We start from the raw sequence: 56615 nt of genomic DNA, 5'->3' as shown, positions 1-56615 counted from the left end.
TTTCCTTTCCTTTCCTTTCTTTTCCTTTCCTTTCCTTTCTTTTCCTTTCCTTTCCTTTTTGGTAAGACATGGCGTCTTTCTATGTTGCCCAGGCTGGCCTTGAACTCCTGAGCTCAAGAGATCCTCCTGCCTCAGCCTTGATCTTTATGCCCCAGCCACCTGAGTAGCTGGGATCACAGGTGCACACCCCTGTGTCTGGCTTAATTTCTTAGACCTCATCCTAAACTGTAACAAGAAACAACTCCAAAAGAGTCTTCAATGTTTTTCAGCTGAAAGCCATTCCTTGAAAGTTTAGGGCCAGTTTTGCAACCGGACTCTTGCAACAGCAGCTTTTGCCAGTATGGACTCTGAAAAATGAAATATGTGTGGGGTGTTCCACTGCTTAAGGTGAATGCAATGCACAAAGTAATCTGGGTCTCTCAGAGGAAGGGAAAAGAAGCTGCTGTCTGAAGTCAAGTTTGTTTATTAGAGCTGTGTGCACCCTGCTGCTCGCTCTTTGGGCCCAGGAGAATGAGGTTACAGCCAGCTGGCCTTTGCCACCAAGCCCCACAGTCTAAACAGCTTCACAGGCAAGGACTTGGACCAGCCCCCAGGCCCCTTGGCCCACTGCTCAGTTCTTACTTAGCAGATCCACGCATGGATCCCAGGCACAAGTTGGGAAGTCTGTTCCACGTCCAGCTGAAGGTGTGAATGACTGCAGTCAAGCCAACTAAATGATTGGAGATTGATCGTAAGGGAGGGAGAGTATTATCTCTGCCTTTCAAGGATGTGTCGGCTCCCCCTTTCTCCCTCTGCCCAGTTTTGGATTGTGGAATGATGGCTAAGTAGCAGGTGCCAAACCCAGCCTAACTTCCGCCCGCTGACTTCCCAAGCATCTCTTAGGAGGTTCATGACTGGACCCACCCCCAGGCGCCACCACAGGGAGGGTGATCTTAGGTGAATCTCTGAAACAGGACTTTTGCCCGTGGTGTGTAATATGTGAAAAAACCAGAGATGGTGGGATATGGAGAATGCTTTGAAGCCCAGGCAGTCCATCAGTTCTCCCAGAATGCCTGGCAGGGATGCAGCTGGCTGCCTTCCTGTGCCTGTGGCAGACATAACTATCAACACATGTTTCAGTGATCTATTGCCACAATCAATGCATAACAAGCCACCCAGAATTCAGTGGCTTATAACAAGTGTCTGTTTAGCCCAAGAGAGTCTTTGGGTCAGTGATTCAGGCTGGATGACTGGTCTTGGCTAGGCTTCCTCATGTGACCTGCAGGGTGGCGGGCTGTCAGTTGGGGGTCACCTGTCTGGGGCTTAGCTGGGGAGCCTTGGCTGTGCAGGGAAAACTTTCTGGAAAACTCTGCCATCCTTCCAGAGGCTGGCTGGGCATGTTCTCATGGCAAAGGTAGATGTGCAAGAGCAGAAGTGGCAACCTGCTGGCATTTTTGAAGCTTCTGCCATGTCACAACCTTGGCCAAACTCAGAATGAAGGGGGAGATTCACACCATCTCTCGATGGGAGGAGCCCAAAAGTCACATTATAAGGGTGTGAATACAGTCAGGAGTGAAGATTTGGGGCACTTAAAGCAATCAGTTTACCAAAACACTTTTCAACGCAGTCCTCCACGGCTGCTGCCCATCGATTGAGTTCAGACACCACATAAAAGCTGTTCGCCATTACAACTCTAAATACACAATTTTCAAGCTAGGTTTTGTGTAGCTTCACAAAACCTTCAGTTCCAAAGGAGTGCTTCAGGGAACTCTGCAGGGACTGGGCTGATGGAAGGAGGGGGAGGATAAAAGGCACAGTGCTGGGTTCTTCTGCTCACTTAGGGCTAATCCACTCTTTCTTGTTTTATTTATTTATAAATCTCAAAGTCTCAGTCTTTTAGACCCTGGAACCAGAAACTGGCTCACGGTCACTCTGCCACATTCTATTGGTCAAAGTAATCAATTACTCACCTAAATTCAAATGTGGCTGGCTAGTTTTTGTATTTTTTGTAGACACAGGTTTTCACCTTGTTGCCCAGGCTGGTCTGAAACTCTACCACCTTTTCCTGGAAGGTTCACTTTGAGAGGAGTTGACCATCATATAAGTAGTCTGACTGCTCTCACACTGCCATACTTGTAAGAAAACTCAAGCTAGCCATGTGGAGAGAGATGCCTGGTCAGTCCTGAGAGGTCGTAGCTCTCTCAGCCTAGGAAGTATAAAGCCTCCCCAAGACCCAGCCCCAGCCACCATCTGACCAAACTATATGAGAAATCCCAAGTGACAATCACTCAGCTGTGCCCAGTCAATCCACAGGGTCATGACAGATATTAATAAGGTATTATAAAAATTTTTTATGAGATATAATTCACATAGCATACAATGTCCCAATTTAAAGTATACAATTCAATTGTTTTTAGTATAATCACAGTTTTACAATCATCACTACAATCTAATTTTAGAAAACTGTCATCACCCCCAAAGAAATCCTGCAACCTCTAGCAACTTCTCATTTCCCTCCTTCCCTAACCCCTTCACCCTGGGGCAACCATTAATCTACTTTCCATCTATGTTGATTTGCCTATTCTGGACAATAGGGAGTGTTTTCCCCATTGCTTTCCTAGAAATGGAATCAATCATATGTGGCCTTTTGTGACTGACTTTTTAAACTAGCACCGTGTTTTCAAGGGTCATCCATGTTGTAGCTGTATAAGAACTTCATTTCTTTTTACTGTCAGTAATATCCCTTTGTACGGACAGACCACATTTTATCCATCCATTCTTCAATTGATGGACATATGATTGCTTCCACTTTTTGGCTATTTGTGAATAATGCTCCTGTGAACATTGCTATACAAGCTTTTATGTGAACATATGTTTTCAGTTCTCTTGGGCATATATCTAGGCCATCAACTTCTTTTTTAAACTTTTATTTTAGGTTCAGAGGTACATGTGCAGGTTTGTTACATAGGTGAACTTATGTCACAGGGGTTTGTTGTACAGAATATTTCATCACCCAGGTATTAAGCCCAGTACCCAGTGGTCAACCATGTCTTTGCGATTGTGAATAGCATACAATAAACATTCGTGTGCATGTGTCTTTATGGAAGAATGATTTATATTCCTCTGGGTATATACCTAATAATGGGATTGCTGGGTTGGATGGAAGTTCTGCCTTTAGCTCTTTGAGGAATTGCCACACTGCTGTCCACAATGGTTGAGCTAATTTGCACTCCTACTGACAGTGTGTAAGTGTTCCCTTTTCTCTGCAACCGCACCAGCATCTGTTATTTTTTAACTTTTTAATAATAGCCATTTTGATTGGTAGGTGATAGTACCTCATTGTGGTTTTGATTTGCATTTCTCTAATGATCAGTGATAGTGAGCTTTTTTTTTTATGCTTGTTTTGTTGGCCACATGTATGTCTTCTTTTGAAAAGTGTCTGTTTATGTCCTTTGCCTATCCTTTAATGGGGTTATTTGTTTTTCTCTTGTAAATTTGTTAAAGTTCCTTATAGATGCTGAATATTAGACCTTTGTCCGATGCATAGTTTGCAAATATTTTCTCCCATTCTGTAGGTTGTCTGTTTATTCTGTTGATAGTTTCTTTTGCTGTGCAGAAGTTCTTTAGTTTAATTAGATCCCATTTGTCAATTTTTGTTTTCGTAGAGATTGCTTTTTGGTATCTTGTCATGAAATCTTTGCCTGTGCCTATGTCCAGGATGGTATTGACCAGGTTGTCTTCTGGGTTTTTATAGTTTTGAGTTTTACATTTAAGTCTTTAATCCATCTTGAGTTGATTGTTGTATATGATGTAAGGAAGGAACCCAGCTTCAGTCTTCTGCATATGACCAGCCCGTTATCCAAGTACCATTGATTGAACAGGGAGTCTTTTCCCCATTGCTTGTTTTTGTCAGCTTTGTCAAAGATCAGATGGTTGTAGGTGTGCAGCCTTATTTCTGGGCTTTCTATTCTGTTCCATTGGTTTATGTGTCTGTTTTTGTACCAGTACTACGGTTTTTGTCGTTGTCGTTGTTGTTACTGTAGCCCTGTAGCATAGTTTGAAATCGGATAACATGATGCTTCCAGCTTTGTTCTTTTTGCTTAGGATTGCCTGGGCTATTTGGGCTCTTTTTGGGTTCCCTTTGAAATTTAAAATAGTTTTTTCTAGTTCTCATTGGTAGTTTGATAAAAATAGTAGCATTCAGTCTGTAAATAAATTCTTTGGGCAGTGTGGTCATTTTAATGACATTGAATCTTTCTATCTATGAGCATGGAGTCTTTTTCCATTTGTTTGTGTCTTCTCTGATTTCTTTGAGCAGTGTTTTGGAATTTTCACTGTGGAGATGTTTCATCTCCCTGGTTAGCTGTATTCATAGGTATTTTATTCTTTTTGTGGCAATTGTGAATGGGATTGCCTTCCTGATTTGACTGTTGGCTTGGCTGTTGTTGATGTATAGGAAAGCTAGTGATTTTTGTACATTGATTTTGTATCCTGAAACTTTGCTGAAGTTGTTTATCAGTTGAAGGAGCTTTGGGGCTGAGACTGTAGGGTTTTCTAGACATAGAATCATGTCCTCTGCAAACAGGGAGGGTTTGACTTCCTTTTTTCCTGTTTGGACGCCCTTCATTTCTTTCTCTTGCCTGATTACTCTGGCTAGGACTTCCAATACTATGTTGAATAGGAGTGGTGAGAGGGAAGATTTGCTCTACCAAATATCAGCTGGAAGTTAAACTCTTGAAGTGATGCCAAGGTCAAGGCATAGATGGTGAGGTCACGAGCGAGGCGTCAAGGCAACCCTATGCACTCCCTACAGAGCCAGTAATGGACAGACAGCCAGGGAGCAGGGACACAGGGAGGAGACATCAGATGCACTTTGAGGATGAAATAGCTATTGCCTTTTCCCAATTCACGTTACAGGGACAACCTGAAACATATCAGAGACATAGAAGAAAGGAGAAGGAGGAGAAAGGAGCATTTATGGAGCATCTGCTCCTTTTGGGCTCAGCATAAATAACTCTTCTTATACAGGCTAATTTAAGCCCTCCCAGGATGGAGGTATTGTCATCGTCATTTTACTAATTAGGATTCACCTTTAACCACATTCAATAGCTATTTTAAAAGTTGAGGCAGGGAGTCATGGCTCACACCTGTAATGTCTGCACTTTGGGAGGCCAAGGTGGGAGGATGGCTTGAATCCAGGAGTACAAGACCAGCCTGGGCAACATGATGAGACCCCATCTCCACCGCCACCAAAAAAAAACAAAAAACAAACAAACAAACAAACAAAAAACCCAAACAACAACAACAAAAAAAAAAAGGAAGAAAGAAATAAAAAAGAAATTAACCAGGCATGGTGGCATGAGCCTGTAGTTCCTGCTACTCTGGAGGCTGAGGTGGGAGGATCACTTGAGCCTGAGAGGTCAGGGTTGCAGTGAGCCATGATCCCACCACTGCACTCCAGCCTGGGTGACAGAGCAAGACCCTGTCTCCAAAAAAAAAAAAAAAAAGTTGAAACTGAGTTTTGTTGAGCCATAGTAAGTAGTATAGATGCTTCAAGAAAATGCCTAAAGATCAGAAAACGTCAGGTGCATTGTGATCTTGTGATAATATACAACTGGATTCTTTCCTTGGGAGAACGGGATATGTTAGAATTGCTTAACTATGGTCGGGGTGTGGAGAGGAGGAGGAGGTAGTTGGGAGAGAGAGGGCAAAAGAGTGCAAGCATGAGCAGCCAGGAGGAAGAAAGAGCTTTTGCTTTGAAGACAACTGATAAGATGGTCATTGAAACATGTTTGAGCATCAGAAGTGTGGCCCTGGCTGACTGCCACTTTATACCAGGCACTCTACATGCCTTATTTTCTTCATCTTTCACAACAGCCATAGGCAAGGAACCTGGGTCATCCCAGAGGTCAATAAGTGTGCCAAAAGCTACATGGCCAGTAACTGGAAAGGTAGGATTTGAGTCCTAGACTTAGTGATTCCAAAAGTTTCCACTGCGCCCTCTCAAATTCATGCCAAATCATAAGCAAAATCTCTCCAATTCTCCACCTCTAAACTTTCTTTTTCTTTCTTGATTTAAGGGAAAATCTTATGCCTCTGAGACTCCAATTCCCCTGCAGCTTTTTCCAGGTGGTGTGTCGGTGGGGGGAAAAGGGGTTGTGTTTTTATTCCCATCCCTCTCGGATCAAAGCAACTCTTTCATGGTGCCAATGTCCACCTTTCAGTTTCCAGGCTGCTGTTTCCTCCTTTCCTAAAATCTCTGAGCTCTGCAACTCTTGGCATCTGCATTCCTACACAGTGTAGAGACACATCTTGGTTTATTGCATTTTGCTTTATTGCATTTTGCAGATACTGTGTTTTTTACAAATTGAAAGTTTGTGGGAACCTTGCATTGAACAAGTCTATTGGTGTCATATTTCCAACATCATGTGCTCTGTCACATTTTGGTATTTCTCACAATATTTCAAATTTTTCATTATTACTATTATAATCTGTTATCATCATCTATAATCAGTGATTCTTGATGGTACTATTGTAATTATTTTAGGCTTCCACGAACTGCACCCATATAAGAAAGCAAACTGAATTGATAAATGTGTGTGTGCTAACAGCTCCACCGACCTGTGGTTCCCCAGTCTCTGTCCCTCTCCTCAGGCCTCCCTATTCCTTGACATGCAAGCAGTGTTGAAATTAGGCCAATTAATAACCCCACAGTGGCCTGCAAGTGAAAGGAAGAGTTGCATGCCTCTCACTTTGAATCAAAAGCTAGAAATGATTAAGCTTAGTGAGGAGGGCATGTAAAAAAACTGAGATAGGCTGAAAGCTAGGCCTCTTGTGCCAAATAGCCAAGTAGTAAATGCAAAGGAAAAGTTCTTGAAGGAAATTGAAAGTGCTACTCCAGTGAACACATGAATGATAAGAAAGTGAAACAGCTTTATTGCTGAAATGGAGGAAGTTTTAGTGGTCTGGATGAAAGATCAAACCAGCCACAACATTCCCTTAAACCAAAGCCTAATCCAGAGCAAGGCTCTAACTTGCCTCAATTCTATGAAGGCTGAGAGGGGTGAGGAAGCCGCAGGAGAAAAGCTGGAATCTAGCACTGGTTGGTTTATGAGGTTTAAGGACAGAATCCATCTCTATAACATAAAAGTGCAAGGTGAAGCAGAAAGTAGGAGCAGAATGTAGGAGCTGCAGCAAGTTATCCAGAAGAGCTAGCTAAGATCATTGATGAAGGTGGCTGCACTAAACAACAGATTTTCAATGTAGATGAAACAGCCTTCTATTTGAAGAAGATGCCATCTAGGACTTTCATAGCTAGAGAGGAGAAGTCAACGAATAGCTTCAAAGCTTTAAAACACAGACTGACTCTCTCGTTAGGGGCTAGTGCAGCCTGTGACTCTAAGTTGAAACCAATGCTCATTTACCATTCCAAAAATCCTAGGGCCCTTCAGAATTACTCTAACTCTATTCTGTGCTCTAGAAATGAGAGCTGCTCTATGCATTGTTCTGCATCTTACTTGTCTCACTTAACAATATATTCTGGAGGTCACTTCAGTTCAGAGAGATCTTCCTTATTCTTTTTACAGCTGCATCAGTATTTCATTGTATAAATGTACTATAATGTATTCAACCAACCAGAATAATACTTTAATACTTGATGAACATTTGAGTTGTTTCCAGTCTTTTGATATTACAAATAAGGCTGCAATTAATGTCCTTGTATATATGTTGTTTTGTCCTTTGAAAGGATGCCTTCAAGGCAGGTTTCTGGAATGGTGGTTGGAGGAAGCTGTCAAAGGAATCTGAGCAGTTGCACAAGTTTTGTGTCCCAATGCAGCTGTAAGGGAGGGCATATTCTCCAATGCTCAATTTAGATATGGTGAAAAGGAAAAGGAGAAGGAAGAATCTCCCAGAGCATAGGGCCAAGAGCCTAAAAACGATACTCAGGGAGCCCCCCCCGCCTCCCGCAGCCCACCACCCAGGGAGCAGACCTGGACCTAATCATGAAAAAGTTCCCATCTCTAGGGTGGAAAAGCCTTGCAATAGCTGCTCATCAGGATTTCCAAATTGCTAGAGTACTGCCTGTTCTGTTTTTGTTATTCCCTTTTGGAACTGGCCTCTTGGCTCTGTTGAGTTCAACTATATCTTTATTGATTTTTCTATCTGCTGTGTGTAATAGAGGAGTATTGAAATCTCCAACTATAATAGTGGATTCATCTATTTTTCCTTGCAGTTCTATCAGTTTCTGCCATTTGTATTTTGATGCTCTGTTGTTAGTTGCATACACGTTAAGAATTGTTATGGCTGCTTGGAGGATTGAACATCTTATTATTATGTAACGGTCCTCTTTATTCTTGATAATTTTCATTGCTTTGAAGTCTGCTATGTCTGAAATTAATATAACTACTCCAACTTTTTTAAAAATTTTCCATTTTGTGGGTACATAGTAGGTGTATATATTTATAGGGTACATGAGATATTTTGATACAGGCATACCATGTATAATAATCATATAAGGGTAAATATATCCATCACCTCAAGCATTTATTCTGTCTTTGTGTTACAAACAATCCAATTATATTCTTTTGGTTATTTAAAATAAAAAATACAGTACATTATTGTTGACTGTAGTCACCCTGTTGTGCTATCAGACAGTAGCTTATTCTTTCTATCTAATTGTATTTTGTGCCCATTAACCATCCCCTCTCCTATCTCTCCTACTATCCTTCCCAGCCTCTGGTAACCGTCATTCTACTTTCTATCTCTATGAATTGGATTGTTTTAATTTTTAGCTCCTACAGATAAGTGAGAACATGTGAAGTTTGTCTTTCTGTGCCTGGCCTACTTAACATAATGACCTCCTGTTCTATCCATGTTGCTACAAATGACAGGGTCCCCTTCTTTTATTATGGCCGAATAGTACTCCATTATGTATAAGTACCACATCTTCCTTATCCATTTGTCTGTTGATGGACACTTAGGTTGCTTCCAAATTTAGCTATTGTGAATAGTGCTGCAATAAATGGGAATGCAAATATCTCTTTGATACACTGATTTCCTCATATTTTGGGTGTATACCTAGCAGGGGGATTGCTGGATTATATGATAGTTCTACTTTTAGATTTTTGGGGAATCTCCAAACAGTTCTCCATAGTGGTTGTATTAATTTACATTCCCATCATCAGTGTGTGGTGGTTCCCTTTTCTTCACATGCTCACCAGCATTCATGATTGCCTAGCTTTTGCATAAAAGCCATTTTAGCTGGAATGAGATGATATCTTGTCATAATTTTGATTTGCATTTCTCTGATGATCAGTGATACTGAGCATCTTTTCATATGCCTATTTGCCATTTGTATGTCTTCCTTTGAGAAATGCCTGTTCAGATCTTTTGGCCATTTTTAATTGGATTATTAGATTTTTTTTTTCTATAGAGTTGTTTGAGCTCCTTATATATTCTGGTTATTAATCCCTTGTCAAATGGATAGTTTGTATATATTTTCTCCTATTCTGTGGGTTGTCTTTTCACTTTGTGGACTGTTTGCTTCATTCTGCAGACGCTTTTTAACTTGATGTGATCCCATTTGTCCATGTTTTGCTTTGCTTGCCTGTGCTTGTGGAGTATTACTTAAGAAATCTTTGTCCAGACTAATGTCTTGGGGAGTTTCCTCAATGTTTCCTTTCTACACTTTCATAGTTTGAGGTTTTTTATATATACACGTCACACACACACACACACACACACACACAAGTATTGTTTTATTTTATTTTTGAGACAGACTCTCATTCTGTCACCCAGGCTGGAGTGCACTGCCACGATCTTGGTTCATTGCAACCTCTGCCTCCCAGGTTCAAGCGATTCTGCTGCCTCAACTTTCCAAGTAGCTGGGATTACAGATGCGTGCCACCACACCCAGCTAGTTTTTGTATTTTTAGTAGAGACAGCGTTTCACCATGTTTCCCAGGCTGCTCTCAAACTCCTGGCCTCAAATGATCTGCCTGCCTTGGCCTCCCAAAGTACTGGAATTACAGGCATGAGACATCATGCCCAGCCTGAGATCTTAGATTTAAGTCTTCAATCTATTTTAATTTTATTTTTGTATATGGTGAGAGATAGGGGTCTAGTTTTATTCTTCTGCATATGGATATCCAGTTTTCCCAGCACCATTTATTGAAGAGACTGTGTTTTCCCCAATGTAAGTTCTTGGCACTCTTGTAAAAAATGAGTTCACTGCAGATGTAGATTTGTTGCTGGCTGGTTCATCCGCATTTCCCTGACCACTGAATATTGGAGGGCCCTAAGGTTCAGGCTCCAGGCCTTTCCTCTTTCTTATGTATGTCTCCTTGGTGATCTCATCCTGCCTGTTGGTTCCATTGGTCTATGTGTCTGTTTTTATGCCAGTACGATGCTGTGCTATATACTCTGTACTATAATTTGAAGTCAGGTAATGTGATTCCTCCAGTTTCGTTCTTTTTGCTTAATATAGCTTGACTATCTTGGATCTTTTGTGGTTCCGTATAATTTTAGCTTTTTTTTTTCTAATTTTAATTTTTTTAAAAAAATTTTTGTATAGATGAGGTCTCACCATCTTGCCCAGGCTGGTCTCAAACTCTTGGCCTCAGGCGATCCTCCTACCTTGGCTTCCTAAAGTACTGGGATTATAGGCGTGAGCCTCCATGCCCAGCCTGTTTTTTCTATTTCTGTGAAAAATGTCATTGGCATTTTGTTAGGGATTACGTTGAATTTATAGACTGCTTTGGGCAATATGAACATTTTCACAAAATTGATTCTTTTAGTTCATGAACATGAAATAGCTTTCCATTTTTTGGTGTCTTCCTCAATCTCTTTCATCAATGTTTCATAGTTTTCATTGTAGAGGTCATTCACTTCTTTGGTTAAGTTAATTCCTAGGTATTTACTTTTATTTGTAGCTATTATAAGTGGGATTACTTTCTTGATTTCTTTTTCAGATTATCTGGTGTTGGCATATAGAAATGCTACTGATTTTTGTATGTTGATTTTGTATCCTGTAACTTTACTGAATTTGTTTATCAGTTCTAATAGTTTTTTTGGTGGATTCTTTATGTTTTTCCAAATATAAGATCATATCATCTACGAACAATGATAACTTGACTTCTTCCTTTCCTTTTTTTTTTTTTTTTGAGACAGAATCTTGCTCTGTCACCTAGGCTGGAGTGCAGTGGCATGATCTTGGCTCACTGCAATTTCTGCCTCTCTGCTTCAAGCGATTCTCCTGCCTTAGCCACCCTAGTAGCTGGTATTTCAGGCTTCCACCACCACGCCCAGCTAATTTTTGTATTTTTAGTAGAGACAGGTTTTCACCATATTGGCCAGGCTGGTCTCAAACTCCTGACCTCAAGTGATCTGCCTGCCTCAGCCTCCCAAAGTGCTGGGATTGCAGGCGTGAGCCACCATGCCTGGCCTTCCTTTCCAATTTGGATGCCCTTTCTTTCTCTTGTCTGATTGCTCTAGCTAGGATTTCCAGAACTATGTTGAATAACAGTGGTGAAAGTGGGCGTTCTTGTGTTGTGTTCCAGATCTTAGAAGAAAGGCTTTCCATTTTTCCCCATTCTGAATGATACTAGCTGTGGATCTGTCATATATAGCTTTTATTGTGTTGAGATATGTTCCTTCTGTGCCCAGTTTTTTGAGGGATTTTGTCATGAAGGAATATTGAATTTTATAAAGTACTTTTTCAGCATCAGTTGAAACAATCGTATGGGTTTTTTTCCTTCATTTTTTTGATATAATGTATTTCATTAATTTATTTGCATATCTTGTACCATCCTTGCCCATTTGGTCATGATGAATGATCAAGGATGAATTTAATGTGTTGTTGAATTCAGTTTGTTGGTATTTTGTTGAAGATTTTTCCTTCATTGTTCATCGGGGATGTTAGCTTGTCATTTTCTTTTTTTGATGTGTCTTTGTCTGGTTTTGGTATCAGGGTAATACTGGCTTCATAGAATGAGTTTGTAAGGATTCCCTCCTCTATTTTTCAGAATAGTTTGAGTAGAATTGGTATTAGTTTTCTTTAAATATTTGATAAACGTCAGTAGGGAAGCCATCGGGTCCCTGGCTTTCCCTGGCTAGGAGACTTTTTAAATTTTCTTCTTAATTTCTTCATTGACCCACTGGTCATTCAAGAGTATATTGTTTTATTTTTATGTGTTTGTGTAGTTTCCAAAATAACTCTTGTTATTATTTCTAGTTTTATTACACTGTGGTCTGGGAAGATTCTTTTTTTTTTTTTTAATTTTAAAGACGTGTTTTGTGGTCCAGTATATGGTCTATCCTTGAGAATAACTGATATACTGAGGAGAAGAATGAGCATTCTGCACCCATTGGAGGGAATGTTTTGTAAATATGCATTAGGTCCATTTGGTCTATAGTGCAGATGAAGTCCAATGTTTCCTTGGTGATTTTCTGTCTGATGATCTGTACAGTGCTGAAAGTGGGGTGTTGAAGTCTCCAGCTATTATTGTAGTGAGGTGTATTTCTCTCTTTAGCTTTAATATTTACTGTATATACCTGGACGCTCCAGTGTTGGGTGCATAATTGTTATATCCTCTTGCTGAATTGACTCCTTTATTATTATATAATGACCTTCCTTGTCTCTTTTTATAGTTTTTGTCTTGACATCTTTTTTTTTTTTTTAGATGAGGTCTCACTCTGTCACCCAGGCTGGAGTGCAGTGGTACTATCTTGGCTCACTACAACCTCTGCCTCCTGGGTTCAAGCAATTCTCCTGTCTCAGCCTCCCAAGTAGCTGGGACTACAGGAATGTGCCACCATACCTGGCCAATTTTTGTACTTTTAATAGAGACGAGGTTTTGTCATGTTGGCCAGGCTGGTCTCGAACTCCTGACCTCGGGTGATCCACCCACTTTGGCCACCCAAAATGCTTGGGATCACAGTCATGATCCACTGTGCCTGGCCAGTTTTTGTCTTGAAATCTATGTTGTCTGATATAAGTGTAGCTACTCCTCCTGTCTTTTCATTTCCATTGGTGTGGAGTATCTTTTTCCGTCCTTTTATTTTCAGTCTATGTGAGTCTTTATAGGTGAAATGTGTTTCTTGTAAGCAATAGATTTTTTTTTTTTATTCATTCAGTCACTCTCTCTTTTGATTGGAGAGTTTAGTCCATTTACATTCAACGTGATTATTGATAGGTAAGGGCTTACTCCTGCCATTTTGTTATTTGTTTTCTGGTTGTTTTTTGGTCTTCTCCTTCTTTCCTTGATTTTGTCTTCCTTTAAGTGAAGGTGACTTTCTCTGGTGATATGTTTAATTTCTTGCTTTCGTATCTGTGGTATGATTTTTGAGTTGATACCAAGAGGTTTGCAAATAATATCTTATAACCTATTATTTTAAACTGATGACAACTTAACACTGATTGCATCAACAAGGAAACAAACTAACAAACAAGCAAAGAGAAAACTAATGAAAACTCAGCAGTTTATCTTCATACCTCTACTTCATCCCTCTACTTCAACCCTCTACTTGTTGTTTCTATTTATATCTTATTGTGCTGTCTAGGTCTTGAAAAGTTATTGTAGTTATTACTTTTGATTGGCTCATTGTTTAGTCTTTCTACTCAAGATATAAGTAGTTTACCCATCACAATTACAGTGTTATAATATTCTTTTCTTTTCTTTTGTTTTTTGAGATGGAGTCTTGCTCTGTTGCCCAGGCTGGAATGTAATGGATGATCTTGGCTCACTGCAACTTCCATCTCCCAGATTCAAGCAATTCTCCTGCCTCAGCCTCCCAAGTAGCTGAGACTACAGGCATGTGCCACCACATCTGGCTAATTTTTGTAATTTTAGTAGAGTCAGTATTTCACCATGTTGGCCAGGTTGGTCTCAAACTCCTGACCTCAAGTGATTCACCTGCCTTGGCCTCCCAAAGTGCTAGGATTACAGGTGTGAGCCACCACACCCGGCCTATTCTGTGCTTTTCTATGTAGTTACTCTTCCCAGTGAGTTTTGTACCTTCAGATGATTTCTCATTGCTTATTAACATTCTTTTCTTTCAGATTGAAGAGCTCCCGTTAGCATTTCTTATAGAACAGCTCTGGTGTTGATGAAATCCCTCAGTTTTTGTTTGTCTGGGATATTATTTCTCCTTTATGTTTGAGGGATACTTTCGCTGGATACACTATTTTGGGAGAAAAGTTTTTTCCATCAGCACTTTAAACATGTCATGTCACTCTCTTCTGGCCTGTAAGATTTCCACTGAGAAGTCCGCTGCCAGACATATTGGAGCTCCATTGTATGTTTTTTTTTTTGAGACAGAATCTTGCTCTGTCACCCCGGCTGGAGTGCAGTGGCACAATCTTGGCTCACTGCAAGCTCCGCCTCCCAGGTTCACGCCATTCCCCTGCCTCAACCTCCCGAGTAGCTGGGACTACAGGCGCCCGCCACCTCGTCCGGCTAGTTTTTTGTATTTTTTTTAGTAGAGACGGGGTTTCATAGTGTTAGCCAGGATGATCTCGATCTCCTGACCTCGTGATCTGCCCACCTTAGCCTCCCAAAGTGCTGGGATTACAGGTGTGAGCCACCGCACCTGGCCTTGTTTTTTTTGAGATGGAGTTTCACTCTGTCACCCAGGCTGGAGTGAGGTGGCATGATCTCAGCTCACAGCAACCTCTGCCCCCAAGGTTCAAACGATTCTCCTGTCTCAGGCTCCTGAGTAGCTGGAATTACAGACGCCCACCACCACTGCCAGCTAATTTTTGTGTTTTTAGTGGAGACGGGGTTTCACCATGTTGGCCAGGCTGGTCTGGAACTCCTGACCTCAAGTGATCCACCTGCCTCAGCCTCCCAAAGTTCTGGGATTACAGGCATGAGCCACAGTGCCCAGCCTCCATTGTATGTTATTTCTTTTTTATTTATTGCTGCTTTTAGGATCCTTTCTTTCTCCTTGACCTTTTGGAGTTTGATTATTAAATGTCTTGAGGTAGCCTTATTTGGATTAAATCTGCCTGGTGTTGTGTAACGTTCTCGTACTTGAATATTGGTATCTTTCTCTAGGTTTGGGAAGTTCTCTGTTATTATCCCTTTGAATAAACTTTCTATCCCTATCTCTCCCTCTCTACTGCCTCTTTAAGGCCAATAAATCTTAGATTTGCCTTTTGGAGGCTCTTTTCTAGATCTTCTAAGCATGCTTCATTCTTTTTTATTATTTTTTACTTTGTCTCCTATGACCGTGCATTTTTAAATAGCCTGTCTTCAAGCTCATTAATTCTTTCTTCTGATTGATCAATTCTGCTGTTAAGAGACTCTGATAGACTGGGTACTGTGGCTCATATCTGTAATCCTGGCATTTTGGGAAGCCGAGGCAGGTAGATCACTTGAGTTTACAAGTTCAAGATCAGCCTGGGAAACATGGTGAAACCCTGTTTCCACCAAAATACAAAAAATTGACCAAGCATAGTGGTATGTGCCTCTGGTCCAACTGCTCAGGAGGCTGAAGTAGGAGGGTCACTTGATCCTAGGAGGTAAAGGTTGCAGTGAGCCAAGATTGCACCACTGCACTCCAACCTGGGTGACAGAATGAGACCCCATCTCAAAACAAAACAAAACAAAAGAAGAGAGAGAGACTCTGATATATTATTCTTCAGTATGTTCCTTGCACTTTTCAGCTCTAGAATTTCTGCTTGATTCTTTTTAATTGCTTCAATTTCTTTGTTAACTTTATCTGATAGGATTTTGAATTCCTTTCCTGTGTTATTTTGAATTTCATTGAGTTTCCTCAAAACAGCAATTTTGAATGCTCTGTCTGAAAGGTCACATATTTCTGTCTCTTCTTGATTGGTCACTGGTGACTTATTTAGCTCAATTGGTGAAGTAATGTTTTCTTGGATGGTCTTGATGCTAAGGAGTTTGTTGGTATCTGGGCATTGAAGAGTTGGGTATTTATTGTAGTCTTTGAAGTCAAGGCTTGTTTGTACTAATCCTTCTTCAGAAGACTTTCCAGGTATTCAGAGGGACTTGGGTGTTGTGATCTAAATTTTTGATCACAGCAGCCATATCTGCATGAGGGGACACCCCAAGCCCAGTAATGCTGTGACTTTTGCAGACTTGTGGAGGTACTGCCTTGGTGTTCTTAGACAGGATCTTGAAAAATTCACCGGATTACCAGGCAGAGACTCTTGTTCTCTTCCATTACTTTCTCCCAAACAAATGGAGTCTCTCTCTGCTGAGCTGCCTGGAGCTGGGGGTGGGGTGACATACGTACCCCTATGGTTACAAACACTGGGACTATGCTGGTCAGGCCTGAAGCCAGCATGGCAATGGGTCTCAACCAAGGCCTTCAGTAACCTCTGCCTGGCTACCACCTATGTTTGTGCAAGGCCCTAAGGGCTCTACCCTTAGCAGGTGGCAAAGCCAAGCAGGCCTGTATTCTTCTCTGCAGGGCAGCACATTCCCCCTGTTCCCAGGTGGGTCCAGAGATGTCTCCTGGGAGCCGGGGCCTGAAGTTCTATTCTACTGTGACTGAGCTTGCACCCAGGCTACAAGATGATATCCCACTCTTCCCTACCCTTTCTACAAGTAGAGGAGTCTCTTCTCATAGCCACCATTGTCCCAGGTGAGTACTGCCTGGCTACTGCTGATGTTCGCTCAAGACCCAAAGGCTCTTCAGTCAGCTTGCAGTGAATGCTTCTGGACATAGGACTCTCCCTTCAGGGCAGTGGGCTCCCCTTTGGCCCAGAGCAGGTCTAGAAATATCATCCAAGAACCAAGGCCTGGAATCAGGAAACTTACGAGCCTACCTGGTGCTCTACCAAACTGTGGCCAAGCTGGTACCTAAGCCACAAACGAGGTCCCTTTTATTCTTACCTCTCCTTTTCTCAAGCAGAAGGAACCTCTCCCCATAGCTGCTATAGTTTCAAATGTGCTGGGTTACACCTGAAGCCAGCACATCTCTGAGTCTCACCTAAGTCCCATGGTGAGTACTGCCTGGCTACCACTGCTGATTTTTCAGAGCCCAAGGGCTTTTTATTCAGCAGGTGATGAGAGTTGCCAGGACTGGGTCCTTCCCTTCAAGGCAGTGGGTTTCCTTTTGGTCCAGGGAGTATCTAGGAATATCATCCAGGAGCTAGGGCCTGGAATGGGAGCCTCAGAACTCTGCCTGTTCCCTGTCCTACTGCGGCTACACTGCCATCCACATCGCAAGGCAAAGTCCTCTTTATTCTTCTCTCTCTGCTCCTAAAGTAGAAGGAAGGAGTCTTTTCCCGAGCTGCCAGCTATGCTACCTGTGGTTGAGGGAGGGCTGGCATAAGCACTCCCCTGGACACCCTTAGCTAGTGTTTCACTAGGTCATATGGCCCCCATGTGCTCTGGCTCCAAGCCCAAGACAGCACCAGGATGTGCCTAGAAATTGCAGTCCTTGTGGTGTAGACTGCCTCTCAAGTTTATTTAGAACCACAGAGCACTTTAGCCCATGGTGGCAAGACTTGCCAGAACCCAAGTTCTGAGTGCTGGGATGGGTGATTCCCCTCTGGCTGGGGCTGGTCTAAACGCTTCCTCTGTGGTGGCCGCCTGAGTTCTGCCTGCTGTTGTCTTCTGTTGTGACAGGCAAGCACTGATTTCCAATGCAACCCACAATCACTGTGCTGTTCCTGCCTCAAGTGCACAGATTATCTCTCCATGCCTCATGGCTGGAGCTGGAGAATGGGGGATGAATGGCATAGCCAACACAAGACTGTCTTTTCAACTGTCTTCAGTGTCTCTTTCAGTGATACGAAGTTAAAACCAGGTATTGTAATCACTCACCTGATTTTTGGTTCTTATGGAGGTGCATTTTTTTGTATGGGGATAGTTGTTCAATTTGATATTCTTGTGTTGAGGACAATTGGTGGAGGTGTCTATTTGGCCATCTTGCCCCACCTCCTTGTTATTATTTTGAACAAACTGTTATCTGTCAGATCAATTCAGAATAAGAAAAACAGGTCGGGCGCAGTGGCTCAGGCCTGTAATCCCAGCACTTTGGGAGGCTGAGGCAGGTGGATCACGAGGTCAGGAGTTCAAGACCAGCCTGGCCAATATGGTGAAACCTTGTCTCTACCAAAAATACAAAAATTAGCCAGGCGTGGTGGCACACGCCTGTAATCCCAGCTACTTGGGAGGCTGCGGCAGAAGAATTGCTTGAACCTGGGAGGTGGAGGGTGCAGTGAGCCGAGATTGCACCATTGCACTGCAGCCTGGGCAACAGAGCAAGACTCTGTCTCAAAAAAAAAAAAAGACAGAGAAACAAAAAGAAAACTTTGTATTTTACCTTCACTTGTTCCTTCTGTAATGCCCTTCCTTTCTTTATGTAGATCTGAATTTCTGACCTATATAATTTTCTTCTGTCAGAAGAGCTTCTTTTAAAATTTCTTGCAAGGTAAGTCTACTGGTAACAAATTCTCTCAATTTTTGTTTGGGAATGTCTTTGAGTCTTTATTTGTCTTTCTTTCTTTTTTCTTTTTTTGGACTTAAAATCCAAGTATAAATGTTCTTCAGTCATTTAGTACATTTCAAAGCCAAGTCACTAAAGACAGAGGCTAGCAATTTTCTTTCATCATTCACCAATAACAGACTATGTCTGGGGACAGTGGCCTTCATCAGCAGGTGCCCTTTTTTGGTGAATGAATCTGATCATTCAGATGTGGAGAGAATGAAGTGTCTTCTTCGGTTTCAGACCCGGAATGCTCTTGATCTCCCTCTTGGGGTTCTGTGTCTCCCATCAGTTCTTGCAGAAACTTGAATTTAGATTTTAAAAAGATGCCATACAAAATACGGTGGATGCCCCCCTCATCACACACCATCAGCAGCAGGACAATAAACAGTGTGGCCATGAACTCAACAGGTTAGCCCAATATTGTGCTATCTTGAGGGGAGGAGGGTAGTTGACTTAGGGCACCTGGCATGTACTGTGGAGGGAATGGGTGAGTAGGCAGATGGTATGTCCCAGGCTTCAGTGGTGGGTGCCCAGCATGGCAGGGCATCTCTTGTCTTTCACTTAAAAAAAAAAAGATTAAAAAATATATACATAGATGTACATATTTTGGGGATATGTGTGATAATTTAATACATTCATACAATTTGTAATGATCAAATAAGTCTCATTAAGACATTTGTAATCCTAAATATTTGTATTTTCTTATGCTAGAAACATTTATTCTCTTCTAGCAATTTTTTTAAAAATTAAACATTTTTTTATAGATGGTGTCTCACTTTGTCACCCAGGTTAGAGTGCAATGAAGACAGTTGAAAAGACAGTCTTGTGTTGGCTATGCCATTCATCCCCCATTCTCCAGCTCCAGCCATGAGGCATGGAGAGATAATCTGTGCACTTGAGGCAGGAACAGCACAGTGATTGTGGGACTTTGCATTGGAAATCAGTGCTTTCCTGTCACAACAGAAAACAACAGCCTAACATATCTCACTGCAGTCCCAAACTCCCAGGTTCAAGTGATCCTCCCATCTAGCCTCCTGAGTAGCTGAGACTACAGGTGCATACCACCATGCTGGGCTACTTTTTACAATTTTTTTTTTTTTTTGTAGAGACAGAGTTTCACTATGTTTCCGAGGCTGGTCTCAAACTCCCAGGCTCAAGCAATCCTTCTGCCTTGGCATCCCAAAATGTTGGGATTACAGGCGTGAGCCACCACACCTGGCCTTTTCTAGCTATTTTGAAATATACAATAGATTATTGTAAACTAGTCACTGTAATTATCTATTAAACATTGGGTCTTATTTCTTCTATCAAAGTGTGTATTTGTACCTATTGATCAACCTCTCTCTGTGCCCCCTCTCTCCTTCCCAGCCTCTGGTAACTACCAATCTACTCTCTATCTTCATGAAATACACTTTTTAAGCTCCCACATATGAGTGAGGGCATGCGATGTTTGTCTGGTTCTGATGCTTATTCCATTTCCTCAAACTGTGTTTTTGCCTTTTAGTATGGCTTGTCATGTTTGTTTGTTTGTTTGTTTTTTGAAACCCAGATCTCATGTCTTGCATGTTGGGTTCAGGCAACTTGTCTTTTTAGTTTGGAGGTCTCTGGATCAAGTAAGTCATAACAAAACCTGATGTGGAGACAAATTATCCTTCATGGACTTTGAGTTGGATTTGGTTGTTTTTCTCCACTTAGGAGATAGTGTGTATATTTTGTCAGAATATTTGGTGATCCAGAAGGGTGGACTGTGGTGTTAGTAGGTCTGTCCACAGATTATTTTTATCTCTCTGTCAACCAGACACTTGGTAAGTTGTACCTCCTTCATCACTTGCGATTGGTGGGGCCACATTACCAGTTTTATTTTATTTTTTACTTTTTTTTTTTGAGACAGAGTCTCACTTTGTCGCCCAGGCTGGAGTGCAGTGACACGATCTCAGTTCACTGCAACATCTGCCTCCCAGGTTCAAGCAATTCTTGTTCCTCAGACTCCCAAGTAGCTAGGATTACAGATGTACACCAGCACACCCGGCTAATTTTTGTATTTTTAATAGAGATCGGGTTTCACCATGTTGGCCGGGCTTGCCTCGAACTCCTTACCTTAGGTGATCCGCTCGCTCGGCCTCCCAGAGTGCTGAAATTACAGCAGTGAGCCACTGTGCCTGGCCACATGACCAGTTTTAGACAATGAGTTTTGAGAACTTACAATATGTATAACTTTAGGGCTGAACTTTTGCTTGATGAGATGAGACCTTCTAGAATTCTTTTTTTCTGTCTCCCATGATAACTAGCTATGTTTCTTCAGCTGATTGCTAAATGAATGCATGTGGAGCAATGTCCCAGCTGACCTGAAATGAACATGTGGTTTCAGTGAGAAATACACCTTTGTCGTTTAAGCCATTATTGTCTGTGAGTTGCTTGTTATCTTAGCATAATACAGCCTAACCTGACTGTTAACACAGCTTAACCTTACATCTTCTTTAGGTCTTGACTTACCTGTAGTGTTTTCCTCAAGGCCTTAAGATTGCACCCATACCCACCCCATCACTCTATCCCCTTCTTACTTTATATTCCTCTACAACACCTATCTTACTATAACATCACATAGTTTGCTCATTTATTTTATTATTCATCTCCTCCTGCCACCAGAATGTAAGCCCATGAAGGCAGCAATGGTCTGAGTTTGAGTTCCACTGAAAGCTGACCCTTGAGACAGGGGATATGGGGTTGGCTGTTCATTTGGGAGATGATCCTGAAGGGTATAAGAAAGGGAACTGGGGGAAAAAAAAACATAGAAAGTAAAATCAATAAAGGAGGCATTAGTAAACTTACTAGTGCTGTGGACAATTCTTTGGAGATCCTCTGAGAAGCCCTATTGAGCTGAAATTCTCATACATTTCCTACCTAGAGATAGAAAAACTGGAGTAGTGTCCCCAACTCCTGCCCATTGTTGAATGTAGGGAGGCTTAAATCTCTGGTGCATTCAGACTGACTTGTGCATGGGCTGAGCAAGCTTGCCCCGTGCAGAGAAAGCCTTCTGGCCAAGAAGCAGAGAGGTAGACACAGTTCCTGTGCATAGGAACTGTCCAACACAGTTGCAGGTGTGTCAAGGGGACATGCAGTGGGGGCATCAACAGAATCTACCATAGAGATTTTCGCTTTTTATTGCCTGATGTGGCCCCAGGTCCTAAATACCGTCTGACAATTTCTAAATAGTGAACGAATGAATGAATGAGTACACTATAGTGGGCATTCACTGGATGTGTCCCCAGCATCTGTTTCCCTTTTGGAATTAGCCCTTTCCCTTTTTTCCCTTGGGATGCTACCTCTCCCCATTTCTCAGACTGCAGCTTTGGTTGGGATTGAACCGACGTCTAGTTACTGGATGTGGACTACCTCCCCATCCCCAACCCCAAAGACTTGATATAATCAACCTTTCTTACTCACCTCCCCCTCCCCACCACAGTGATCTATTTAGGAATGGACACATGACCCATTTGCGACCAATGAGAGTGAATTTCAGGATTTATTCTCTCTTTCTGTGTAAGGATGTGAGGTCTAGAAAAGCTGCAACCATTTTGCCACCATGGGAAACCTGGGACATCTGAACTGACTCCATGAAGCCCAAAGAGAAAGCTAATAAGAAGGCAGAGAGAAGAGAAAAAGAGTCTTGGTCTTTGAAAATATCTTTTGGAGCTGCTGGATCAAGTCTCACTTGAAGGTAGAACTAAATCTGCACTTTAAATTTACATATCCAATAAAAAGTTCTTTATGTGGTAAGCCAGTTTGAGGTGGACTTCCTGTCACTTATGACTAAAAGAACCCTTGCTTATTCTATACCTAACTCAAGGTGTGTTGTGAGGTTTCAATAAAATAGCACTTAGTGAAGCAAGGTACACAAATGATACTCAATGAATGGTAAGCAATATTGCTATGATGCATTTGTTTTTACAGAGTTTTGTGACTCTTTTATTCTCTGCTCCAACATTGGCATGTTTCTGTTATTCTTTTCAGTATTATTTAATTTATTCCCCAAAGGAGAGCGGCTAAGAGTATTGCCCAGCCACAGGCTCTCAACCACCACCCCGAGCCTCAGATTCTCCTCACACAGCCACAGCTGCACCACATGGCCCACGTGGTATGGTTCTAATTCCTCTGACATCTAATTCTCACTTTTGGACAATGTTTGTCTCATCAAGCTTTACACACAAATATTTTCAGCAAAGTGCTCCAAATGCCTTTTTCAGAAATCTGAATCCACGTGAAAACAATGGCAACAAGAAAAAGGTGTAAACTTTCCAGAACAGGCCCAGAATTTGAAAATGTGATAAAGAGGTTATTGTGCGCCCGAACTTTTCACACAAGAATTGGAGGAGATTTAACACATGGAATAATAAACAGAGGAAGGCTGGCTAATGCAGAGCAGATGGGCCTGCAGGGCAGTGCTCAGCATTTCAACATCTTTCCCCCTGGACCTTCGGACTCAAGGTGATTGCATGCTGGTGACTTTAGCTAAAAATAAAGTTAATGCCTTTGGGGCAATCATAAATATGGCTGGTTCAGTTTCTGGGGTGATTGGTGGTCTAAAGTTTTCAAGAACCTACTATGTGAAAGGCGTTTGACATTCACTAATATAATCCCAACCACTACTCCATTTTGAAGGAAAAAAATGAAGGCTCTGAAAGTGTAAATCATTTACTGAAGGGCACACAGCCAGGATGACAGTGGAGCCAGGATCACCCCTAGGTCTGTCTCATTGCATATGTCATGGCTCTGCAAACTGGGGCAACAGGTGAGCAGGGAAAAGAGTCATGGCCAAATAAAATTGAGACATACCAATACAGACACACACACACACACACACACATACACTCTTACACAGTAATAGCCTTATTAAGGTATAACTGATATACAATAAACTGTACATATTTAAAAGATGTTATTTGATAAGTTTTGACATATGTCTGTACCTGGGAAACCATCATTGCATATCTAATACTCTCAAAAGTTTCCTCTTGCCTTTTGTAATTCCTCTCTGCCATCCCACCTGTCCCTCCCACTGCTAATCCCAGACAACCACTGATCTGCTTTCTGTCACTATAGATTAGTTATATTTTCTAGAATTTTCTATAAATAAAATAATACAATATGGACTATTTTTCTGTCTTCTTTCACTCAGCAAAATTATTTTGAGATTCATTCATGTTATTGCTTGTTTATTCCTTTATATTGTTGAGTAGTTATTCCATTGTATGAATATGCCACAATTTATTTATCTATTCATCTATATAAGGACATCTATAGATGTTTGCACTTTTGGGCTATTAAAAATCAAGTTGATGTGAATGTTTGTAGACAAGTCTCTGTATGACGTGTATTTTCTTTTCTTTTGGATAAAAACCTAAGAATGAGATGACTAAATTATATTGTAGGTACATGTTTAACTTTTAAAGAAACCATTAAGCTGTTTTCCAAAGTGGTTGCACCATTTTACCTTCCTACCAGTAGTGTATGAGAGTACCAGTTCCCCAGCATCTTCACCAGTACTTGGTGTGGTCAGTCTGTTTAATTTTTGTCATACTAATAGGCATGTGGTGGTATTAAGTCTCTTATGGTTTTAATTTGTTTTTCCCTAATAACTAATAATATTGAGTATATTTTTGTGTTTTTGTTTGCTATCTATATATCTTCATTAGTTAAGTGTTTATTCATATCTTTTGCTTATTTTTTATTGAGTTGTTTCTTTTTCTTATCATTGAGTTTTGAGAGTTCTTTACATATTCTGGATACAAGTCTTTTAATAGATACATGTTTTGCAAACATTTTTCCAAGTCTAGGCTTGTATTTTTATTTTCTTAACAGTGTCTTTTGAAGAGCAGAAGATTTAAATTCTGGCTAAGTCCAATTTATATTATACATCACTTTAACTTCTGTTTTACATTTTAAAAATCTGGCCAGGCGTTGTAGGTCACACCTGTAATCCCAGCACTTTGGGAGGCTGAGGCAAGCGGATGACTTGAGGTTAGGAGTTCGAGATCAGCCTGGCCAACATGGTGAAACCCCATCTCTACTAAAAATATAAAAATTAGTTGGGCATGGTGGCAGGCGCCTGTAATCCCAGGTACTCGGGAGGCTGAGGCATGAGACTCACTTGAACCCAGGAGGCAGAGGTTGCAGTCAAGATCATGCCACTGTACTCCAGCCTGGGCGACACAGTGAGACTTTATCTCTAAATAAATAAATAAATAAAATATGAAAAAATAAAAATCTTAGTTACATTCTGGAAGTTTTCTTGGCTTGATTTTATAACTCACACATTTTCTCTTTGGCAGTTCATTCTATTACTATTCAGCTTATATATTGAATGTTTTAAATTATCAAATTTTAAGTTAACTTCCCAAATAGAAATCATTCATGGCTGGCTGCAGCAGCTCACTCTTGTAGTCCCAGCACTTTGGGAGAATGAAGCAGGCAGATTGCTTGAGCCCAGGAATTCATGATCAGCCTGGGCAACATGGCAAAGCCCTTTCTCTGCAAAAAATACAAAAATTATCTGGGTGGGTGGTGTATACCTGTAGTGCCAGCTACTTGGGAGGCTGAAGCAGAAGAGTTGCTTGAGCTATGGAGATTGAGGCTGCAGTGAGCTGTGATCACATCTATGTACTCTAGCCCAGGTGACAGAGTGAGACCCTGTTTAAAATAAATAAATAAATAAATAAATAAATAAATAAATAAATAAATAAATAATTATTCACAGTGTTTGCATATGGTAATCTTACATCTCCCTGATAATTTAATTATTCAGCCCAGCTCAGCTATCAGCTCTATTTCCTCAGGTGCAAGTTCTGCATTTGGTAAGAGGATGATGTCTATTGCACAGAGATAGATTTCCACAATTGCTTAGTGAGTCTTAACTGAAGAATCATCTTTGTTTTGGGGGATCCCTGTTAGCCTGTCTTTGATTGTTTATTGCAGTTTACCTACAGGAGACAGCGTGTGAGTCAGACATAGAGTGGCCAGGGAGGCATTTCATGGGGAGGGAGCTCCTCATTCTTTCTTAATGCCACCAGTCCCCTGGAACACTATTTTAGCTCTGGGTCCTAAAGGCTTATACTCCTGGCTCCTCCATGGGGGCAGACACCTCTATCGCTCTGTTGCTGCTTAGTCCAAAGGGCAATGTTGACCTCACAGTTGCTACTTTGGTGCCCCAGCTCATTTCCCTTTAGGTATGCAGAGCTACTACTGCTCCCAGGCTCTTTTACCTCAAGGATTTTTGAGTTTTTTGGAGACAGAATCTCACTCTGTTGCTGCTGGAGTACAGTGGAGTGATTTCAGCTCACTGCAACCTCTGCCTCCCAGGTTCAAGCGATTCTCCTGCCTCAGCCTCCTGAATAGCTGTGATTACAGGCACCCATCACTGTGCCCAGCTAATTTTTGTATTGTTAGTAGAGACAGGGTTTCACCATGTTGGCCAGGCTGGTCTTGAACTCCTGGCCTCAGGTGATCTGACCACCTTAGCCTCCCAAAGTACTGGGGTTACAGGGGTGAGCCACTGCGCCCAGTCACATGACCAGTTTTAGACCATGAGTTTTGAGAACTTATGATGTGTATAGTTTTAGGACTGAACTTTTACTTGATGATGTGAGACCTTCAGTGTGAGACCTTCAATGGGTCAATGAAATAATTGAAAGGGAAACTAAAAAATTTCTTAAGGCAAATGGAAATGGAAACACAGCATACCAACACTTAAAATGGTAGGATTTTGAGTAAGTAGAAGAGTATAAAGAAGAAAAGAATGTTGATCCTAGAAATGTTCTATCTGCAGTAGAAGTTGCATATTCCTGGACTTTAACTTTGCAACTATAGAGAAGGATATATAATTATGACACTTGTTTTGGCTTAACGGTGAGCAATAATCATGAAGCCACAATCAAATTAGCACTATTTATTGGTTTTCAGTATTTACGATCAAGCCAAAATCAGAACTATGGTGATAACATAAAATGCAAATGTCATTAAATTTGATTAAATGAAAGTAAAAGTAGAATAACAGAAGTTTTCTTAGTATCTTAATCTTTTAAATTGGTGGGTCAAGAGATTGCAAAACTTGAAACGAGAAATAGCTGTTTAGTACTTAAAATTGCAGAGGTCATCAGTAGAGCAATGCTTCTAAAAGTGTGATCCCTGAGCCAGCAGCATCAACTTCTCTTGGGATCTTGTGAGAAATGAAAACCCAGACCAAATGAATCCGAAGCTCATGGGATGGGCCCCAGCATTCCCTGTTTTTTATTTTTGTTTTTTGTTTTTTTTCTTTGAGATGGAGTCTCACTCTGTTGCCCAGGCTGGAGTACAGTGGTGTGATCTTGGCTCACTGCAGCCTCCACCCCTCTGGGTTCAAGTGGTTCTCCTGCCTCAGCCTCCTGAGTAGCTGGGATTATAGGCGTGTCTCATCACGCTCAGCTAATTTTCGTATTTTCAGTAGAGATGGGGTTTTCACCATGTTGACTAGGCTGGTTTTGAACTTCTGACCTCAAGTGATCCACCCGCATTGGCCTCCCAAAGTACTGGGATTACAGGTGTGAGCCACCACGCCTGGCCTACCTCAAGGCTTTGAGTATTCTTGGAGCTACCTCCCATCTCCCATTTTTATGCAAAAGTGTTTGCCCACACGAGCTTCAGTGTAGGGATCCTTTTAAACTCTGATTTGACTGACTTCTATATTTCAGGGAATTTTCAAGATTTCTTATTCATAAGGAAACTCCTTCCAGCTTCCTAACATTGTCATGGATCAAAACCACATTTATCTCATTTCTAGAGACCTGTGTTGGGAGGGGCTTTGGGCTCAGGTCCTCCAATCTGAACAGAATCTGTAGGCAATATTTGCGCCTGTAGAAGAATCTCTTGGTATTTGAAGGCTCCATGTGTGCAGACCATATATGCTATATGTTGCCACAAAAGTTTGGTTTGTATTTTCTTTGGAAAAGCAGCGGGGGGTCCACCTGCTAAGGGGACATTATAACCATTTTTAGAAATGAAAATCTGAACATTCTCTCCCCTATTAAAAACCTTTCAGTGGCTCCTGTTGCCCTTCAGATGAAGCTTCAACTTGCTTTACAGGCCCCCCCAAGTTCCATTTCCCACCATTTGTTCACCTCCTCTCTTGCTGTCTCTATTCCAGCCTCAGGTAATTTTTTCCCCTAGTTCTACAAAAGGGCCCTGCTCTCCTACCCTTGTACTTCCTGTTTTTTCTGAACAGAACGTTCGCCTTTCTCTCCCTGCTTCCTTTCCTCTGATTCTGATTCATCCTTCTGGTCTCAGATTAAAGGTTCCTTTCTCAGGAGGCTCAGACACCTCTGGGGTCCTGACTCACATCCACAGAACCTCACCTCTGATTCCAGTTGCAGCCGTGGCTGCTGCACTTGAGTGGACCAGTCTGAGTCATGCTATCCGCTCTGCAGAAGGTTCTGATGGGATCTGCCCCCACATCCACACTTGTGACCTTGTCGATGGGTCCTTATTTGCCTGTTCCTCCTTCTCTCACCCTCCTGAGCATCTTGCTTCCTGGGATCAGATCCCAGATAAACCATCTATACCTGATTCCTTGTCTTAGGCTCTACTTTCAGGGGGTGAGAGGAACTCAAGCTAAGCCATTTATAGTCTGGATTAGAGCCCTGTGGTTTTCCAGGGGGCAAAATTGCTAATTTTAGATCTGGAAAGATCTCAGTGAACCCTACCCCAGGTAGTAACTGTCTGGTAGGAGGTGTGCAATTTCATTTGGATCCCAGGAAAAATCCAAGCTTTCATCCTCATTTCTGGACATCCTAGGGCCTCTTCTAATCTGTTATGTTGAGGCAGCTCAGAGTAGTGGGAAGAACATGGAATCTGGAATGGGTCTTCAGATTCTGGCTTACTTATACTCCTGCTGTGCAGTCTAGCAGAAGTCATTTAAAATTTCTGAGGCCATTTCTTTGTTTGCCAAAAGGAGATAAGCCAACAGATGCTCTTGTGACTCAAAGGATCTCTGCCAGGACAGGATGCTGCACAGAAGAGTGGTTACTTAGGCAGCCTGGGCATGCATTTCTTCATCATGTAAATGAAGGGCTTGCCTTAGGAGACTGCTAAGGTACCTCCTGCTGTAACATTCTAAAGAGACAATTCTTTTCAAACTTGATGGTGGGATACAGGCAGTATCTGTCTTGCTTGCCATAGAATACTGGTACATAACATGTCCAGGAGCCAGGCTGCTTGGGTTGAATCCACTTCTCATAGCTGCATGAGCTTAGTCAGGTTTCCAAAACTCACTGTATCTTAATTCCCTCATCTCTTAAATGGGGGTGATAAGAGCACTTACCATAGGGCTGTTGAGAGGATTATGCAGGGTCACACATGCACAACACTTATTTGATGTGGTGGATTAAAGATGGTGCAAATTCTTTGCTACTCCTCCCCTTGAGAGTTAGAGTCTAGCTGCCCTCTCCTTGAGTTGGACCAACCTGGGTGGCTTGACTGGTGAGTAGAGTAAAGCAGAAATGACATTCTGGGACTTCTGAAGCTGAGTCCTAAGAAACCTCACAGCTTTCACCCAGGTGTCTTGGCACATGGTCTCTGGGAGCCCTACCCCACCACATAAGAAGTCTGACTCACCTAAGAGCACCATGTGGGAAAGGCCCCGTGTAGGTGCCAAGATCAGCAGTCCCAGCTGAACCCAGTCATTTAGCCATTCCCTCCAACGTACCGGACATGTGAATGAGGCTGGCTTAGGCCCTCCAAAAAAGCCCAGCCACCAGCTGGCTACCACTGAGTAATCGCAGCTGATGCCACATGAAACAGAACTGAATTGCCAAGCCAAGCCCTGTCCACATTACTGCCCACGTAAGTGTAAGATATCATAAAGTAGGACTGAGGTGGAAGGATTGCTTGAGCCCAGAAGTTCTAGTCCAGCCTGAGCAATGCAGCAAGAGTTTCTCTCTAAAAATAAATAAATAAATAAATAATAAATAAAATTGAAGTAGTTGTAAGCCACTAAGTTCTGGGGCAGTTTGTTATGTTGGCCAGGCTGGTCTTGAACTCCTGGCCTCAAGTGATCTGCCCGCCTTGGCCTCCCAAAGTGTTGGGATCACAGATGTGAGCCACCGTGCCCAGCCTCCATTTTAAAATAAAGGTAGAAGTGGACACTTTCCAGGGGCACATCCTGTTTCTGGTGTAGGTACATAGCATGTTTCCCCTACTTCACCCTCTGCTCCTTTGCAACCTTCAACTTTTTGGTATTTCTTTTCTTTCTTCATCCATTGTTTTTATCTCTTTTCCCCCATTGTGTAAACTTTTTCCCCATTGGTAAGCCCAATGTCACTTGCATGAAGAAAAACCCTTCCTTGACCTCATATAATCCTCCAATGACCATCTGATTTATCCTCATTTCTTACTTCCACCATGCTGCTCTTTAACTGGCAAACTCTTTTTTTTTTTTTTAATTATACTTTAAGTTCTAGGGTACATGGGCACAATGTGCAGGTTTGTTACATACGTATACATGTGCCATGTTGGTTTACAGCACACATCAACTTGTCATTTACATTAGGTATTTCTCCTAATGCTATCCCTCCCCCAGCCCCTCACCCCCCAACAGGCCCCAGTGTGTAATGTTCCCCGCCCTGTGTCCGTGTGTTGTTATTGTTCAATTCCCACTTATGATTGAGAACATGTAGCGTTTGGTTTTCTGTCCTTGTGATAGTTTGCTGAGAATGATAGTTTCCAGCTTCATCCATGTTCCTGCAAAAGACATAAACTCATCCTTTTTTATGGCTGCATAGTATTCCATGGTGTATATGTGCCACATTTTCTTAATCCAGTCTATCATTGATGGACATTTGGGTTGGTTCCAAGTCTTTGCTATTGTGAATAGTGCCACAATAAACATACCTGTCCTTGTGTCTTTATAGCAGCATGATTTATAATCCTTTGGGTATATACCCAGTAATGGGATTGCTGAGTCAAATGGTATTTCTAGTTCTAGATCCTTGAGGAATCACCACACTGTCTTCCACAATAATTGAACTAATTTACACTCCCACCAGCAGTATAAAAGCATTCCCATTTCTCCAGATCCTCTCCAGCATCTGTTGTTTCCTGACTTTTTAATGATCACCATTCTAACTGGCATGAGATGGTATCTCATTGTGGTTTTGATTTGCATTTCTCTGATGACCAGTGATGATGAGCATTTTTTCATGTCTGTTGGCTGCATCAATGTCTTGTTTGAGAAGTGTCTGTTCATATCCTTTGCCCACTTTTGGATGGGGTTGTTTGTTTTTTTCTTGTACATTTGTTTAAGTTCTTAAGATTCTGGATATTAGCCCTTTGTCAGATGGGTAGATTGCAAAAATTTTCTCCCATTCTGTAGATTGCCTGTTCACTCTGATGATAGTTTCTTTTGCTGTGCAGAAGTTCTTTAGTTTAATTAGATCCCATTTGTCAGTTTTGGCTTTTGTTGCCATTGCTTTTGGTATTTTAGTCATGAAGTCTTTGCCCATGCCTATCTCCTGAATGATATTTCCTAGATTTTCTTCTAGGGTTTTTATGGTTTTAGGTCTTACATTTAAGTCTTTAATCCCTCTTGAGTTAATTTTTGTATAAGGTGTAAGGAAAGGATCCAGTTTTGACTTTCTACATATGACTAGCCAAGTTTCCCAACACCATTGGTTAAATAGGGAATCCTTTCCCCATTGCTTGTTTTTGTCGGGTTTGTCAAAGATCAGATGGTTGTAGATGTGTGGTGTTACTTCTGAGGCCTCTGTTCTGTTCCATTGGTCTATATATCTGTTTTGGTACCAGTACCATGCTGTTTTGGTTACTATAGCCTTGTAGTATAGTTTGAAGTCAGGTAGCATGATGCCTCCAGCTTTATTCTTTTTACTTAGGATTGTCTTGGCTATGTGGGCTCTTTTTTGATTCCATATGAACTTTAAAGTAGTTTCTTCCAGTTCTGTGAAGAAAGTCAATGATAGCTTGATGGGGATGGCATTGAATCTGTAAATTACCTTGGGCAGTGTGGCCATTTTCACAATATTGATTCTTCCTATCCATGAGCATGGAGTGTTCTTCCATTTGTTTGGGTCCTCTTTTATTGCATTGAGCAGTGGTTTATAGTTCTCCTTGAAGAGATCCTCCACATCCCTTGTGAGTTGGATTCCTAGGTATTTTATTCTCTTTGTAGCAATTGTGAATGGAAGTTCACTCATGATTTGGCTCTCTGTTTGTCTGTTACTGGTATATAGGAATGCTTGTGATTTTTGCACATTGATTTTGTATCCTGAGACTTTGCTGAAGTTGCTTATCAGCTTAAGGAGATTTGGGGCTGAGACGAAGGGGTTTTCTAAATATACAATCATTTCATCTGCAAACAGAGACAATTTGACTTCCTCTTTTTCTAATTGAATACCCTTTATTTCTTTCTCCTGCTTGATTGCCCTGGCCATGACTTCCAACACTATGTTGAATAGGAGTGGTGAGAGAGGACATCCTTGTCTTGTGCCGGATTTCACAGGGAATGCTTCCAGTTTTTGCCCACTCAGTATGATATTGGCTGTGGGTTTGTCATAAATAGCTCTTACTATTTTGAGATATGTTCCATCAATACCTAGTTTTTTGAGTTTTTAGCACGAAGGGCTGCTGAATTTTATCAAAGGTCTTTTCTGCATCTATTGAGATAATCATGTGGTTTTTGTCGTTGGTTCTGTTTATGTGATGGATTACGTTTACTGATTTGCATATGTTGAACCAGGCTTGCATCCCAGGGATGAAGCAGACTTGATTGTGGTGGATAAGCTTTTTGAGTGCGTCTGGATTTGGTTTGCCAGTATTTTATTGAGGATTTTCATATAGATGTTCATCAGGGATGTTAGCATAAAATTCTCTTTTTTTTGTTGTGTCTCTGCCAGGCTTTGGTATCAGGATGATGCTGGCCTTACAAAATGAGTTAGGGAGGATTCCCTCTTTTTCTATTTATTGGAATAGCTTCGGAAGGAATGTACCAGCTCCTTGTTGTACCTCTGGTAGAATTCGACTGTGAATCTGTCTGGTCCTGGACGTTTTTTGGTTGGTAGGCTGTTAATTATTGCCTCAATTTCAGAACCTGTTATTGGTCTATTCAGAGATTCAACTTCTTCCTGGTTTAGTCTTGGGAGGGTGTATGTGTCCAGGAATTTGTCCATTTCTTCTAGATTTTCTAGTTTATGTTTGTAGTTTTCTCTGATGATAGTTTGTATTTCTGTGGGGTCAGTGGTGATATCTCCTTTATTATTTTTTATTGTGTCTATTTGATTTTTCTCTCTTTTCTTCTTTATTAGTCTTGCTACTGGTCTATTTTGTTTATCTTTTCAAAAAACCAGCTCCTGGATTCATTGATTTTTTTGAAGGGTTTTTTATGTCTCTATCTCCTTCAGTTCTGCTCCTGATCTTAGTTATTTCTTGTCTTCTGCTAGCTTTTGAATGTGTTTGCTCTTGCTTCTCTAGTTCTTTCAATTGTGATATTAGATCTTTCCTGCTTTCTCTTGTGGGCATTTAGTGCTATAAATTTCCCTCTACACACTGCTTTAAATGTGTACCAGAGATTCTGGTACACTTCGTTATTTACCCAGTAGTCATTCAAGAGCGGGTTGTTCAGTTTCCATGTTGTTGTGAGGTTTTGAGTGAGTTTCTTAATCCTGAGCTCTAATTTGATTGCACTGTGGTCTGAGAGACAGTTTGTTGTGATTTCTGTTCTTCTGCATTTACTGAGGAGTGTTTTACTTCCAATTATGTGGTCAAATTTAGAATAAATGTGATGTGGTTCTGAGAAGAATGTATATTCTATTGATTTGGGGTGGAGAGTTCTGTAGATGTCTATTAGGTCCACTTGGTGCAGAGTTGAGTTCAAGTCCTGGATATCCTTATTAACCTTCTGTCTCATTGATCTGTCTAATATTGACAGCGGGGTGTTAAAATCTCCCATTATTATTGTGCGGGAATCTAAGTCTCTTTGTAGGTCCCTGAAGACTTGCTTTACGAATCCAGGTGCCCCTGTATTGGGTGCATTTTTATTTAGGATAGTCAGCTCTTCTTGTTGAATTGATCCTTTTACCATTATGTAATGGTCTTCTTTGTCTCTTTTGATCTTTGTTGGTTTAAAGTCTGTTTTATTAGAGACTAGGATTGCAACCCCTGCTTTTTTTTGTTTTCCATTTGTGTAGTAGATCTTCCTCCATCCCTTTATTGTGAGCCTATGTGTGTCTTTGCATGTGAGATGGGTCTTCTGAATACAGCACACTAATTGGTCTTGACTTTTTATTCAATTTGCCAGTCTTTGTCTTTTAAATGGGGCCCTTAGCCCATTTACATTTAAGGTTAATATTGTTATATGTGAATGTGTGAACTTGATCCTGTCATTATGATGTTAGCTGGTTATTTTGCCCGTTGATTGATGCCGTTTCCTCATAGCATCAATGGTCTTTACAATTTGGCATGTTTTTGCAGTGGCTGGTACCTGGTTGCCCCTTTCCATGTTTAGTTCTTCCTTCAGTAGCTCTTGTAAGGCAGGCCTGGTGGTGACAAAATCTCTCATCTTGTCTGTATAGGATTTTATTTCTCCTTCACTTATCAAGCTTAGTTTGGCTGGATATGAAATTCTGGGATGAAAATTCTTTTCTTTAAGAATGTTGAATATTGGCCTCCACTCTCTTCTGGCTTGTAGGGTTTCTGCCGAGAGATCTGCTGTTAGTCTGATGGGCTTCCCTTTGTGGGTAACCCGACTTTTCTCTCTAGCTGCCCTTAACATTTTTTCTTTCATTTCAACCTTGGTGAATCTGACAATTATGTGTCTTCAGGTTGCTCTTCTTGAGGAGTATCTATGGGTGTTCTCTGTATTTCCTGAATTTGAATGTTGGCCTGCCTTGCTAGGCTGGGGAAGTTCTCCTGGATAATATCCTGAAGAGTGTTTTCCAATTTGGTTTCATTCTCCCTGTCACTTTCAGGAACACGGATTAAATGTAGATTTGGTATTTTCACATAGTCCTATACTTCTTGGAGGCTTTGTTCATTTCTTTTCACTCTTTTTTCTCTAATCTTGTCTTCTTGCTTTATTTCATCAGTTTGATCTTCAATCACTGATATCCTTTCTTCCACTTGATTGAATCAGCTGTTGAAGCTTGTGCATGCATCACGAAGTTCTCATGCTGTGGTTTTCAGCTCCATCAAGTCATTTAAGGTCTTCTCTACACTGTTTCTTCTAGTTAGCCATTTGTCTAACCTTTTTTCAAGGTTTTTAGCTTCCTTGTGATGGGTTAGAACATGCTCCTTTAGCTTGGAGAAGTTTGTTACTACTGACTTTCTGAAGCCTACTTCCGTCAACCTGTCTAACTCGTTCTCTGTCCAGTTTTGTTCCGTTGCTGCTGAGGAGCTGTGATCCTTTGGAGGAGAAGAGGTGCTTTGGTTTTTGGAATTTTCAGCTTTTCTGTCTTGTTTCTCTCCATCTTTGTGGTTTTATCTACCTTTGGTCTTTGATGTTGGTGACCTACAGATGGGGTTTTCGTGTGGATGTGCTTTTTGTTGATGTTGATACTATTTCTTTCCATTTGTTAGTTTTCCTTCTAACAGTTGGGCCCCTCAGCTGCAGGTCTGTTGGAGTTTGCTGGAGGTCTACTCCACACCCTGTTTGTCTGGGTATCACCAACGGAGGCTGCAGAACAGCACATATTGCTGATCTTGCTGCCTGATCCTTCCTTTGGAAGCTTCATCCCAGAGGGGCCCCCTGCCTGTATGAGGTGTCTGTCGGCCCCTACTGGGAGGTGACTCCCAGTCAGGCTACACAGGGGTCAGGGACCCACTTGAGGAAGCAGTCTGTCTGTTCTTAGAGCTCAAATATCATGCTGGGAGAACTACTGCTCTCTTCAGAGCTGTCAGACAGGGAAGTCTAGGTCTGCCGAAGCTGTCTGCTGCTTTTTGTTCTGACATGCTCTGCCCACAGAGGTGGAATCTAGAGAGGCAGTAGGCCTTGCTGAGATGTGGTGGGCTCTGCCCAGTTCGAGCTTCCTGTCCTCTTTGATTACACTGTGAGCACAAAACCACCTACTTAAGCCTCAGCAATGGTGACACCCCTCCCCCGGCCAAGCTGCAGCATTGCAGGTGGATCTCATACTGCGCACTAGCAGTGAGCAAAGCTCCGTGGGTGTGGGACCTGCCAAGCCAGGCATGGGAGGGAATTTCCTGGTTCTGCTAGTTGTGAAGACCATGGGAAAAGCGCAGTATTTGAGCAGAAGTGTACTGTTCCTCCAGGTACAGACTGTCACAGCTTCCCTTGGCTAGGAAAGGGAAATCCCCCAACACTTTGAGCTTCCCGGGTGAGGCGATGCCCTACTCTGCTTCGGCTTGCCCCCTGTGGGCTGCACCCACTGTCCAACCACTCCCAATGAGACGAACCAGGTATCTCAGTTGGAAATACAGAAATCACCCGTCTTCTGCGTCAGTCTTGCTGGGAGCTGCAGACCAGAGCTGTTCCTATTCGGCCATCTTGGAAGCCTCCCTAACTGACAAACTCTTAACCCTTCAGGGCTCAGCTGAGATGTTGCCACTTCAAGGAAGTCTTTTTTTTCTTTCTTTCTTTGAGACAGGGTCTCACTCTCTTGCCCAGACTGGAGTGCAGTGGCCCAATCTCAGCTCACTGCAACCTCCGCCTCCCAAGCTCAAGCGATTCTCCTGCCTCAGCCTCCCGAGTAGCTGGGATTATAGCCGTGCACCATCACGCCCTGCTAATTTTTGTATTTTTAGTAAAGACGGGGTTTCACCATGTTGGCCAGGCTGGTCTCAAACTCCTGACCTCAAATGATCCACCTGCCTCGGCTTCCCAAAATACTGGCATTACAGATGTGAGCCGTCGCACCCAGCCCAAGGAAGTCTTTAGAGACCTCCTCCCACCCTACACAGCACCCTTCCTCTGTAGGAACTCTTACAGCACTCTTACTGACTCTCTCCCCCATTTCAACCCCTTTCATACTGTGATTAACTGGTTAATCATTAGCTTCCCTTGCTAGACTGCCCTCTGCAAGGGCATGCCACATTCATTACAATAGATCAAGCAGTTAGCCCTCTTGGGTACTGGCACATCTATCTCTGCAACTCTCCTTCCTCATTGGCTGACAACAACAAAAACAACAACATCTTCTGATACTAACACCACCACCATTGGTTAAAGCTTTCTATATGCTAGGAATTGTTCTATTCACATTACTTGAATCTTGCCAATAACTCTATGAGTAGGTATTCTTATCCCCATCCTATGGTTGAGGAAACAATCTTGGAGAGGTTAAGCAAATTGTTTTGTTTTGTTTTGTTTTACTACTGGTCAATATTGGAGCTGAGGTTCAAACCCAGGAAGCTGACTCCTGGGTCAGTGAAGCCCTTTTGGGAAGCACTTCACCTCTGGTATTGGCTTTGGGCTTTGACACATATTGTGCTTTATTGTTTTTTTAACAATCAATGAGCTTTGCATGGGCAATTTGCCCTGATTCCCTATGCTCTCCTTCCTAAATGTGACTGTTGGTATCTTGGTGGCCTAGAAGTGCCTCCAGCTCCCCACATGGATGTCCTGGGTTCAAAATGCATCTTCTTTGTTATACCAAACACACTCTCCCTCCTTATCACCTTTGCTCACGAAAGACACCCACAGCACCCTACAGTGAGAAATCAGCACTGCGGGGGAGAGGTATGTTCTGAGCAGTCGTTATGGCATCTTAGCAGATCATGCATTCCTGAAGTTTCAGCTCTCATGGCTTCATAGATTGAGAGCTGAGGCTCCTGATGGGATTCACCCCATCTGAATTAGAGAGCTGTGATGGAATAGGGCAAAAGGAGACATTCCATTACAAAGTCAAACCACGGTAAACAACCACAGCTAAAGGAAATAGAAGAAAGAAAGAAAGGACGGGAAAGAAAAGACAAAAAACAATTATATACAGAAGGAGGATGGCAAGTTGCTGGAAGACAAACAGTTCTCCTACATCTTAAAATTGTAGAACAAAGATGTGACCAAGTTTCTTGAGTCTTTTATAGGAACTTTAGACTAGTATTTCCTGAGTTCAGCGTCCGTAGGCAACTGAATGGATGTTAGGTGGGCAAGCACACCGCCAATTTTAGGTACATGTTTCAAAAGACTCATCAAATTTTTAGAAATAAAAAAAGCATAATATCTTAAACTTATTAATCATTTTCATATCAGTAATGGGGAATATTATTTGAAGTTAATCCTTTACAGTTCTATATCTGGCTCTATTGGATATATCTGTTTCACAACAAGTCATTCTGAAGTGGTTTGCACACTTCTTATTTCTGTAGATCCTAATTCATAATTACAGGTGGTTACAAATGACAGCAAGTGTTTGGTGGCTATCTAAAATTATTCTGAGTGTTTAGATAGAAGAGGACCCCAACATTATGTTGTGATTTCATACAAAACACTTAGCTAGATGCTAAGTTGACAAACATACTTTATTCAGAGTATTGGATGGTTTAGCTCTGGAGATAGCAACAAATGGATTCTGTTGTGGTTTGAACTACATCAACTTGCTTGGGCTGAAGTTACGTTTCCCAGAATCCCCTTCTCTGAGTGGTCTCAAGTTGGAATTGGTCCAGAGAATAATTTGCATAACGTTTGCAAGGTAGAAGTGAAGCAGCCACCATTACTCTCTGAAGATTGTCAGGGTTGGATGTGACAGACAGATGCAGAGGGTGCTAGCGGGTTCCATTTATTCTTGCTGTCCTCCACTCTGTGGCCTGGTATTCCTCCCAGCTGATGACCTTGTTGACCTGCAGTGGTCCTGGCCCATCACAAGATGCATGGGGACTGTAATTAATTTATCATTGCATCTCCAGTGTATGGTACAGATCCTGTCTTATCAATATCTTAGTTGTTCATTGAGTAAACACATGTACATCGTTTTACATGCATTGATTTTTGGCTACTCAGCATTGGGAAATAATAAGACAATTTTCTGGAGAATCATCCCTGTCCCACATTTAGTTAATGTATGTTGGGTAAGGTTTATTTCACGCCTAGCTCCACTGACCACATGAGTTCAGCCAGGCCAGTCAAATTATTATATTCCCTTGGCTGCAGTGATTGGCTCAGGGATGGAACACTACTCAGCCTAAGCCAATAAGATGTGTTGAGTCTTCTGCTGTGACTGTCACAACAGAGGCACATGACTTTTTCTGTTGGACCTGAACCTGGGAGGATATAGGCCTGACTCTGTTGGCAGTCATTCTGGTGCCACACTGAGCCTGAGAATGAAGCCAACATTGTGAACAGCAAAGTAATGAGAAGAAACAAGACTGGGTTCTGATAATATTTGAGCCCCTGGATTGAGCTGTGTCTGAAGTCAGTATCCCCTGGATTTCAATTATATGAACCAATAACCACCCTCCCCCTTATTTCTTCCCCTCAAACCACTATGGAGTGGGATTTCTGTGATGTGGAGCATAAAATCTCCACTCACACTGCATAGTTTTCAATTCCCCTTTAGGAGCAAAACGACTTTTTCAAATGAATGTTCACACAGAACCCCACTACACAGCAAGGTTAATAGCAGAGCTCATGAGGACCAGGCCCTGCTCTCCTGCCCTCCATCCCCCAAGTTCTGAAGCCGTTCCTGATGCCTCTGTGGAACGCTGGTCTTGGCAGAACACAGTTAGAAAACCATTAATTTAACCCATGTCTCTTATTTTAAAGGTAAGAAAACTGGAGTTCAGAAAAGGGAGGGGACTGACTCAATCCCAGCTGCTGGCAGATCTGGGACTGCAAACCAGCCTTCCATTGCTCCACACAGGTGTCTCTTCTCATGTGAAATCACAGCATCGGATGGACTGAAAAGAGGAAGAGGCTGCAATGGAGCAGCACACCTGGTGTGCGGGGATGCCTGGAAAACAGAATTAGGAGAGCCCTGGGTCAGCATTGCTCTGGCACTGGCTGGGCTGGGGGCTATCCTGATTCTAGAATTATCTTGGTTCGTGGGATAGAAAGGTCTCCAAAGTGGAGAAGTTCAGTTCAATCCAACATCCTTATATTGCAATGAAGATAAAGACCACAGACCCTATGGCCTGTATGACCCAGCTGCCCATTTCTAGGAACCCATTCCTACAAAAATGACAACATGCGTGTGCCAACAGCAGCAATGACAAACATACCCTGGGATGCTTTCCCTGTGTGGTTTGTTATAGTAAGATAGCGGCCGCAGCTTATATATCATCAACAGAGGACTGGCTAAATGATGGCACTTCATTCTGCAGAATCTTTTGCTGTAGTCAAAAAGAACAAGTTAGATCTGTACGTATGAACATGGAAAGGTATCCATAACTTATATTAAGTAGAAAAATTAAATTGCAGAATGATATTTATAGTATAACTTCATTCTTACAAAAACCGTTTTCCAAAACTATGTGTGTAAAAGGGCTGGAAGGACATATCCACTGTCTTAATAGTGATTACATCTGGGGAGGAGAGTTGGGGCTTGAGGCAGACTTTGGCCATTCAATTTGGATGGGGGCCAGAGACCCCCTCTCAGATCTGAGAATGCTGTACTTACTTTCCAGCCTCCTTTGCAGCACAGGCCATGACAAAGACTCTGTTAAATCACCTTGGGTGGGAGGGGACAGGGCGTTTCCTCTATCTGGCAGAGGGGGCTGCAAGGTCAAATTCCTGACAGAAGTGGTGCTGTTTCCTGCTGTAGCATGTAGTGGTTATGTACTGTAGTGCTTAACGGTGGCAGAGGCAGCTTCAAACACACCGGCACACTGGTTGACTTTGGGGTCTTACTCTTGGAAGCCTGGCCTGGAGCTTCCCTCTCACATTCTGTGAACCACCCCATAGCCTTCTAGTAAACTCTTCTGCTTCGTGGTTTAGAGTCAGCTGAGTTAAAGGGACTTCTGATTATTTTATACATGTCATCTGATACACAAATATACATACACATTTTTTAACCAAACATATGTAAGAGAATACAGATGATCTAGCCTAAAGGAGCATGTAGTGCATAGAGGTGTGTGCCCCTGCCCTGTTTGGTATTTTATTTTTTGAAGTGGAGTCTTGCTTTGTTGCCCAGGCTGGAGTGCAGTGGTGGGCTCTCGGCTCACTGCAACTGCCTCCTAGGTTCAATTGATTCTCTTGTCTCAGTCTCCCAAGTAGCTGGGATTATAGGTGCATGCCACCATGCCTGGCTAATTTTTGTATTTTTAGTAGAGATGGGGTTTCGCCATGTTGGCTAGGCTGGTCTCAAACTCCTGACCTCAGGTGATCCACCCACCTCGGCCTCCCAAAGTGCTAGGATTACAAGTGTGAGCTGCCATGCCTGGCTCCCTGCCCTGTTTTGAACCAGGGTTTTATTAAAGAGGTGAAGGTGCTGATCATTAAACAGCAACTACAGTGAACTTGGTTTGCAGTGAGACCTTTGCTCAGAAATGTTCTTTTCTCTTTAAATAAGCAACTTCCTGACCTGCAAGTTCGTCTTAGGCATGGCTCCCTCACCGGGAAAGTTGTGTCCTGTGCAGGTTGCTCTTCCCACTGTCCCTGTGCATCTGCCTGGGCCTTCTTCCTCTTGGTTCTTGGGTAGACTGACTCTGTCCTCTGAAAGCCTGGTCCTCTGAGGAGACTGAAGTTTGCATGTCACACAGAGCCAAGAGATCTGGCCCTGGATGAAACTAGGGGACAGCTCCCAACAGCTGCTCAATTAGTGAGTTTCCTTTGTACTTCAACTTGGGTAAGCTGAGCTAATTAACAAATGGACTTGAGAATGACAAACTTTCATGGCCAAGGTCCAAAATGTCATGTTGGTGGAAGATGTCAAAAGTCTGGTGAAAGGGATGTCAGAAGTAAAAGGACTAGGTACCAGGAAATGAGGAATCAAAATAGCATTGTCCACAACTACCGGAGGTCCTTGTTGATTTATTTCTTTGCTTTTCCAATGACCTTTTGATATTTGAATTTCACACATCCCTGTCTTAGTTTGCATCCTCCAGAAGCAGTGGCTGAGACAAGGATTCAAGTGCAAGTGGCTTGATTGAGAAACAGTCATTCAGGGATCACCATTCAGGGACTGGAGAAGTAAGACAGGGAAGGAGGGAAGCCAACGGAGAGTGTGTTATTGAGCAAGTTACCACTGTGGGCAGTTGAAGCTCAGTGCCTCTGGGGAACTCTGGGAGCCAGTGTAGAATATACAGCTCAGAGTTTTTTCACTGGAGCAAAGGGAGTCGTTGGTTGAGGGTTGCTCCGGGGAAGTGTTCATCCTCTAGCATTTCTGGCCTGCCATGTGTGTGGGCAGAGAGGGTCCGCTGATCAGGAAGCCTTCCGACAAAGAGTCATGGATGCTGGCTGTTGGAAGTCAGGTCGCATGCAGAGAAATATCACATGCTGGTGGCATCTGCGTGGGACATCCACAGCATCCGCTACAAGTTTCTTTCCTTCTTTGCACAGCTCATGAAATTTGCCTGCCTTTTAATCAGTGCGCGGAGACCGCAAGGTAAGCAAAGAGTTTCACTTGATCTTAGGTGATCATAGATGACTGATCTCATTTACATTCTGTTTAAGTATCCATGTTTATAGTCAAAATATATCAAATTGCATAATATCCATACCACACACAGAATAAGATAACATACCTGGTTTTATAAAAATAACTTCAGCGGCAAAATACATACTATTTTAACAGCATCCAAATTTGAGAGAGGTAAAACTATATTCCCTCTTATATAGTGAGATGGATGGAAATCAGAACAGAAAGCCCTGAACCCTTGGGGTTGCCATGTAAACATTGTGAGGGCCTACGCTGCACTGAGGGATAGGCTACTTGGTGTTGCCTATGGTCATTTGCCACCTTTTGTGATGAGCCTCCAATTGGGACACCTGGCCATTAGGTCCTAGTTACTCAGGAAGCTAACCTGTTAGTCACTAAATTCACTGTACTATAGTTTTCCTAGGGAAAAATGAGTGTTGATGCATGATGTATTGCAGTTATTTGAAAACATCCTCAAGTTTTACATCATCTGTATCTTAATCCCTTTGGGCTGCCACAACAAATTGCTACAGACTAGGTAGCTTAGAAACAGTGGAAATTTATATCTCACAGTTCTGGAGGCTGGGAAGTCCAAGATCAAGGTGCTGACAGATTCAGTGTCTGGTGAGGGCTCACTTTCTCATTCGTAAATGGTGCCTTCTTGCTGTATCTTCACGTGGTGGAAGGGGCAAATAAACTCCCTTGAACTTTCATCAGGGCACTAATCCCATTTACGAGTGGGTGGACTTAAGTGAGGAATGATTCAGGCAGCCAACAAGACTATCAAATACCCACTACAATAGATTGTTTTAAAGATGAGGAAACAGCCTGAAGAGATAGAGAAAAGCCCCATGTTCCATGACTGGTCAAGAGCAGAGCTAGGATTTGAACACAAGTCTTCTGATGGCCCAGCTCCTGCTGTGTTCTTTCCTTCTGCTCTGTCACCTCTGGTATGCGTCATGTCTGCTTTTGCTCACATACTTTGTAGAGGACAGAGCTATTAGAGAATAGGAGGTTTGGGGGAAGAGGGGAAGGAAAGGAGAGCCAGTGGGGGCTGTTGGAACAGGGATCCAACCCAGGGAGCCAGACTTGGTGGAGGCTGCCTCAGGACAACCAAGGACACTGAATCCACTCACTCTCTACTCTCCCTCCTCTCTGTTAATAGGTGTGAGGAGAGGTCTACTTTAAAGAGCTGGAGGCTGATGAATTGTTGTCATGATTGTGGGAAGGAATGGATGCTCACAGGCGCAGACGGAAAAACAAAATGAATTGGCCTATCTAGATACTTCCCACGAAATGCTTTCAGTTCTACATTAATTCCAAGTTTATCTCTTAAGCATATTTGGAATATGGAGATAATCTTAGAATGTCACAATCTAGAATGTAATTTAGATAAGCTAAGAACCCAAAGAGAGGACCGCATTGCTTTGTCTCTCAGGCCTGTGTGGGTCCGATTTAATGACTCCTGATGATATGAAGTTGAATTGGGCAGCAGATTGGACACATAGCTATAGTGCCAGCTATTCATGTTTAAAATGTCTTTTTAGACCAGGTGCGGTGGCTCATGCCTGTAGTCCTAGCACTTTGAGATGCTGAAGTGGGTGGATTGCTTCAGCCTAGGACTTCGGGACCAGCCTGGGCAACATGGTGAAACCCTGTCTCTACAAACAAACAAACAAAAAACAACAACAACAAGCAAATGAAAAGCAAAAACAAAAAAAAACCCCACCAAACCAAAAACCAAAAAAACGAGCTGGGTGTGGTGGCACACATCTGTAGTCCCAGTTACTCTGGAGACTGAGTCTGGAGGTTCTCTTGAGCCCTGGAAATGGAGGTTGCAGTGAGCCGAGATCATGTCACTGCAGTCCAGCCTGGGCAACAGAGTGAGACCCTATCTCAAAAAACACAAGTAAAAATAAAATGTCTTTAAATACAGTCATGTACCACATAATAACATTTTGGTCAGTGATGGATCATAAGATGCTGGTCCCATAGATCATGACGGAGCTGAAAATTCCTATTGTCTAGTGATGTAGCTGTCATACTGTTGTAGCATAACGTATTACTCACGTGTTTGTGGTGATGCTGGTGTATGAGGCTGGGCAAGGTGGCTCTTGTCTGTAATTCCAGCACTTTGGGAGGCTGAGGTGGGAAGGTTGCTTGAGGCCAGGAGTTGGAGACCAGCCTGGGCAACACAACGAGACCCTGTCTCTACAAAATAACAAAAAAATCCAACTTACTATGTTGCCACATATAAAAGCATAGTATATACAATTATGTGCTGAACATAATACTTGATAATGATAACAAATGACTATGTTATTGGCTTATGTGTTTACTATACTATACTTTTTATTGATATTTTAGAGTGTACTTCTTCTACTTATTAAAAAAAATTAGCTGTAGAACAGCCTCGGGCAGGTCCTCCATGAGGTGTTCCAGAAGAAGACATTGTTATCATCAGAGATGACAGCTCCATGTGTGTTACTGCTCTGAAGACTGTCCGTGGGACAAGATGTGGAGGTGGAAGACTGATACTGATGGCCCTGAGCCTATGTTGGCCTACGCTAATGTGTGTGTTTATGTCTTCATTTTTAACAAAAAGTTTAAAAAGCCAAAATAAATTTTAATAGAAAAAAACTTGCAGAATAAGGCTATAAAGAAAGAAAATATTTTTACAGCTATACAACATGTTTGTGTTTTAAGCTGTTATTATGAAAGAGCCAAAAAGTTAGAAAAATTTAAACATTTGAAAAACAAAAAGGTTATAGCAAGCTTAGTTTGTTGCTGAAGAAAGAAAATTAAAAAAAAAAATTTAGTGTAGCCTAAGTTTGCAGTGTTTATAAAGTCTACATTAGTGTACACGAACATTCTAGGCCTTCATGTTCACTTACTCACCGAGTGAAGAGCAATCTTCCAGGCCTACAAGCTCCATTCATGGTAAGTGCCCCACACTGGTGTACCATTTTTAATCTTTTATAGTATATATTTTACTGTGCCTTTTCTTTGTTTAGATACACAAGTGCTTACCTTTGTGTTACAATTGTCTACAGTATTGAGTACAGTAATGTGCTGTGCAGGTTTGTAGCTTAGGAGCAATAGGCTACACCATGTAGCCTGGGTGTTTAGTAGTCTGCACCATCGAGGTTTGTGTAAGTATGTTCCATGAGGTTTGCACAACAACATTGCCTAACAACACATTTCTTTTCTTTTCTTTTTTTTTCTTTTGAGACGGAGTCTTACTCTGTCACCCAGGCCGGAGTGCAGTGGCGTGATCTCAGCTCACTGCAACCTCTGCCTCCCAAGGTTCAGGTGATTCTCCTGCCTCAGCCTCTCAAGCAGCTGGGATTACAGGTGCCTGCCACCATGCCCAGTGAATTTTTGTATTTTTAGTAGAGATGGGGTTTTGCCATATTGGTCAGGCTGGTCTCAAACTCCTGACCTCAGGTGATCCGCCTGCCTCAGCTTCCCAAAGTGCTGAGATTACAGGCCTGAGCCAACGCGCTTGGCCCTAACAATACATTTCTCAGAATGTATTCCCATCACTACGTGACACATGACTGTATAACTTCTATTGGATTCAACTGACCCCCCATCTGGCTGTTACTTTGGTGTACTTATTTCCATTTAATCTGTCCTCCTGACTATGAGGTGGATACTATTATTAGATGACATATGGAGCCCGTGTAAGGTGTAGCAACTAACCCTATGTCTGGCAGCTGGTAAGTGGCAGATCAAGGTTTGGACTCAGGTCTTAAGTCTGAGACCATACCTAGGTCAATGGTTCCACCACAGAGCCATCCCACAGTAGGCAGGGTTTCCTTGTGTCCTGACTTAGAAAGGCAGCTATGGCAATGCAGATCTGTTATGTGGCTCTACCTACCATCCCCATAAGCTCACCACCAAGGTGAAGAGGTATGTGTTTGTTATCTATTACTGGGTCATAAATTACCCCCAAATTTGTACTGGTTTTCTATTGCTATGTAACAAATTACCTCAAAGCATAATGGCTTAAAACAATATCAAGCCAGGCACGGTGGCTCAAGCCTGTAATCCCAGCACTTTGGGAGGCTGAGACGGGCGGATCACGAGGTCAGGAGATCGAGACCATCCTGGCTAACACGGTGAAACCCCGTCTCTACTAAAAATACAAAAAACTAGCCGGGCGAGGTGGCGGGCGCCTGTAGTCCCATCTACTCGGGAGGCTGAGGCAGGAGAATGGCGTAAACCCGGGAGGCAGAGCTTGCAGTGAGCTGAGATTGGGCCACTGCACTTCAGCTCGGGCGACAGAGCAAGACTCCGTCTCAAAAAAAAAAAAAAAAACCCAAAAATTATCAATTATACCACAGTCTTTGTTAGTCAGGAATCCAGAAGTGGCTCCTCTGGGTGCTTCTGGCTCAGGGTCTCTCATAAATGGCATTTAAGCTATTGGCTGAGGCTGAAGATTTGACTGGACCTGTAGGGTCTGCCTCTGAGGTGGCTCCTGACATGGCTGGCAAATTGGTGCTTGCGGTTAGCAGGAGGCTTTACTTCCTCTCCACATGGGCCTCTCCACAGGCTGCTTGAGTGTCCTCACGACATGGTGGCTGGTGTGGCTTTCCCGGGATTGAGCAACCTGAGGCAGTAAGGTGGAAGGGGAAGGGGCAATGCCTTTCGTGGCCTGTCACAGCAGTCCCACAATATCCTATTTGTTAGAAGGGAGACACTAAGATCAGCTCCTGTTTGTGGGAAGGGGAATTAGTCTCCGCCGTTTGGAGGAAGGAGTGTCAAGAGAACGTGTGGATATATTTTAAAACCACCACAGGGTGACATTTCCTGCCACTTGCGTACACATCCCAGCATAGTGGTGGGGCTCCCCTTACCCCTTCTTGCCCCACCAGGGCTGTGAGTATTCTGTGTGGTTTCCCTTGTGTGAGACCCTGTGTGTGGATCCCACAGGCAGATGAGGTCAGAAGAGGATTCTGGGAAAAGAAAAGTCAACCTATGATTAGAGATCACGGACAGTGGGCTGAGTCCGTCAGGGGACTCTGAGAGTGAGGCGGGGCAGGAAGGCAGTCCATTCTCAACATACTAATGTAGCCACTTTTCTGTTTTGAGGCACAAAATAAAATAAGGTCACAGCTTTTAATGTCTCAGTAAAACAGCTCGAGCCCTCCCCTTATCACCTTAAGAAATGCCTCAGGCTTTCCTCCAAGGAAAGACCCCAAGATGCTTAGTCATATCCAAAATGTCAGTCCCCGTCCTTTCCACCTTGTCTTTGTAGTCAGAACTTCCATCCAAGGCCAGAGGATGCCCCAATGTCATGTGCACTGTATCTACCCCACTGGCATCCCAGGCAGTGTGATCAGGGCTTAGCGTCCTGCTTCTGCCACCTTCGCAACTGCTGGCCACAGACCTTTTCACAGTCGCAGCAGACCCTGGGGCATGCCAAGGGAGGACCCATCTTCGACTCCCCATTGCCCTCAGGAGATGTGGCCAGCTTCCAGCATCACTACTCAGACACAGCACCCAGCCCTTGCCCAGGGTGCAAGCCTGCCTTCAGGAAGGATGGCTGCACCCAGGCTGGCTCTCTCAGCTCCTGGACTCAGAATCACTCTTGCCTCCTCAACCCCAACTTCCTGCAGGAGCTAGTTCACCTGTTTTCTATGTCAGGGACCTTGGGGCCTTCCCTGTCACTGAATTTGATTTGGAGTCATCCCAATCTCACAATGTATTATTTATTTCCCCCGTCATTTCTTTGAATAAAATTGATGCACCCAGAAGGTATAACATGTGTATCTTGCAGCTTCAAGTACAAGAGGTCCTAGGCTTCAACTTAAAAACTTTCTAGGGGAAGGCATAAGAAGGGTCATCCTGTGTGAGCGTGTTAAGCAGCAGAACAGGTCCCAAAACGTGTTTAGCGTTTACCCCTCCCTAAAGACATTTGCTTAGAGTTTGGGGTACACTGAGGCTGCCTAAAAGAAGACAGGGTAGAAGCTAGAACTGAGAACTGCCCTTCCATTTCCTACAAAGCTTCATCTCCTGCCCCACTCCCCCACTCATAACTCTCCATACATAGTTTTTAGACACACTCCACCGTGGCAGACAACTTCTGATACATTCAGTTCCAGGTACTCATTTTTTTGTGAATGTTCCATTGCATCTGAATGATATTGAAGTGAACCTCTCTTGCCTGCATGTGTGTGCATGCACACACACACGCACACACACACACGTGCACACGTACGTGCGCACACACACATGCACACGCACACACACATGCACACAAGGTCAACACCTTAAAATCCCACTGCGTGTAAACCATGAGTGGGTGGGACCTTGAGGAAATCACCAAAGAAGATGTTTCAGGGTCTCCATCTGATGGCCCACGTCTGAGAAGCCCTGGAGAGACGTGGATTTGACTATTTACGAAAGCTAAGGTAGAGAGGGTGCTGAAAAAGGAGCTGGCCAGCCGGCCACTGATGTGAGAGTGAGGTCACGGGTGCTTGGGTCGTGACTCACCTCTCCAGCCCTTCACAGGGCACCTGAAGCACCTGGAGGTTTGAGGGCTTGAACTCTTAGACAAAGGAAGGCTCTACAATGGCCCACTGAAACATGCAGTCACCTTGAGAAAAGCGTTTTGAGTTTTTCTTTTACTCCAAATGAAAATAGCTATTTAAAAAGAGTGGAATAAATGACACAATAATAATGGCACTAAATTGCTAACATTTACCAGTTGCTTCCCTCATGCTGTGATGTGCAGAGTGGCTCATTACATTTAATCCTCATAACAAACCTTTGGGTATGATTCTCTGTAACAAATGGGGAAACAGGCTTAGAGAACTTAAATAACTTCTCAGGGCCACATATCTGATGTTGTGGACTGAATGCATGTATCCTCCAAAATTCTTATGTTGAAGCCCTAACCCACAATTTGCCTGTATTTGGAATAAGAAAGTAATTGAGGTCATAAGGGTGGTGTTCTGATCTGATAAAATTAGCATCCTCTCTCTTGCTCTCGCTCTCCCCTACCTCCCCCTCTCTGCAAGCACAAAGAGGTCATGTGAGTCCATAGCAAGAACGTGACCATCTGCAACCCAAAGGAAGAGCCCTCACCAGACACCAACCCTGCTGCACTTGATCTTGGACTTTCAGTCTCTAGAACTGTGAGAAAATAAATTTATGTTATTTAAGCCACCCAGTCTGAGGTATTTTTTTATGGCAGCCCTACTAGACTAATATATCTGACAAGCCACTACATTGGGATTACGAGCACCAGAGCCCTCACTGTTACTCATCACCCTAAACTGCCTCCAACAAATATCATCATTTTCATATTTTTATGTTTTGATAAGCAATAGGCTAGTTTTAATATTTCAATTGAAGTGAGAAGTGTTTTTAAAACTTGGCATTATGTTGTACAGCTCTATTCTAACATTGATGGTTGTTGCTTCAAGCCGTTTCACTAAATTTAGATCTCTGGAAAAAAATGTGTTTGAGCATGGAAACAGGTTGGAAATATTGCACCCAATAATAACAGTTTAACTTTTGGCTTATGAAATACTTCAGTGGGAAAGTATTTGCTCAAATCTCTGCCTGCTATTACAGTTGAAGGCTTGGTGATAGTATTTGCCCTTCCTCTGAACTTTCTGGATTTCAAAACCATGTGGAAATATAGCTTGTCTTATGTATGAAAAACAGGGCAAGGCAACTTTTGAAGAATTGCCATTAAGAGGTACATTTAGCTGTGTCAATCATTTAGAGAACGATTATCTGGTATGTGAATGATCTAAACCCTTTTTATTTTTTTCTCCCTCCTTTGAAAATACTGTGAGGAGCCATCTGGCTGTTGACCACTTCTTCCTTCCACATGGTGGCTGGTCTACCTACCTCAGTTGGCAAAGTCCCCTCAACAGAGGCCAGGGTCAGAGGGCAGGGCTTGTCGATAGATGGGAATGAGGGCTGCCCTTGGCTTCTCTTTCTTTCTCTGTTGTGTGAAGGTCAAGTTGTCTCCTCGTTTGGAGATCAGATAGCTTTGTGTGCACAGCTCTTGATCCACTTCCCTATTTCTAACTTTGATTAGTGACTTTGGCTTTATGGAGGTAGCATCGTCTGCATCCACTGCTGGATGTAGACATCCACTGTCTTTCTGTAGACAATTCAAGCAGTACTAAAGGAGCGATAGATAGATAATAGATAGATAGATAGATAGGCAAGAATAGCCCACAATCTCAACCATAATCATTATCAACATTTAGGATAAACTTCCAAATCTCTTTCTTTGTGCATATGTACATACAGATGCATAGAAATTTACATATACCAGATTATAGTAGGCATGTCCTTAAGGAACTTGAGTTATTACCCTTCATATGCTGCAGGGATTGTTCCTTGTCAGTGTATAAAGTTGCATGCCAACCTTTTGTAAAAGGCTGTGTAAGGTGCTGATTCAACCAAATAGTGGATTGTATAGGCTGGATTGTGCATTGTTAAGAACCAAGCGGCTAGGTTCTTTAGGGCTAACTCCAAAGGAAACCTGACAGTTGGCATTAGATGCCACGTGCCCCAAGAGTGAGAGAGGATCAACTGACTTTATGGGTCTTGCCTTTTTGGAGGGATTAGAACTACAGAGATCATTTTTGGGGGGAATGCAGTGTTCATGGGCTGGCTATGTAGTATATGGTATATTATCTTGTAATATATGGTGTGTGATGCTGTCTTCTCTACTAAACTGAAAAAACGTGACTGCAGAAACACATTTGGCCCTAAGAGTTTTGGGCAAGGATTGTGAACCCATCATATGGTCCGTCCTCATTTCACATGGTTCTATGGTAACTGAGATAAAATCTCAGCCTGCATCTTCCCAACTGGATCACTGTGAGGTTTACATAAGATAAAGTGATCTATAACATGCTCAGTGCAACGCAAGACGCATAGTGAGTGAGCCTTCCTTGCTGCTAGCAGTTCTGTCACCTTACAGCAACATCTGCTCTGCTTGAGTGTCCGTACCCATCAGGTCTCTGCAAACTGGGCTCTCATAATCACTGGGGAGTGTCTAAACTTCCATTTAGGGTCCTCCTAGGGTACACTCACAGAGACCCCAGAAATGCAAGCAGTCCCTTGGGGGAGACAAGGAAGATGTTAGAGAGTTATGGTTGGAAAGCTTTGTCAGGGAGAAATTAGCATTTCTCATCGGAGACTATGGGAAGGGCACTCCAGAAAAAAAAAGCACAGGAAAAAGTATGGCTCAAGACACGGTCCGGAAATACTCACCTAGAGGAACTATGTGTATTTCCTGCTATAGTTTAACGTATTTGTAATGAAAAATTATATTCTAAACCTAAAGATTGCTAAACCAATTAGCTTGTATTAAGAGCCTTAGAAATCTACCTAGCTTTTGACCTAGTAGTCAAGCATTTGGGAAATAATGAGAGGCAGATAAAAATCTACAAATGTATAAGCAAAAAGAAAAAAAAAGGTATTAGAGAAGGGAAGGATTAAAAAGATCAATTAATCTTAAGAGTTTTTCCTTTTTCTTTTCTTTCTAGAGACAAGGTCTCTCTCTGTCACCCAGGCTACAGCATAGTGGTGGAGCCATAGCTCACTGCAGCCTCCATCTCCTGGGCTCAAGTGATCCTCCCATCTCAGCCTCCCAAGTAGTTAGGACTACAGGTGCATACCACCATGTCTGGTCATTTTTTCCCGCCTAGAGATGAGGTCTCACTATGTTGCCCAGGATGGTCTCAAACTCTGGCCTCAAGCAATCTTCCCATCTTGGCTTCCCAAAGGTTGAGATTACAGGCATGAGCAACTGTGTCTGGCCTCCAAGACTTTTTTGAGGCTTCTGAAAAACCAATGTTGTTTTCACCCTGACATTTAATCATTCCAAGATTCCTCTCTGCAGTGGGGCAGGAGGGAGTAGAGCAGTATAACCATCACTTCTTTTGCATTGTTACAGTAGCTGTAACAATTTAACAAAGTATGTATGTAACTGTTTAACTGTTTAACAAAGTAACTGTGGGGAGCAATTTTGCACAGACTATAGAAAAGGCCAATGATAGGTGAGCTGATAGAGCATGCTGTTCAGTCTGCAGCCACTAAGGCTAGTGGAAAATCTTCAGATTTCTTCTTGAGGTGAGAGCATAAAGGAATGGAGGGCATTTGGTTGCCATTTCAGTTGGGAAATTGGACAAGGGGTTCAGTTTTTCAAAAGCCTCTATCCCATAAAGCAAATCTGCATTTTGTATGTCCAGGTTTGAAATATTATGCCTCTCCCCTCTAGCTAGTGACCCTGGAGACACGCACTTCAGGTCAAGTCTCTGTAAAACAGCTTATTCTGGTAACGAGGAAATTGAGCTCACTCTTGAGGTCACATTATACGAATAACTAATACATATTTAGAGTTTTATGATTAGGAAATGCTGTCCTGAGAAGCTCATCAATAGGTTTATTGGTTATTAGTATCCTTGTTTTATTGCTTTACTAAAATTACATAGCTGTTGAGGCCTGGGAGTTAAATTCTCTTCACCAGATGCCAAATCCTACGTTTTTCTTACCACATCATGGCGCCACAGGCTAAGGAATATAGTGCAGGGCTCTGAATCTCTCTCCTGTAGAACGGTGCTTCCCAAACCTGGCTACTCGACAAATCTCCCAAGAGGTGTTTGAAATGCAGATTCCTGGGCCTTGCCCCTAGATTCTGACCCAGAGTGTTGTTGGTAAATCTGTATTTTTAAATAGTTGCCTGGGAATCTAATATACAGTCAGGATTGACAGCTACTTTTTAGTTAAATCAAAGACCAATGCTTAGGGTTTGGTTTATGAAGATGGAAATCAGTGTGTTTTAGATCAGTGGTTTCCTACCTTCTACAACCTACCTTACCTTTAAAGAATCTGTTGAAATCTACGGATCTTTCCCTAAGAAACACACAAACACACACATACACACTTTTATATACAATTCTAGAGGGCTATATTAGTTTCCTGCTTCTGCTATAACAAATGGTCACAAGTATAGTGACTTAAAACAACAATATTTATTATCTTACAGTTCTGGATGTCAGAAATGGGACAGGGGTCTCACTGGATTAAACTCAAGGTGTTGCCTTTCTGGAGGCTCTAGGAGATAATCCATTTTATTGTCCCTTCCATCTTCTAGAAGCTGCCTGTATTACTTGGCTCGTGGGTCCCTTCTTTCATCTCCAAAGCCAACAATGTGGTATCTCTCTGATCCCACTTCCACTTCACATCTCTTTCTCTGGCTACAGCCAAGGAAAGGTTCTCTGCTTTTAAGGATTGACATAATTAGACTGGGCCCAGCCAGATAATCCTGGAAAATCTTTCCATCTCAAGACCCTTAACCTTAATCACATCGCAAAGTCCTTTTTTTGCCATATAAGGTGACGTATTCACAGGTTCCGGGGATTAGGAGGGGGAACATTAGTCTACCAACCACAGGGGATCTTAGGACCTCTGAAGCAACATGGAAAATGAATGAACTCTAGGTCATTCTAGATGTTAAATCAGCAAGGAATTCTGTTTGCCTGCAAATAGCAGAATCCTTAAAAGCAGTGGCTCTTATAAATTAGGTGTTTACTTTTTCTCTGGTAGTAAGAAGTCCCCAGGAAGGCAGTCCACGTCAGGTGTAGCAGTTCTAGGATGTGACGGCTGAAGTCCTGGCCTTTCCTTTGAGGTGGCCCTCAAGACAGCTGCTGCATCTCCAGCCATGACCTCTGTGCTTCATGCAGGAGGGGCAAGGGCACAGGACGAAAGCTGTAAGTCAGCTCTGAGTTGGCTCTCCTTTAGGAAACCACCTGAGAAGCCTACCACCCAAATCACATGCTCATATCTCATTGGTCAGACACTGCACATGGCCACTCTGTCTGCAAAAGAGATTGGGAAACATAGTTTTATTTATTTTTAAAGCTAGGCATATTAACACTCCATTAACTGTGGGCTTTGTTAGTAAGGAAAATGGGAAGTATAAATATTGGGAAGATACTAGTGATCTCTACCACAGATGAAACTTCAGCGAGGCAGAGTGGCTCATGGCTGTAATCCCTGCACTTTGGGAGGCCAAGGCAGGTGGATCACTCGAGCTCAGGAGTTTGACATCAGCCTGGGCAACATGGCAAAACCTCGTTTCTACCAAAAATACAAAAATTAACCGGGCATGGTGGTATGTGCCTGTGGTCCCAGCTACTTGGGAGGCTGAGGTGGGAGGATTGCTGGAGCCTAGAAGGTTGAGGCTGCAGTGAACTGTGATTGCACCACTGCACTCCAACCTGGGGGACAGGAGCGAGACACTGTCTCAAAAAACAACAACAAAACCAAACAAAAACAAAAACCACAAGAAAATCTTGTGTTTTGCGTCCTGCAATGAGAATTGATCATTTTTCACTCTCACACAACCAAAATACAAAGGAAGTCAAAAGTCTCCTTCAAAATCTCCCCCATAGTGCCTTGTTCTCTTACTAAGCTTGCTTTTCTTTAAGCAGTTCATTCTTTTTTTTTCATTTTTCTTGAGACGGATTCTCTGTCGCCCAGGCTGGAGTGCAGTGGCACGATCTCGGCTCACTGTAACCTCTGCCTCACAGGTTCAAGCAGTTCTCCTGCCTCAGCCTCCCAAGTAGCTGGGATTACAGGCATGCGCCATCTTGCCCAGCTAATTTTTGTATTTTTAGTAGATATGGGGTTTCACCATGTTGGCCATGGTTGGCCAGGCTGGTCTTGAACTCCTGACCTCAGGTGATCTGCCCACCTTGGCCTTCCAAAGTGCTGGGATTAAAGGCATGAACCACCGTTCCTGGCCATTCGTTTTTTTGTTTTTTTTTTTTTCAATCAGATGGAGTCTTGCTCAGTCACCCAGGTTGGAGTGCAGTGCAGTGGCACACTCTCGGCTCACTGCAAGCTCCACCTCTCAGGTTCAAGCGATTCTCCTGCCTCTAGCCTCCCAAGTAACTGGAATTACAGGCGTGTGCCACCACGCTCGGCTAATTTTTTGCATTTTTAGTAGAAACAAGGTTTCACTATGTTGGCCAGGTGGTCTTGAATTCCTGACCTCAAGTAATCCACCCATAGCACTTTGGCCTCCCAAAGTGCTATGATTACAGGAGTGAGCCAATACACCCGGCCAGTTCATTCTTTCAACAATGTTTAAGCATCTACCTAAGCCTGGCACTGAGCTGGGCCTTGGGGGCTACAAAGATACCTAAGATTTTTTTTCTCCTTAGAGAGCCGTACTGTCTATAGAGAGGGACAGAAAGCCCCCAAAATGATCAACATGTTCTAAGTGTCGAGATAGAGGCATGTGGACACTCTTTGGCAGCCCAGAGAAGAAAGGAGCAGAGGAAATGGCACAGAAAGGGTGAGGCGAGAACTGGACTGGAAGTCTTGGATGGATAGGATTTTGCCAGTTGAAAATCCTAGGTAGACACATTTCAGGAAGAAAGAACAGTGTTGGAGAAGGCACAGACGTGTGTGAAAACCCCTGCTGGACACGTTCAGGGGACAGCTAGAAGTTGTGTGTGGATACATTGCAGGGGATTTGTGGGAAGTGAGTCAGGAAAGGGGCATAAAATGGGGCTGGAAACAGATGGAGCCTCCATTTGAAGTTGGAGCCTCCTCCATAAGGAGGAGCCTCCTCCTCCTTATGGAGCCTCCATATGGAGCCTCCTCCATAAGGAGATCTGGCTCCATCCTATAGGCAGGAGTAGCTGGTGGGGGGCAACAGGAAGTTTTAAACCATTATCCAAACTCTGTTGTAGAATTAAAAAGTGGAAAGAAGAGAACACAGGCAGGGAAACCACAATAGTGTGATCAGACTTCAACATGATAGCAGTCAATTCAGTAGGAATCTTGAATTTGAGTAGTTAAGTTCATAGAGACAGAAGGTAGAAAGGTGGTTGCCAGAGGCTGGTGGTGGGGATGGGGGTAGGGTTAGGGGGAAAGAGGAGTTATTGTTTAGGGTATAAAGTTTGTTTTCCAAGATGAAGAGTTCTGAAGATGGATGGTGGTGATGGTTGCATAACATGCATATACTTAATCCCCCAAACTGCACAGTTAAAAATGGTTAAGATGGTAGACTTTCTCTTAGACATATTTACAATTACACACACACACCCTTGAGTGCACGCAGACCCTGCTGGATTCCAACCCACAGAGCTTCTGATTTAGCAGAGCTGAGTGGGACCTGAGGATTTGCATTTTCTGACAAGTTCCTAGATGACGTTGATGCTGCTGGTCCAGAGACCACACTTAGGGAATCACTGGTGTATGAGACCAAGTGACTAGAATATGGAGGGGTGCTCTGCTCGCTTCCACGTGGCTACTATTGTTATGAACAACAACAGCGGGCGTTTACTGAGCACTGCTCCTATAGCTTATCTCACAACTGGGTGAAGGAGCAGAGGATGCGCAGGGCTAGAATCTGGAGTCTAAACTCGTCTTTCACCGGGGTTCCTTTGGATCTTACTGGTTGTGAGACAGGGAGGGAAAGAGAGACAAAAGCAGGGAGACAGGCCCACTCGGGCCAGCAGAGCCTGTAGTGGCGGAGGGGAGCAGCTTTATCTCTGGGAACCCGAGCGCCCCGTGCGCGGCGGGGAGGGGGCAGTTCGGGCGCCT

At 42.7% G+C, this 56615-nt stretch overlaps 1 protein-coding gene across 1 annotated transcript; it reads left to right on the top strand.

Annotated features, from left to right (window-relative positions):
* Positions 1–22699: 22699 nt before the first annotated feature.
* On the top strand, positions 22700–39486 carry LOC105519886 (chromosome unknown open reading frame, human C3orf35; the record flags this gene model as incomplete). Its single annotated transcript, XM_011953421.1, is given in 3 exon segments — positions 22700–22906; positions 22908–22932; positions 39200–39486. Coding segments are annotated over 3 exon segments (519 nt in total), but the record flags the coding sequence as incomplete, so codon positions are not given.
* Positions 39487–56615: the final 17129 nt, after the last annotated feature.

The sequence above is a fragment of the Colobus angolensis genome, unplaced genomic scaffold (genome assembly GCF_000951035.1).
Source record: "Colobus angolensis palliatus isolate OR3802 unplaced genomic scaffold, Cang.pa_1.0 Scaffold36, whole genome shotgun sequence".
Classification (NCBI taxonomy): Eukaryota; Metazoa; Chordata; class Mammalia; order Primates; family Cercopithecidae; genus Colobus; species Colobus angolensis.
The sequence above is the reverse complement of the archived record's forward strand: the minus strand, read 5'-3'. Positions and strand labels throughout refer to the sequence as shown.